The sequence below is a fragment of the Diprion similis genome, chromosome 2 (genome assembly GCF_021155765.1).
Source record: "Diprion similis isolate iyDipSimi1 chromosome 2, iyDipSimi1.1, whole genome shotgun sequence".
Taxonomy (NCBI): domain Eukaryota; kingdom Metazoa; phylum Arthropoda; class Insecta; order Hymenoptera; family Diprionidae; genus Diprion; species Diprion similis.
In genome coordinates this window covers 8,003,691-8,075,779 of record NC_060106.1, presented here as the reverse complement: position 1 = coordinate 8,075,779, position 72,089 = coordinate 8,003,691, and the positions used below count along the sequence as shown (strand labels likewise).

Genomic DNA, 72,089 nt, shown 5'->3' with positions numbered 1-72,089 from the left:
GAGGTCAACCACGTGGCCGCGGATACGCGATTGCGGCGCTACTTGTTGTCGCTGCCTCTGCTGCACCTGCGCCGATCGCTTGCCGACTGCAGTAATTACCATTGCCTTATATACATATATGCATGGACCACCGAATCCTCGTGTCCCGGAAGAGACATGGCTGTAAGAATGATGTTTGCAACGACGGGTCAGGATTTGCAAATATGTAGGGACTCACGCGAATGTATTTGAATATTTCGTGAATAATTTGCTATTTTTAACAAATAATTCATCGAGTCGTGCGATCTTTGAGGATGATTATTACCGATTTATCGAGGAAATTGTTGGACGGTTTTAGCGAACTAGCTGTATCGGTATATGCAGATTATTATCAACCTCGTGTAACGATTTCGTCGTGTTTGAGACGTCGTTTAAGACTCAGCAAAGCGGGATCGCAGGCAAAACTGCCGTATAATTGAGCCTCGCTGTATCGTGTTTTGGACAAGCTCGTGGAACTATTTAGATACAACGTTTCACTTGGTTTATATAATTAATTAATTAAATCACATCACTTGCAATGCACCCTGCGTTTTTCGATACGGATAACATGAAACTAAAAGTAGCAGTTCGAGTCGACTATTTGCTTCACTGTTACCCACAATATCTTTCGATAAATGTGCAAGAGCCGCAGTCGGAATAAAAAATTTTTTCGATACGTTGTATACACTCGATTAATATTCTATGAATTGCTTATTTACGTAGTCATGCATCAGTGGTGTTCCATTCTTATCTTTCCGTTTGTCGGGAATTTCTGTGGGAATACCAATAGCAGAATATTGATCGACTCCAACTGTCTTCCGGTGTAACGATAACAACTTCCGATTCATTGTGCCATGAGATATATATACAGCATTGCGAAGAGAAAAGATTTCGCGAATTTAAATCGCTTACTTTGATTCTTGAAAACTGATATGCACACGGAAATGCCAAAATATGATATATTTGAAATCGATCATGTAAAATCTGGTGGTAGTCAAAGGTAGCATAAAAAGCAGAATAATTGAATCGAACTGAGTGCTTTTGCACCTTCCCACAGATCCTCCGTGCAGTTTACAACCGGACAATCAATCTCTCTGGTGCATATCATTTACCCTGCATCCGTTATGGAGTCGGTCGATTATTCCGCAGCATAACTGCAAGAACAGCACTTGAGCTCAGGATGCACGGTATGCTGAAGCCACGAACGTGCTTTGACCCATAACAAGAACCTGATGAAATTTTTACGAATCTCGAATACACGTGCAAGCGGCGCGTAGGAACCGCGAAGTGCGTAACGAGTGTAGGTGTTGCTGAGCAGACGGGACGTGGAGCTTCATCATCGATCTTAAGGTGTACGATCTATCTATCGCGAATCAACGTTAACCTTTAATACGTTAGTTATCTCCAATGTGCGGGACGGTTGGATGATGGATCAGCGGGGACTTGAGCCAAGGTGACTTTGGGGCAGGAGTTTCGTGCCTGGACTGATCACGGGTATACGCTCGCATCATCGCAGGTCAATCCATCCGATTGAATTGAAAGGGTTGTGGTGGTCTGTCGGTGAGCAGAAGCGCGAATTTGAGAGGATGAGAGACTGTCAACGGAGCTAGAAACAAGGAGAGAGAGAGAGACGGAGGGAGAAAGAGAAAAAGCGAGTCCGACTGATGTTTCGGTAGGACCAGCTGGCGTTGCATACTTCGCGGCAATAGTACCATCATCATCAGTTTCGCGCCAATGTGTATAGCAAAGTGAACGAAACCAAGCTGGTGCGTTAGTGTGTAGTCGCGAGGACGCGAAGAAGAGGAACGAGGAGGGGGTGGCGGGGGACTGACGGGGCATGAGCGGTGGCAGAGGCATAACGCGAGAAGGAGGAGGGGGAGGAGGAGGCAAAGGAGGGTGGGGGAGAGGGAGAGGGAGAGGGCAGTTGGTATCGCGGATGGCGATGGCAGAGTCAATGTCCTGGTGCTCGCACTGGGTCACGGCAAGCTCCGGCCATCGACCCAACAACTCCTCTTTACTTCGCGCGGAACAACTCGCGTTCTATCTATACACATATCGTCCCCGCGGTGTGTATACGTATACCGACGAACTCCCTTCCCTGCACCTCTCACCGCTCGCTTGCCATTCGTGCGCACACATGCGGGCCCGTAAGGCCCCGAAGATGCATTGGAGACCGATGACGTGTGCGCTATAAGATTGCTTTGAATATGATCTTGTGACAGATGTCAAATGAAATTTATCGTGGGACAAATGTTGGGTGATTGATAATTCGCCAAATATCTGATTTTATCAAAGTCATACTGGGACATCTGGGAAATTATTTGCGAATTTATAGAAATGACCTAATGAACAGAAAAGTACAGGATTAGGGTACTACATGCGCCTAACTTATGATTTAATAAAGGACGAAATCGGGACAGTTACTTTTTACTCTATTTGCTTGAAACGAATAACTTGACGGATACATACAGTTAATGTGTATATTTGCGGAAACAAAATACCAATTTATTTATGTCGAATGAAGCAGAGCAATCAACATCCTGTTTGAAATGAAATAAGAATTTGTTCTACCGTCGAGCAATCCAAAAATTTGTTTGAATTCTTGGAACTCTTCTCTGAATGTATGGATATTGCGCAACGTGTTGCGGCCCATGCGAATAGATCAATGCTGATTCGTTGTTCCTGACGCGGAAGGAACCGCATCGTATGGAGATCGATGCTCGCTGTGACTAAATCCGATCACTAGACGAGGTACCAAGCCGCGTACCGCGTGACGCGTGGTGTCAATTTTTTCGCCTATCTAATCTGCGGTATACATTTACGGATGAACTTTCGCACTTAATCGTGGGTAACTCAGTATCCCGGTATCTGTAGCGCGGAAACCCGGATTAGTAAAGTGAGGCCTTGCAGCAGGCAGTGCGGGGACCGTCGCCATTAGGTAATGCCACATCCGGTTCGAGGAGGGCGCGTCTCGCAAAGCCAGTGAACGCGGTTGCGGAAATCGTGGATTCGGTCATCTTTACCTGCAAAATACGTCTTCCGCGAATACGAAAGAGCTGTCGTGGTATGAGCGAATCTAACGGAGTCAACGGTCCTCGTCGGAGTATTTGGGCCAAAAAATAAAACGGTACGGTACCAGAAAAAGGAGGCAACCAGGAACGAGGATCGCACGAAGAGGTCGCGAACGAAGTGATCTGTGTGCGTGGGCCGGGCACAATTATATACGTGCCCATTGTATCAGCCAGGAAGACGTTTGGGCCCGAAAATTACACAGTCGGGTTTTCGGACCGTTACATCCTTGCCTTGGTGTGCCGGGCAGCGGCCCATTTTTTAAGGCCCCATGCCTCCATTTCTCTTCCTCACATTCGCCACGTATCCCGCGATCGAGCCTATTACCGCATCTCTCCAGTCGGAAACGTAACGGGCCACCGTGATCTCGGTAGACCCACTTTGCTAGAGGGTTTTTTTCTCTTCCTTTTCCCTCTTTTTTACTCTCGTGAGCTCCCGCCGCTCCCGACCTCCTCCACACCAGCGTCACCTGATCACTAAAGGGCCTTTCGTCCCCACACATTCGTACTGAATTACCTCACTTCGGTTGTGGCACACTTTGCAGGAGCTCGATGTTGAGGCAAGGATTGATTAAAGAGGTTTCGATCTGCGATAAAAATCGACTCGAGCGGAATTAGTGTTCGATAAGCGGTGGTAACAAAGTACAGTCAGCTCACATGACACCCCAAACGCGATATAACAAACGCAACTATGCACCGAAATTTGCAGCTTGATACGCACTAGGGAACTGCCGGTCTTTTCGAAGCTTAAAAGACAGGAAACTCTAACAAAAACGCACGCAGATAGAATGACTCAATACTACATAATAAATAATTTATCAGCTGAACGGTCCCGGGCAACAAGCAGCTAGCTATAGCTGTGAGGCTTTCTCGACGTGAAAAACGAGTCTTCGCTGGATAACTTTCGAGTAAACAAGTGGTGGCCCATATTTCTATCTTTGATGATGAATTTTCAAAATCAAGGATATCATTTTTAAATTCAGTGTAAAGTACAATTTCAACTGTCCTTTCATGGACCCAAATTTTCACAAAAATTAAGCAACATTGCTAAATTGTTATTGTTCTTTGTACATTACGTGATTTCACAGAGTGCTAATTGTATAGATTCGATATAATTATAAATATCAATGATCATTTACCAGTCTGTAATAAGTATTTAATTACCATGTAATGAATCTCGCTGTCATTACGATTATCGTAGGAAAAATCTCAGAATCAGAAATAATCACTGCAACGTTGCCGTACAAAACTAATGATTTCAATCCATTATACTTTCGCATTTTATACACCGCACGGTAGACAGCTCTAGGTTTTATCGTGTAATATAAATTTATTCAACTCGTTGGTAATGATTGCAATTTTAAATACACAAATGCCGTGTATAGAGAACATAATTAAATAATTAGTGAAAAGAAAATAATACTCGCAATAGATGTAACTGATTGAGAATATTATTCCAAGTTAATAATCACGCGTGGAAAAAAATGGGTGGTTGAATTGTAAAGTCACCGCAAGAACTGGTTGCATCTATACATTCGCCGTTCGTTTTTCGTATCAGGAAATTACACGTGCTGCACGAAAGAGTTTTTTTTAACAGTAGCTTCGAAATACGGATATGAAAAGTATACACAGCCTGTGTAAAATTTCGCCAGCGTGTCCGGCGGCTGAAGGAGAGGCTTCTTCGTCCGACCCGTTCTATCCAATGTAGCGACGAGAAAATTCCGTTAATGCAAAAATGACGAGGTTCTTTCTTGCCTTGTTCTTTAATAACGTCGAGTCGAATGAGCCACTACGTGACTGAATTCAGACTAGTCGTCGAAATCGTTTTGAAAGAGCGCGGCGCTTGATCGCTTCTTGCCCCTACATAAACGGGAAACGGTGGTGGTAGCTGCAGCGTTCATACGTTTTACACATACCTCCACTAGCCGTCTTCGAGTATAATACAATTCGGAATGACGTGTACACGTGTGCGAGAGATGTCCGGCAGTGAAAGAGGCCCGGAATTAATTTCGATCCTCAGTAACCCGCCACACTGGACAAAGCCACTAGTCTTATACACGCCCCGCACCTACACAAACGCGATATATTACGTGTTATATACTCGTACGCCCGTGTGTCTGTCCGACTGTCCGTTTTATGCACACCTACACGGTCATCGGTGTGCAAGTATAATATGTTATGTACCGGGAGACATGCTCCGTGCAATATCTCAGTGAATATCGGGTTGCATATACGTGTGTCGGATATAACTGTACATCGGGGTGAGAGAGTTATGGTCACAAAGGACCATCGAGTGCATTTGTCGATAATAGAGGAGATGCAAATGCTCCTGGTTTTATCACGCTTACTTTACGTGTGTATACGCCATACGATTTCGCTCGATTTCTTTCCACCCCTTCTGCAGGAAGCCAATTCGTATTCACTCTTCGGATGGATCTGTTTTTCTTTTTCTGTCTTTTTTTCTTCTCTCCGCATTCCGTTCGACACTGTATCGGGATAAACGTGAGGGGATTTTCGTGTAGGATTAAGACAAGGAGGGCGAATAATTTCAACAGCCATTAATTTTCATAGGTGAACTATAGTTTTAAACCGAAACAAAGTGATTACTCAGTGGAGAAAATTTCTTTGACAATGTCTTACGTTGAATATACTGTCATATATATGCTGAATAGGCTGTGGACTAAGTTACCGCAGATTACTTATATACTGCAGTTACAGACTCCTTTTGTCGTGAGATTGCTGTGAGCCATGGTGATATCTTACGACAATAAACTGCTCCGTGCCAGTAGTAGCTCACATTATGTGTTGTTTAAAGGAAATTAGGAATTTGACAAGCTTGTGACTGTGTTGAAATTTGTATATTACCGTTAAATCTACCATTTCACACATTTCAACGGAGTGCAGACATGAATATACAAACTGTAAAACGAACTGTGGAAACGTGATATTCTTCAGGCAAAAAATGCAATATTTCCGCAACAGTTTTACCAAGCGACTGCTCGCCTCCCGGGCTATTCGACACCCATCAAAGCCGCTCCTTCCGCACCGATGATCCCGAAGCATCTCCGTGTCAGAGACAAACGGGCAGAAACTGTAAAATTTGGAAGACGCCGCGTCGATATGTACCTTAGCTGGAATCTGCGGTGGGACTTCGCACTGATGCATTAATTCGCGGTTTGACTTCAATTTTATTGTTCATCGAATCTCGCGAATTCAGAATATCCTAGTTAAGGCGGGATACTGTTTGTGAAAAAAAAGAGAAGGGGCGAAGGTGTTGAAATATTGGAAAATAGAGGAATCACAATATCGAATTTTCAAAATCGCAAAAATCTGCATAACATAATTTAAAAATGTAGATAGTCGTAAGACAGAAAAGTCGCAATGTAGAAAGGCAGAGCACAAAAAAATCAAGATAGATATATTTTAATCGCCATTGTACCTTTCTAAAGAAGGGAAGGGGTGATAAGCAAGAGGAATAAAAGCAGAGCCGCATCTCCGCTCCTCAGAATATAATCCGAATAAGCATAGTTTTCCCGCAATGAACGCACCTGCGCTATTTTTCACAGCGCGTGATTTCCGCAACGTGTAGCCGATCTCAAGGCGCATGTCTCGGGTGACCTTAGAGCGTCGTGGAGAGCGCGCGCGCGCGGCGAAGGAAAGCCTCCGCAGCTTCCTGGACCGCCTACTCTGGCGTGGTGGACATAAACCGAGCGCGAGGTTCTCGAGGCCCGCTCTTGGCGCAGCGGTTCGCGTCCGCATAGATTGATTCCAGGCCAAGACCAGCCGGTTTTCAGCGGGGCGAGTGTGTGTCCGGCGTCGAGCCGCGGGTACAGGATACGCGGGCGAACCCTAGGCCCCGAGATCGCGCGAGTGTGGGAAAGACGAATGAATGAAACTAAAGAGCGCCGTAAAAAGGCCGAAGCGCGGCCCCTTTTCGCGAGGCTCGAGCGTATCACACGATGTAACGGGGCCCTCGGTGAACTCTTCGTCGTCGGCGTCGCGCTTCTTCCCCGCGAATCGCGCCCGCGCAGCCGCGTCTCGACGGAGCGTGACGACTGCTATGCGCGGACTGCTCCTCCCGGCGCGGCGATCGGCGTCGTCCTACGCCGGCCGGCTGCCCGCCTAGGCAAGGCCCCTCGGCTCCGGGAGGCGCGCATCGCGACGGCTAGGCGGCTAGGCGACGGCGAACGTGGGGTGCGCAGGGTGACCTCTGCGAGCGGGCCCCGAGTTGGGACTCGGTGGCGGGAGGGGCGGGAGGGGAGGGGGGCCGCCGGGTCTGAGGACAGCGGCTTCGCCGCGCGTTTGCAAAGAAGGCGGAAGACGGAACCGGTCCTGGTCACTGGGCCACCCGCCGGCCGTCGAACTCTCCACCCCGGCGTCCATGCGCCCCCGGCCCTCCGCCCCTCGCCACCGCTTCCGCGTCCACGATCGAGCCTCTCTCTCTCTCCGTCTCTCCCTCATCGCGCGGTGTCTTCTGCACCCGTTCCACGATGTGGATGCGCGGCGTCCTCCGGGGAAAAGACGTCGCAGCCTTGGGGAGGGTTTTTGCTTGTCTCATTTTTTGTTTTTTATATAGTAGGTATGTGTTAGGCATGCAGATCTGTAGAGGTGCGCGAGGGATGCGCAACAGGTATACACCTTGTGTATCTTATCTCGCGCAAGTTACACCTCCTTGTGATTAGCGTAAGAGTGGTGCGGAAAATTCAGCGGCCGGCGGCGGGATTTTTGCAGAAATAAGTGCTGGTGTTGGCGCGATTTTAACCGGCGAGGAGGAGTTAACGATCGCCGTTGACACCCGCGGACGACGGGTGCAGTGTTTGCGCTGACTAATGCATCGGCGACAAAGTACGCAAAACTAGAGGCGGGACTAGCCGAGTCAGTGATGCAACCAACCACCCACTCGCGAAATTCCTTTGTTGCGGCTGCAGAGCGCCTCGGCTTGGCCCTAGGCGTTTGCTGCTTTGTCATCTGCCGTCAGTCGAAAGAGATTTACAACCATAATACGCGTCTCGGGACCTCCAGGCTTTGCTAACTTCGACGAAGTCAAAACTCTCGTTCAAACGATATTTGTATCGTAATAATTAGATACGATTAAGGATGGATCGTTGAGCCGATTTAACGCTCACTTACACTTACACCGCTGGCTTGGGTACACTAGTTTAAATATCATTAAGGATGGCTGATAAAATCATATGAGAGTAGATCTCCACTTTTTGTAAAACCGAGTGCTAATTAATGAACCTGCGACGCCCGAAACGCAGTTAAAACAGCGCTCGTCAGTATTTTTTTCGAATTTGCGTTACATCAAGTTTTGAAGCTCATAGGTACATAAAGTGCTTTATGTCAGGATATAATTTACTTCATAACGCGGATACCAACGTTGTTGATCGCGAAATCTCTGCTTGAGTACAACCGTGGATCTCGTAGATCAGTTTCAATTTTAACGAAAAGAAATTCGCGCGAATGTTCTACTAATCACAGGCTGACGTCATTCGTCAACTCGTTTAATTAACCCGCATACCATTAATCAGGTCACACCTTAAACACCTGATATCCTTTCGCACTTAGCCTTTTAATAGTTCCTGGGTGGATGTGAACTCTTTTCATTTGGCAACTATCCGATTGGTATCTAGTCCGTGACTAAGATTCTGATATTTGATTCCAAATTTTTTAGCATCTTCGATTCCTAGACAGAAGTTTTATGACATTAAAAATTGTGATTGTTACCTCGATTCTGATAGCAAAATGTTTGTCCAGTCAGTTTGGTTTGGTGTAAATATTGATGATTCAATGATTTACAATATTTTAATTGCCGAGAAAATTGTATTTTCGTGTCTGTAGGTTATAGATACAACGATGATTTACTTGCTGCTTCCCAGTTTCTCTACTGAGAAGACTAAGAGCATCCATAAAATATTTTAAAACGTTTGAAGAGGAGCTGCGACGTAAAAGACGTTTCAAAATTAGGCTTGTCACAGGTAAGATTAGAAAAGAGCAAAAAAAAATTTCATCATTGTAAAACTGATATATCGATTACACATATATTTGACGATCGGATAGTTCCTAATATACTCAATTACCATTAGTCACAATGATTGATAATTAATTATTCGTTGAATTCTGAAAAGGTGATCTCCAATTATTTGTTTAAACACAATCTGGATGCTTGAATATCACATTGCACTTAGTTCAAGAGAAAAAAAATATTTTGTCACGATGATTACTATATTACATAGATATGGTGTATTTACATGGTATATGAAATTTGTTGCAATTACTCGGTTATTGGTGGAATTACTCAATTAACACGAGAGTAAACTAGGGCCCCAGTAAACTTTGCAGTAAACAGTTGATACAGTACAATAATTATTGCTAATTGGTTATTCTTTTTATTCGAAAAAATTGCATCACATTTATTTTAGATTTTTGCCGAGTTATAGTAAAAAAACAAATCACAGTATCCAAATGAAGAGAACGGCCAGATATGCAAACTTGATGCTGGCATAGATTCTCCGTAGGGTGCGTCATTTTCATGGAAAGGCATTTATATTTAGCTGAGTATCGTTAGTTACCAGTTTCAAAATTTGATCATTCGATCCATGCTCTTCGATTACCATCAAATAGTCTCGCTGCCATTTCTATCTCTCCATTTCCTCTCTCTCTCTCTTTCTCTCTGTCTCTCGGGTATTAAACGTTCTCCAGGCCCACTCACCGGTCTCCCAATGCTTCTCTCGCTCTTTCTCTCTCTGTATCTCGCGGCGATCGCTACTTTTATGCCCAATTTTGGTGCTCGTGTGGAACATCAAGTAGCGAGACATCTCGCGTGCGGCTCAGCGCAAGTCTACTATGCTATTACAACGAGGCGCGGAGTCAAGGTTATAGTAAAAAGCGGTGACAGAGGATTCACTTCACTTTCAGCCAGCCGAAGGTCCATCGCAACGGCCAGCCGTCTTCCGCCGCGTCCGTCGTCTTTACCGCCTGTGAACCACACCGGCCAACTCCTGCGGCGCTGCAGGGCAGCCAAGGTACTTACTCTCGGTTGGCACTCCGAGTGTCCCTGCATGTCCCAGTTGATCCGTGTCCAACTACCGAAGCCTCCGGTTCCGCTGATGCCAGGCTGCAGGGGGCCAGGCGGCTGCATACCCGGGCAGCGGCGTAGAAGTAGAGCCGAAGAAGCCTCGGGCTCGATGTTGAGGCCGTCCGCCACTTGACACGAGGTGGTATCAGACGCGGACCTGCACACCCGCGTCCAGACTCTACTTTCTTCTTTCTTTCACTTTCGTACAACTCTCATGCCTCATACCCATTCATGACTCAATTCCTCAAACCTCCATTCAAGGAAGCGTAAATCATGTCCCACGTAGAGTAAATAAACGACAAACCCGGTACTTATAACACTCGCACACACCCATGGAGACTGGTAGAGGTCTCCGCTGGGTCTAATGCCACTTATGTCACCGTGTGAAGGAGCTCTGTGTTTGTAGAGGCCAGTCGGTAGATGCGGTCCGGCTCTGTGTGTCTGTGCCAACAACATACCCGGAAGGCCGCAGCCGAGTAATTCTAGTGTAATGGGTTTTGAAAATAGTGCCGATCTGTGGAATGTGCCGCGCGGAGTCTGGAAAGCAGACTCCATGCAGTCCCTTCGCTGCGTGTCAATCTCTGCTGTAATTAACGCAATCATATCTCTTGATTCGTCTGTATAAATGAAGCTGCGTTATAAGTATTCAATATGTCGATCTCTGACATCATAATGAATGGATTTTTTTGTTTCATGTTTCTCACATGCTGGATCCGAGTCTTCTAAACGATCGGACTGAACTCAGTCTGCTCAACTGCCCTGTAATTTTGCTTTGAAAATTGCAAGTTTGGTTGGCGAAATGAGTTCATTGATCGCTCTGACAAGATCAGGAGCCAGTGCGGAAACCATTTATTAAGTAATACATCTGCGCGTGAAGCGTTTCCAAAGGAATTATCATTTGGCCTGACATCACGATGGTTGCGTCATGGTCTTAAGTGTACGTTCGCGTACATGCTGCCGATTTTTTCCTCCCGCCGACCACGTTTTACATAAATTTATATTTGCAGACATGTACCCTGCGGTCCATCGGTTCACAAGGAAGACGTGGACGTGTTGTACCCACGCACATTACCTGCATCGCATGTGCAAACGTCCCCTGCATTCCCAACCGAGACTATTCGGCTACGCAACCTGTTGACGCGACACTGACCTTCACAGCCTATTTTAACGACGCGGTCACGTGAACTCCAGGAGTCTATATTACTATATATTTTATCCTAGCTGGCCGAAGATGCAAATTTCTTACTCTCTCTTTGTCTCTCGGCGGCTCATCGCCGCTTCGGTAAGATCTTGGTGATGTCCTTCCGAGCGTCACCCAACGATCACTTTCCGAAGTAAGTATCGTGCAGAGATTTCATCCGCCGGTTCCTTTTCATTCAGGTAGAAGAACTCTGTCTTGCCTTTACCGCCGATAAGCAAGACTACATTTCTCTTACCTGACGCTGATATCGATCTCAGGTACCGTTTTTGCAGCGGGTGTACTTCGGATGCAGTTAGCGGATGATAAGCGACGCGTTGGTGGTTGGTAATAGGAGCCCAAGTGCAATGTGTTTACATCTTATCTTCTTCCATAATGATTACGGTGAATTATTGAAATTTTATACATATATTGTGTAAGTGGCACAATTGAATTACGTGTTCAATCAGCTGGGGGAGATCATAGTTCGTCATCTGAAATAGCCATCACCTTTAGTGATCCAAAGTGATTCAAGTTTGAGCTTGATTCGGTGAATATGTGAAAAATTGGGTGAAAAAATTTTTGCGTAAGTGTTTTAACGTGAGAAACGTCGACCCGATCAATTGCAATGATCGAAGGTTTTGTGTATTCATTATGTTCCCTGAATGACCTTCACTGATTAAAAATGTTTCATGTGGTCTTGTAATATTAAAAAATGGTAGATTCCAGAGTATATATATAGCGCAAAGTGCAACTTACGTTTGACCTATTGCTGGCATCATATGGAATCTACTAATTTCTATAATAAAAAAAAATACCTATTTCAAGCCGTATGAATTTCTAACAGGAAGTGCGCTAATGTGCTCGATCGTCAATTTACAGTTACAAGTTATAGATATAATAAGACACAAGTAGCATCACTATTGGTTCCACATAGGCATGTTGCAGTAGAAAACTTGTCTTGACTAATTTATTTCAATCCATACGACGATACCTGAACGTCTTTCACGTTGCCTAAGATTTTATAGTTCGGTTGACTGTTTCAAGTTCATTCGCGGATACGCAGCCTACTATAAGTCATCTTTGAGCTCAATGTTAAAAATTTTTACGAAATATTAGAATTGTCTTTCGACAAGTTGACCATAAACCGACTTTAAAAGTTCCCAGATACGGTGAAGTGGACAACTTCACGATATGTACGTTGCTCGGTCAAAATAAAATTAGCTCACTATGAACTTTGTTATATATTATTTCTACTCTATTCTTCGGCTGTATACATTCTGATGGCAGTTTCGTCTATTCGGTTGAGTCGCAGGGTTTTTAGGAAACTTGAAATTCTAATAAAAATTTGGGTAACTTGCGTTTGACTCTTGAAACACTACAAAATGGTAAGATTCTTGCGGGTAATAAGGCCTAGCTAAGGGACATTTGAAATAATATGAAAAATATTCAATTTAATAAACAGGCTTTAATAATAATCTTCATTTAAATACAGTTTCTATAAGATGTAAACGAAAAATGGTAACTTGTACCATAAGCAAAAGAAAAATTGAGCATGTTTAAAAATCTTGCCAGTAAGCGTTATTTCACTATATGGTAGAATAATAAGGCCTACGGCTTTAACATACTTCAATAATCAAAATACACGTAATGTCTTTGGTATTTGGGATCAATAACCGGATGAATGCAGCAATTAGACTTGAAATTTTTATAAAAGAATATTATATCTCTCTTTTTTGTACACTATGGTGTACAATCTTGATTTTCGTTATTTACGATTTTCTCAAGGTATACTGCATATTAAATAATTTTGTAGACTTATTCTCACATTGTAGGAAAAATGCTAATTTTTAAAAAAACATCATTTCATATTTCCGTTTAATGTTTGCCCAACTCCGAGTAGATTTCTTTGTTTCTGCTGACTTTATATCGATTTAATTAATAATAAAATAATTGTTCGTGCGGCAATGAGTGTTCAGTCTGGGTTTCCTCAGACTTATTGGACTTTTAATTACAGCTATTTTGCGGACGAAACTGTAAAACAACCATTCCATAGGCCCGTTGTCATATTATATGCCAATTCAGTTCCAAAATTTGTCTATTAACACGGCTAACGTGATTGTATACATTTGTGCGATACTTCGATTCAACTTTTATGAGTCACGTAGTGAGGTGCTAGAATTTGCACATGACAATACGTTGGGGCTACGATTTGTTACCATACATAGAAGAATAATGAAGTTATCAATATTCATTAATAAAAGTACTATACATCATCGTCATCGATGACAATACACATATAGCTATGAATGTGCCACCAAGCGGCTGTTCAAAGAGACATTGAGAACTTTATCTCATGGAACATAATTAAAAGCTCATAGATTTGTTACTCATGCATAATTCGGCTATTTACGTACACAAACGCTTCTTTACACGTAGTACGCGACCAGACTATTGTTATTTCTCTAGTTGTGGCCCTTAGAATTAGTATGCTAGACGAAAATCAATTAACGTTACTTTCTGGTATTTATACAGGAGTGACTCTATCGTACCAAAAATACAGATACTGTATATTCAACTTCGTCACATGTCCGTGAACGTAGGTGCGTTATTTGATATACAAAAAATATTTTGACAATTTCCTTTTATTTCTGTGACACAGGTAGCTGTATTAGTCACGTTTGGCAGATACAATCGTACGGGACACTAACGGGCTTGTAATGACTGTTTAAAAGATGCCGCCATTAAGATTTGTCGCTACGTAGAATTGGTAATAAGTTTATTGAATATTTATAGTGCATAATACACTCGAAACTGTTTTCATTCGTCGTCGTAAATGGGAGTAATTTTTTTTTTTTGCAAGCGTTTTGATATTTTCCATAATTCAAGAATTTCTGACACTAGTTTAGAACATTTCATGAAACCTTGTTTTAAGTTTTTAAACTTTACCGTTCAATGTAGGACATTGACGAATCGATTTATGCACACAAAAGTTTCATTACAGAAAAAATGGTGACTTTTCAATAATGCAATTCTAGTTTATATTTTATCAATAATATTCACATTTTTCTCAGCAAATCATGGCGCGAGAATGTTGCTACTCAATTGCTGTAACAATTGTAATTTTTTCATAGATTTCACTAAGATTCACTGGGTTTTGCCGAAAAAGCGCACAACACATGAACAAATATTAAACTTCTGTTATATAACTGTGATGAAATTCACAGTTAAACAGGAGAAACAAATATGAAATGAATGATATGAAACGAATTATAATTACTGAATTATTGGTGATAGCTAGAGTTATGTGTGAGCTTGGGAGTTGAAATTTCTCAAGGATTATAGACTGCACATTACTATATTTCAATAAATCTGTGAAGCTCTCTCCAAAATTCATTTCAATATTCAAACTTCACTTGGTTAGTAAGATATGTTCTCACAGTGGTTTACTGAAGCTATATTAAGACTGCTAGTCTATTGGGGCTTTCCGTAACAGAAAATGAATGAGAGTAGTGATACTGAATGTATTTTTATTATTAAACACTGACTTTGCACCACCAGTTTTCTCTTTGGATAGCATTTTACATTATTTATCATTGAATTGAGTTATTATCTTTACATCTTTACAAGCTTTTTGTAAAATCAAGGATAGAATTATGCGTACATATTAGTTTCTCATTTCTACATGAAGTTAATTATAAATATTGAAATATTCTACTTGTACTAGAGTTATTTTTTTTTTAAATTTCCATTACATTTTAAATATACATCACAGCTTATAATAAATTTCGATATTATTTATTTTTTTTAATTAATTTTAATCCAGGTTACATGAAATAGTAAAGGTACGATATCATTGATAATATATATTTTTACACTGTAGAGGTAGATTGCGCTCATACGCAAGCCGGAACTTACTAACTACGACGACTATCTGATGTATTTTTCTATCTTTTTCTGCGTAGAAAACTTCTTAAATTGCTACACACTGACACCTCAACACTTGTACTAGAATTAGGACAAATTGTATGGACAGTTAAAACTTGGTAGATATGATTTCTGATTTTTTTTTCCTACCTTTTTCTTCCTACCTTTTTTTTCAAACCCTATGCAAATTTTTTGTGTTTTGGTCGTAACTTCGATCCCTTGATCAAAAGGATTGGTATTGGAAACGGGGAGATTAATAAATAAAAAAAGACAGTGAAGTAAGTCTACTCTTTTGACATTTATTTCTTTTAAATTTGTAAGGAAGGGCCGTGTTTGCTTTCCTGATGTCGCTAAGAAACTGAGGGGTGTTCGGACCCACTAGCGCCTTGGAGAGCCCAAAGGCTTCAGGTTCCATCGCCTGGGTCGCAAAATTAGCGTGAGACTTGGAAGAAAGCAGGTAACCACGTATCGTTTGAAGAGCTCTCTGTTTATGTTTGTATTCAGATTTCATCTCCGGCACTTTCCACGTCGATTCGTTTTTGAAACCATGATTTCATAAGAACATATACCTAGGTAATAGTAATTCAATAATTCGATGGTTGGCGATTGTTTTGTTTTTGTGATCTTCGAACCCAGAAATTTTCCGGTCTAGGATTGAATTTATTTGTTTATGTTATTTAAATAATTTATATTCCCTTGGCAATGTTGGAAAACGGGTTATGACAAAAATACAAAAGAGATACCATATTGAACGGAGAAAAATAACTTGTAAAGGTTCATTTAAAACTGGAACCTGACTGGCAGTAAAAGTGAAACCAAAACCGAAAGATATGCCCCTAGATAAAGGACGCGAATTACCAAAGAAGGAAAAGGCCTCGGTAAACATCAAGAACTGAAGGGAGACTCGTCGGTCCGAAAAAGGTACAGATAGAGTCGACGCTTGGAGTTACAACTGAAAAACCAGAGGCAGGAAATCCACGGAACGATCGTTTTGTTTTTCGGCTGTAACTCGTGATCTCTTGCTCTGATTGTATTCGGACTGCGCCCAATCGTTTTCTCTGGCACAATTACGTCGAAATGGTGCCTGAGAGAATTTCTTGCAGCACTTTTCAGAATCATCGAAATTTTCGCAAAAAATCCGAAGGGGTTAGCCTTACTTTTTTGCTCATTTTCGGAGCCAAAAATTTGTCGTCTCGGAATCGATTTCTATGACCATCTCTAGAGTGATTCGACCCCCAGGAACTCAGAAAACACATCAAAAAGAGCGTAGGACCAGCAACAGAGAAATGACGATGAAAATCATGAGTTTTTCGACCGTAACTTTTCAGCTAACGCTCGCAGCGTATTAGGACTGCGCTTAATCGATTCCTCTCGCAAAATTACGTCAGAATAGTGCCTTACAGAATTGATTTCAGCACTTTTCAAAGTCGTCGAAATTTTCGCCAAAAATCCAAAGGGGTTAGCCTTACTTTTTTGCTCATTTTCGGAGCCAAAAATTTGTCGTCTCAAAATCGATTTCTATGACCATCTCTAGAGTAATTCGACCCCAGGAACTCAGAAATCACATCAAAAAGAGCGTAGGACCAGCAGCAGAGAAATGACGATGAAAATCACAAGTCTTTTGGCTGTAACTTTTTATCTATCGCTCGCAGCGTATTGGGACTGCGCTTAATCGATTCCTCTCGAAAAATGACGTCGAAATGGGGCCTGAAAGAATTTATTGCAGCACTTTTTAAAGTCGTCGTAATTTTCGCCAAAAATCCAAAGGGGTAAGCTTTACTTTTTTGCTCATTTTCGGAGCCAAAAATTTGTCGTCTCGGAATCGATTTCTATGACCATCTCTAGAGTAATTCGACCCCCAGGACCTCAGAAAACACATCAAAAAGAGCGTAGGACCAGCAACAGAGAAATGACGATGAGAATCATGAGTTTTTCGGCCGTAACTTTTCAGCTATCGCTCGCAGCGTATTGGGACTGCGCTTAATCGATTTCTCTCGCAAAATTACGTCGGAATAGTGCCTTACAGAACTGATTTAAGTACTTTTCAAAATCTTCGAAATTTTCGCCAAAAATCCAAAGGTGTTAGCCTTACTTTTTTGGTCATTTTTGGAGCCAAAAATTTCTCGTCTCGGAATCGATTTGTATGACCATCTCTAGAGTAATTCGACCCCCAGGAACTCAGAAAACACATCAAAAAGAGCGTAGGACCAGCGGCAGAGAAATGACGATGAAAATCATGAGTTTTTCGACCGTAACTTTTCAGCTATCGCTCGCAGCGTATTAGGACTGCGCTTAATCGATTCCTCTCGCAAAATTACGTCGGAATAGTGCCTTACAGAATTTATTTCAGCACTTTTCAAAGTCGTCGAAATTTTCGCCAAAAATCCAAAGGGGTTAGCCTTACTTTTTTGCTCATTTTCGGAGCCAAAAATTTGTCGTCTCAAAATCGATTTCTATGACTATATCTAGAGTAATTCGACCCCCAGGAACTCAAAAAACACATCAAAAAGAGCGTAGGACCAGCAGCAGAGAAATGACGATGAAAATCATGAGTTCTTCGGCCGTAACTTTTCAGCTATCGCTCGCAGCGTATTAGCCCAATCGATTCCTGTTGCGAAATTACGTTGAGATAGCGCATAACAGAATTAATTACAGGATTTTTCGAAGTGATCAAAATTTTTCCAAAAAATCCAAAGCGGTGAGCCTCACGTTTTTTTTGGTCAGAAATCTTTCGTCTCAGAATCGATTTGTATGACCTTTTCTACACTAATTGCACTGTCAAGAACGCGGCAAACACAACAAAAACAGCATGGGACCAACCACGAAGAAATGACCATGCAAATTTTCAGTTTCTGGGCTATAACTATTTACGCATTGCTCGCAGCGCATTTGGACTGCGCGCAATCGATTTGACTCGTGAAATTACGTTGACAAAATGCATCGAAGAATATTTTTCAACTTATTTTAAACTTGTTCAAATTTTCAGAAAAATCCGGATCATCTGCCTTGCTTCGCTTTCATCTTGGAAGAAAAAACTTTCCGCCTTCAAATGGATTCAAATGACATATTCCAGACCAATTGAACCCCGAGCATAGCGAAAGAGGGATTCCAAAGATAAAGCACCAACAGCTGATAAAATAGGACAAACATATGGTAAAATCAATTCATTGATTGATTGATTCCGATTACCAAGAATAGTAAAAATACAGCATTGTCTGTGTATTGTTTTTTGTAGAGAGCCATGGCACCCGTAGGCAGGCCGAAGCTGGAACTCTATTTACGAACAACAATGAAAACTATCTCATCCAACACATTTCATACTCTGCCGGAGCTTATGTGTGGTGCATTTTTTCTTAATGATACATTACTCAAATTTTTTACCAAATGCTGATCAATTCTGTTGCATTACTTATTATTTTCCATTTTAATAACATCTGATAACTTGTTAAAGTTACTGTACACCAATACCGTAAGACTTGTACTGCGATTAATTGAGGCTTATTGATATCAAATAAACTAAAACTTGAATCGTAAACCTATGAGTTTGTGAATAACCTTTCCCTCCTTTCTAAAAATTAAGTGCCACGTTTATTATTTTGGACCGTCACTTTTATTTCGTTGCTTCTCAGCCAGCGATCACATGCCCTCTTAAGCAAGCAGGCATGCATAGAGACTCACAGCATCGATATCATAAGCAGTCAATCAAGCAGTCTCTGTTTTTGGTCGACCTTCTCGGCTGAGATGTTCTCCTGATACCAGGAGTAATTTTTCGCTGAAATTCCTCCGATTTGATCAATTCTTAGTCGAAGTATTATATAAGCAAGCGATCGCGGGCCCTCTCAAGCAAGCAGGCATGCATAGAGACTCACAGCATCGATATCATAAGCAGTCAATCAAGCAGTCTCTGTTTTTGGTCGACCTCCTCGGCTGAGATGTTCTCCTGATACCAGGAGTAATTTTTCGCTGAAATTCCTCCGATTTGATCAATTCTTAGTCGAAGTATTATATAAGCAAGCGATCGCGGGCCCTCTCAAGCAAGCAGGCATGCATAGAGACTCACAGCATCGATATCATAAGCAGTGAATCAAGCAGTCTCTGTTTTTGGTCGACCTCCTCGGCTGAGATGTTCTCCTGATACCAGGAGTAATTTTTCGCTGAAATTTCTCCGATTTCATCAATTCTTAGTCAAAGTATGACATAAGCAAGCGATCGCGGGCCCTCTCAAGCAAGCAGGCATGCATAGAGACTCACAGCATCGATATCATAAGCAGTCAATCAAGCAGTCTCTGTTTTTGGTCGACCTCCTCGGCTGAGATGTTCTCCTGATACCAGGAGTAATTTTTCGCTGAAATTTCTCCGATTTCATCAATTCTTAGTCAAAGTATGACATAAGCAAGCGATCGCGGGCCCTCTCAAGCAAGCAGGCATGCATAGAGACTCACAGCATCGATATCATAAGCAGTCAATCAAGCAGTCTCTGTTTTTGGTCGACCTCCTCGGCTGAGATGTTCTCCTGATACCAGGAGTAATTTTTCGCTGAAATTTCTCCGATTTCATCAATTCTTAGTCAAAGTATGACATAAGCAAGCGATCGCGGGCCCTCTCAAGCAAGCAGGCATGCATAGAGACTCACAGCATCGATATCATAAGCAGTCAATCAAGCAGTCTCTGTTTTTGGTCGACCTCCTCGGCTGAGATGTTCTCCTGATACCAGGAGTAATTTTTCGCTGAAATTTCTCCGATTTCATCAATTCTTAGTCAAAGTATGACATAAGCAAGCGATCGCGGGCCCTCTCAAGCAAGCAGGCATGCATAGAGACTCACAGCATCGATATCATAAGCAGTCAATCAAGCAGTCTCTGTTTTTGGTCGACCTCCTCGGCTGAGATGTTCTCCTGATACCAGGAGTAATTTTTCGCTGAAATTTCTCCGATTTCATCAATTCTTAGTCAAAGTATGACATAAGCAAGCGATCGCGGGCCCTCTCAAGCAAGCAGGCATGCATAGAGACTCACAGCATCGATATCATAAGCAGTCAATCAAGCAGTCTCTGTTTTTGGTCGACCTCCTCGGCTGAGATTATCTCCTGATACCAGGAGTAATTTTTCGCTGAAATTCCTCCGATTTGATCAATTCTTAGTCGAAGTATTATATAAGCAAGCGATCGCGGGCCCTCTCAAGCAAGCAGGCATGCATAGAGACTCACAGCATCGATATCATAAGCAGTCAATCAAGCAGTCTCTGTTTTTGGTCGACCTCCTCGGCTGAGATGTTCTCCTGATACCAGGAGTAATTTTTCGCTGAAATTTCTCCGATTTCATCAATTCTTAGTCAAAGTATGACATAAGCAAGCGATCGCGGGCCCTCTCAAGCAAGCAGGCATGCATAGAGACTCACAGCATCGATATCATAAGCAGTCAATCAAGCAGTCTCTGTTTTTGGTCGACCTCCTCGGCTGAGATGTTCTCCTGATACCAGGAGTAATTTTTCGCTGAAATTCCTCCGATTTGATCAATTCTTAGTCGAAGTATTATATAAGCAAGCGATCGCGGGCCCTCTCAAGCAAGCAGGCATGCATAGAGACTCACAGCATCGATATCATAAGCAGTCAATCAAGCAGTCTCTGTTTTTGGTCGACCTCCTCGGCTGAGATGTTCTCCTGATACCAGGAGTGATTTTTCGCTGAAATTTCTCCGATTTCATCAATTCTTAGTCAAAGTATGACATAAGCAAGCGATCGCGGGCCCTCTCAAGCAAGCAGGCATGCATAGAGACTCACAGCATCGATATCATAAGCAGTCAATCAAGCAGTCTCTGTTTTTGGTCGACCTCCTCGGCTGAGATGTTCTCCTGATACCAGGAGTAATTTTTCGCTGAAATTCCTCCAATTTGATCAATTCTTAGTCGAAGTATTATATAAGCAAGCGATCGCGGGCCCTCTCAAGCAAGCAGGCATGCATAGAGACTCACAGCATCGATATCATAAGCAGTCAATCAAGCAGTCTCTGTTTTTGGTCGACCTCCTCGGCTGAGATGTTCTCCTGATACCAGGAGTAATTTTTCGCTGAAATTTCTCCGATTTCATCAATTCTTAGTCAAAGTATGACATAAGCAAGCGATCGCGGGCCCTCTCAAGCAAGCAGGCATGCATAGAGACTCACAGCATCGATATCATAAGCAGTCAATCAAGCAGTCTCTGTTTTTGGTCGACCTCCTCAGCTGAGATGTTCTCCTGATACCAGGAGTAATTTTTCGCTGAAATTTCTCCGATTTCATCAATTCTTAGTCAAAGTATGACATAAGCAAGCGATCGCGGGCCCTCTCAAGCAAGCAGGCATGCATAGAGACTCACAGCATCGATATCATAAGCAGTCAATCAAGCAGTCTCTGTTTTTGGTCGACCTCCTCGGCTGAGATGTTCTCCTGATACCAGGAGTAATTTTTCGCTGAAATTCCTCCGATTTGATCAATTCTTAGTCGAAGTATTATATAAGCAAGCGATCGCGGGCCCTCTCAAGCAAGCAGGCATGCATAGAGACTCACAGCATCGATATCATGAGCAGTCAATCAAGCAGTCTCTGTTTTTGGTCGACCTCCTCGGCTGAGATGTTCTCCTGATACCAGGAGTAATTTTTCGCTGAAATTTCTCCGATTTCATCAATTCTTAGTCAAAGTATGACATAAGCAAGCGATCGCGGGCCCTCTCAAGCAAGCAGGCATGCATAGAGACTCACAGCATCGATATCATAAGCAGTCAATCAAGCAGTCTCTGTTTTTGGTCGACCTCCTCGGCTGAGATGTTCTCCTGATACCAGGAGTGATTTTTCGCTGAAATTTCTCCGATTTCATCAATTCTTAGTCAAAGTATGACATAAGCAAGCGATCGCGGGCCCTCTCAAGCAAGCAGGCATGCATAGAGACTCACAGCATCGATATCATAAGCAGTCAATCAAGCAGTCTCTGTTTTTGGTCGACCTCCTCGGCTGAGATGTTCTCCTGATACCAGGAGTAATTTTTCGCTGAAATTTCTCCGATTTCATCAATTCTTAGTCAAAGTATGACATAAGCAAGCGATCGCGGGCCCTCTCAAGCAAGCAGGCATGCATAGAGACTCACAGCATCGATATCATAAGCAGTCAATCAAGCAGTCTCTGTTTTTGGTCGACCTCCTCGGCTGAGATTATCTCCTGATACCAGGAGTAATTTTTCGCTGAAATTCCTCCGATTTGATCAATTCTTAGTCGAAGTATTATATAAGCAAGCGATCGCGGGCCCTCTCAAGCAAGCAGGCATGCATAGAGACTCACAGCATCGATATCATAAGCAGTCAATCAAGCAGTCTCTGTTTTTGGTCGACCTCCTCGGCTGAGATGTTCTCCTGATACCAGGAGTAATTTTTCGCTGAAATTTCTCCGATTTCATCAATTCTTAGTCAAAGTATGACATAAGCAAGCGATCGCGGGCCCTCTCAAGCAAGCAGGCATGCATAGAGACTCACAGCATCGATATCATAAGCAGTCAATCAAGCAGTCTCTGTTTTTGGTCGACCTCCTCGGCTGAGATGTTCTCCTGATACCAGGAGTAATTTTTCGCTGAAATTTCTCCGATTTCATCAATTCTTAGTCAAAGTATGACATAAGCAAGCGATCGCGGGCCCTCTCAAGCAAGCAGGCATGCATAGAGACTCACAGCATCGATATCATAAGCAGTCAATCAAGCAGTCTCTGTTTTTGGTCGACCTCCTCGGCTGAGATGTTCTCCTGATACCAGGAGTAATTTTTCGCTGAAATTCCTCCGATTTGATCAATTCTTAGTCGAAGTATTATATAAGCAAGCGATCGCGGGCCCTCTCAAGCAAGCAGGCATGCATAGAGACTCACAGCATCGATATCATAAGCAGTCAATCAAGCAGTCTCTGTTTTTGGTCGACCTCCTCGGCTGAGATGTTCTCCTGATACCAGGAGTAATTTTTCACTAAAATTTCTCCGATTTGATCAATTCTTAGTGGAAGTCTTATATAAGCAAGCGATCGCGGGCCCTCTCAAGCAAGCAGGCATGCATAGAGACTCACAGCATCGATATCATGAGCAGTCAATCAAGCAGTCTCTGTTTTTGGTCGACCTCCTCGGCTGAGATGTTCTCCTGATACCAGGAGTAATTTTTCGCTGAAATTCCTCCGATTTGATCAATTCTTAGTCGAAGTATTATATAAGCAAGCGATCGCGGGCCCTCTCAAGCAAGCAGGCATGCATAGAGACTCACAGCATCGATATCATAAGCAGTCAATCAAGCAGTCTCTGTTTTTGGTCGACCTCCTCGGCTGAGATGTTCTCCTGATACCAGGAGTAATTTTTCGCTGAAATTTCTCCGATTTCATCAATTCTTAGTCAAAGTATGACATAAGCAAGCGATCGCGGGCCCTCTCAAGCAAGCAGGCATGCATAGAGACTCACAGCATCGATATCATAAGCAGTCAATCAAGCAGTCTCTGTTTTTGGTCGACCTCCTCGGCTGAGATGTTCTCCTGATACCAGGAGTAATTTTTCGCTGAAATTTCTCCGATTTCATCAATTCTTAGTCAAAGTATGACATAAGCAAGCGATCGCGGGCCCTCTCAAGCAAGCAGGCATGCATAGAGACTCACAGCATCGATATCATAAGCAGTCAATCAAGCAGTCTCTGTTTTTGGTCGACCTCCTCGGCTGAGATGTTCTCCTGATACCAGGAGTGATTTTTCGCTGAAATTTCTCCGATTTCATCAATTCTTAGTCAAAGTATGACATAAGCAAGCGATCGCGGGCCCTCTCAAGCAAGCAGGCATGCATAGAGACTCACAGCATCGATATCATAAGCAGTCAATCAAGCAGTCTCTGTTTTTGGTCGACCTCCTCGGCTGAGATGTTCTCCTGATACCAGGAGTAATTTTTCGCTGAAATTTCTCCGATTTCATCAATTCTTAGTCAAAGTATGACATAAGCAAGCGATCGCGGGCCCTCTCAAGCAAGCAGGCATGCATAGAGACTCACAGCATCGATATCATAAGCAGTCAATCAAGCAGTCTCTGTTTTTGGTCGACCTCCTCGGCTGAGATGTTCTCCTGATACCAGGAGTAATTTTTCGCTGAAATTTCTCCGATTTCATCAATTCTTAGTCAAAGTATGACATAAGCAAGCGATCGCGGGCCCTCTCAAGCAAGCAGGCATGCATAGAGACTCACAGCATCGATATCATAAGCAGTCAATCAAGCAGTCTCTGTTTTTGGTCGACCTCCTCGGCTGAGATGTTCTCCTGATACCAGGAGTAATTTTTCGCTGAAATTTCTCCGATTTCATCAATTCTTAGTCAAAGTATGACATAAGCAAGCGATCGCGGGCCCTCTCAAGCAAGCAGGCATGCATAGAGACTCACAGCATCGATATCATAAGCAGTCAATCAAGCAGTCTCTGTTTTTGGTCGACCTCCTCGGCTGAGATGTTCTCCTGATACCAGGAGTAATTTTTCGCTGAAATTCCTCCGATTTGATCAATTCTTAGTCGAAGTATTATATAAGCAAGCGATCGCGGGCCCTCTCAAGCAAGCAGGCATGCATAGAGACTCACAGCATCGATATCATAAGCAGTCAATCAAGCAGTCTCTGTTTTTGGTCGACCTCCTCGGCTGAGATGTTCTCCTGATACCAGGAGTAATTTTTCACTAAAATTTCTCCGATTTGATCAATTCTTAGTGGAAGTCTTATATAAGCAAGCGATCGCGGGCCCTCTCAAGCAAGCAGGCATGCATAGAGACTCACAGCATCGATATCATGAGCAGTCAATCAAGCAGTCTCTGTTTTTGGTCGACCTCCTCGGCTGAGATGTTCTCCTGATACCAGGAGTAATTTTTCGCTGAAATTCCTCCGATTTGATCAATTCTTAGTCGAAGTATTATATAAGCAAGCGATCGCGGGCCCTCTCAAGCAAGCAGGCATGCATAGAGACTCACAGCATCGATATCATAAGCAGTCAATCAAGCAGTCTCTGTTTTTGGTCGACCTCCTCGGCTGAGATGTTCTCCTGATACCAGGAGTAATTTTTCGCTGAAATTTCTCCGATTTCATCAATTCTTAGTCAAAGTATGACATAAGCAAGCGATCGCGGGCCCTCTCAAGCAAGCAGGCATGCATAGAGACTCACAGCATCGATATCATAAGCAGTCAATCAAGCAGTCTCTGTTTTTGGTCGACCTCCTCGGCTGAGATGTTCTCCTGATACCAGGAGTAATTTTTCGCTGAAATTTCTCCGATTTCATCAATTCTTAGTCAAAGTATGACATAAGCAAGCGATCGCGGGCCCTCTCAAGCAAGCAGGCATGCATAGAGACTCACAGCATCGATATCATAAGCAGTCAATCAAGCAGTCTCTGTTTTTGGTCGACCTCCTCGGCTGAGATTATCTCCTGATACCAGGAGTAATTTTTCGCTGAAATTCCTCCGATTTGATCAATTCTTAGTCGAAGTATTATATAAGCAAGCGATCGCGGGCCCTCTCAAGCAAGCAGGCATGCATAGAGACTCACAGCATCGATATCATAAGCAGTCAATCAAGCAGTCTCTGTTTTTGGTCGACCTCCTCGGCTGAGATGTTCTCCTGATACCAGGAGTAATTTTTCGCTGAAATTTCTCCGATTTCATCAATTCTTAGTCAAAGTATGACATAAGCAAGCGATCGCGGGCCCTCTCAAGCAAGCAGGCATGCATAGAGACTCACAGCATCGATATCATAAGCAGTCAATCAAGCAGTCTCTGTTTTTGGTCGACCTCCTCGGCTGAGATGTTCTCCTGATACCAGGAGTAATTTTTCGCTGAAATTTCTCCGATTTCATCAATTCTTAGTCAAAGTATGACATAAGCAAGCGATCGCGGGCCCTCTCAAGCAAGCAGGCATGCATAGAGACTCACAGCATCGATATCATAAGCAGTCAATCAAGCAGTCTCTGTTTTTGGTCGACCTCCTCGGCTGAGATGTTCTCCTGATACCAGGAGTAATTTTTCGCTGAAATTCCTCCGATTTGATCAATTCTTAGTCGAAGTATTATATAAGCAAGCGATCGCGGGCCCTCTCAAGCAAGCAGGCATGCATAGAGACTCACAGCATCGATATCATAAGCAGTCAATCAAGCAGTCTCTGTTTTTGGTCGACCTCCTCGGCTGAGATGTTCTCCTGATACCAGGAGTAATTTTTCACTAAAATTTCTCCGATTTGATCAATTCTTAGTGGAAGTCTTATATAAGCAAGCGATCGCGGGCCCTCTCAAGCAAGCAGGCATGCATAGAGACTCACAGCATCGATATCATGAGCAGTCAATCAAGCAGTCTCTGTTTTTGGTCGACCTCCTCGGCTGAGATGTTCTCCTGATACCAGGAGTAATTTTTCGCTGAAATTCCTCCGATTTGATCAATTCTTAGTCGAAGTATTATATAAGCAAGCGATCGCGGGCCCTCTCAAGCAAGCAGGCATGCATAGAGACTCACAGCATCGATATCATAAGCAGTCAATCAAGCAGTCTCTGTTTTTGGTCGACCTCCTCGGCTGAGATGTTCTCCTGATACCAGGAGTAATTTTTCGCTGAAATTTCTCCGATTTCATCAATTCTTAGTCAAAGTATGACATAAGCAAGCGATCGCGGGCCCTCTCAAGCAAGCAGGCATGCATAGAGACTCACAGCATCGATATCATAAGCAGTCAATCAAGCAGTCTCTGTTTTTGGTCGACCTCCTCGGCTGAGATGTTCTCCTGATACCAGGAGTAATTTTTCGCTGAAATTTCTCCGATTTCATCAATTCTTAGTCAAAGTATGACATAAGCAAGCGATCGCGGGCCCTCTCAAGCAAGCAGGCATGCATAGAGACTCACAGCATCGATATCATAAGCAGTCAATCAAGCAGTCTCTGTTTTTGGTCGACCTCCTCGGCTGAGATGTTCTCCTGATACCAGGAGTGATTTTTCGCTGAAATTTCTCCGATTTCATCAATTCTTAGTCAAAGTATGACATAAGCAAGCGATCGCGGGCCCTCTCAAGCAAGCAGGCATGCATAGAGACTCACAGCATCGATATCATAAGCAGTCAATCAAGCAGTCTCTGTTTTTGGTCGACCTCCTCGGCTGAGATGTTCTCCTGATACCAGGAGTAATTTTTCGCTGAAATTTCTCCGATTTCATCAATTCTTAGTCAAAGTATGACATAAGCAAGCGATCGCGGGCCCTCTCAAGCAAGCAGGCATGCATAGAGACTCACAGCATCGATATCATAAGCAGTCAATCAAGCAGTCTCTGTTTTTGGTCGACCTCCTCGGCTGAGATGTTCTCCTGATACCAGGAGTAATTTTTCGCTGAAATTTCTCCGATTTCATCAATTCTTAGTCAAAGTATGACATAAGCAAGCGATCGCGGGCCCTCTCAAGCAAGCAGGCATGCATAGAGACTCACAGCATCGATATCATAAGCAGTCAATCAAGCAGTCTCTGTTTTTGGTCGACCTCCTCGGCTGAGATGTTCTCCTGATACCAGGAGTAATTTTTCGCTGAAATTTCTCCGATTTCATCAATTCTTAGTCAAAGTATGACATAAGCAAGCGATCGCGGGCCCTCTCAAGCAAGCAGGCATGCATAGAGACTCACAGCATCGATATCATAAGCAGTCAATCAAGCAGTCTCTGTTTTTGGTCGACCTCCTCGGCTGAGATGTTCTCCTGATACCAGGAGTAATTTTTCGCTGAAATTCCTCCGATTTGATCAATTCTTAGTCGAAGTATTATATAAGCAAGCGATCGCGGGCCCTCTCAAGCAAGCAGGCATGCATAGAGACTCACAGCATCGATATCATAAGCAGTCAATCAAGCAGTCTCTGTTTTTGGTCGACCTCCTCGGCTGAGATGTTCTCCTGATACCAGGAGTAATTTTTCACTAAAATTTCTCCGATTTGATCAATTCTTAGTGGAAGTCTTATATAAGCAAGCGATCGCGGGCCCTCTCAAGCAAGCAGGCATGCATAGAGACTCACAGCATCGATATCATGAGCAGTCAATCAAGCAGTCTCTGTTTTTGGTCGACCTCCTCGGCTGAGATGTTCTCCTGATACCAGGAGTAATTTTTCGCTGAAATTCCTCCGATTTGATCAATTCTTAGTCGAAGTATTATATAAGCAAGCGATCGCGGGCCCTCTCAAGCAAGCAGGCATGCATAGAGACTCACAGCATCGATATCATAAGCAGTCAATCAAGCAGTCTCTGTTTTTGGTCGACCTCCTCGGCTGAGATGTTCTCCTGATACCAGGAGTAATTTTTCGCTGAAATTTCTCCGATTTCATCAATTCTTAGTCAAAGTATGACATAAGCAAGCGATCGCGGGCCCTCTCAAGCAAGCAGGCATGCATAGAGACTCACAGCATCGATATCATAAGCAGTCAATCAAGCAGTCTCTGTTTTTGGTCGACCTCCTCGGCTGAGATGTTCTCCTGATACCAGGAGTAATTTTTCGCTGAAATTTCTCCGATTTCATCAATTCTTAGTCAAAGTATGACATAAGCAAGCGATCGCGGGCCCTCTCAAGCAAGCAGGCATGCATAGAGACTCACAGCATCGATATCATAAGCAGTCAATCAAGCAGTCTCTGTTTTTGGTCGACCTCCTCGGCTGAGATTATCTCCTGATACCAGGAGTAATTTTTCGCTGAAATTCCTCCGATTTGATCAATTCTTAGTCGAAGTATTATATAAGCAAGCGATCGCGGGCCCTCTCAAGCAAGCAGGCATGCATAGAGACTCACAGCATCGATATCATAAGCAGTCAATCAAGCAGTCTCTGTTTTTGGTCGACCTCCTCGGCTGAGATGTTCTCCTGATACCAGGAGTAATTTTTCGCTGAAATTTCTCCGATTTCATCAATTCTTAGTCAAAGTATGACATAAGCAAGCGATCGCGGGCCCTCTCAAGCAAGCAGGCATGCATAGAGACTCACAGCATCGATATCATAAGCAGTCAATCAAGCAGTCTCTGTTTTTGGTCGACCTCCTCGGCTGAGATGTTCTCCTGATACCAGGAGTAATTTTTCGCTGAAATTTCTCCGATTTCATCAATTCTTAGTCAAAGTATGACATAAGCAAGCGATCGCGGGCCCTCTCAAGCAAGCAGGCATGCATAGAGACTCACAGCATCGATATCATAAGCAGTCAATCAAGCAGTCTCTGTTTTTGGTCGACCTCCTCGGCTGAGATGTTCTCCTGATACCAGGAGTAATTTTTCGCTGAAATTCCTCCGATTTGATCAATTCTTAGTCGAAGTATTATATAAGCAAGCGATCGCGGGCCCTCTCAAGCAAGCAGGCATGCATAGAGACTCACAGCATCGATATCATAAGAAGTCAATCAAGCAGTCTCTGTTTTTGGTCGACCTCCTCGGCTGAGATGTTCTCCTGATACCAGGAGTAATTTTTCGCTGAAATTTCTCCGATTTCATCAATTCTTAGTCAAAGTATGACATAAGCAAGCGATCGCGGGCCCTCTCAAGCAAGCAGGCATGCATAGAGACTTACAGCATCGATATCATAAGCAGTCAATCAAGCAGTCTCTGTTTTGGGTCGACCTCCTCGGCTGAGATGTTCTCCTGATATCAGGAGTAATTTTTCGCTAAAATTTCTCCAATTTGATCAATTCTTAGTCAAAGTATGACATAAGCAAGCGATCGCGGGCCCTCTCAAGCAAGCAGGCATGCATAGAGATTCACAGCATCAATATCATAAGCAGTCAATCAAGCAGTCCCTGTTTTTGGTCGACCTCCTCGGCTGAGATGTTCTCCTGATACCAGGAGTAATTTTTCACTAAAATTTCTCCAATTTGATCAATCCTTAGTGGAAGTATTATATAAGCAAGCGATCGCGGGCCCTCTCAAGCAAGCAGGCATGCATAGAGACTCACAGCATCGATATCATAAGCAGTCAATCAAGCAGTCTCTGTTTTTGGTCGACCTCCTCGGCTGAGATGTTCTCCTGATACCAGGAGTAATTTTTCGCTGAAATTCCTCCGATTTCATCAATTCTTAGTCAAAGTATGACATAAGCAAGCGATCGCGGGCCCTCTCAAGCAAGCAGGCATGCATAGAGACTCACAGCATCGATATCATAAGCAGTCAATCAAGCAGTCTCTGTTTTTGGTCGACCTCCTCGGCTGAGATGTTCTCCTGATACCAGGAGTAATTTTTCACTAAAATTTCTCCGATTTGATCAATTCTTAGTGGAAGTCTTATATAAGCAAGCGATCGCGGGCCCTCTCAAGCAAGCAGGCATGCATAGAGACTCACAGCATCGATATCATGAGCAGTCAATCAAGCAGTCTCTGTTTTTGGTCGACCTCCTCGGCTGAGATGTTCTCCTGATACCAGGAGTAATTTTTCGCTGAAATTCCTCCGATTTGATCAATTCTTAGTCGAAGTATTATATAAGCAAGCGATCGCGGGCCCTCTCAAGCAAGCAGGCATGCATAGAGACTCACAGCATCGATATCATAAGCAGTCAATCAAGCAGTCTCTGTTTTTGGTCGACCTCCTCGGCTGAGATGTTCTCCTGATACCAGGAGTAATTTTTCGCTGAAATTTCTCCGATTTCATCAATTCTTAGTCAAAGTATGACATAAGCAAGCGATCGCGGGCCCTCTCAAGCAAGCAGGCATGCATAGAGACTCACAGCATCGATATCATAAGCAGTCAATCAAGCAGTCTCTGTTTTTGGTCGACCTCCTCGGCTGAGATGTTCTCCTGATACCAGGAGTAATTTTTCGCTAAAATTTCTCCAATTTGATCAATACTTAGTCAAAGTATGACATAAGCAAGCGATCGCGGGCCCTCTCAAGCAAGCAGGCATGCATAGAGACTCACAGCATCAATATCATAAGCAGTCAATCAAGCAGTCTCTTTTTTTGGTCGACCTCCTCGGCTGAGATGTTCTCCTGATACCAGGAGTAATTTTTCGCTAAAATTTCTCCAGATTGATCAATTCTTAGTCGAAGTATGACATAAGCAAGCGATCGCGGGCCCTCTCAAGCAAGCAGGCATGCATAGAGACTCACAGCATCGATATCATAAGCAGTCAATCAAGCAGTCTCTGTTTTTGGTCGACCTCCTCGGCTGAGATGTTCTCCTGATACCAGGAGTAATTTTTTGCTGAAATTTCTCCGATTTCATCAATTCTTAGTCAAAGTATGACATAAGCAAGCGATCGCGGGCCCTCTCAAGCAAGCAGGCATGCATAGAGACTCACAGCATCAATATCATAAGCAGTCAATCAAGCAGTCTCTTTTTTTGGTCGACCTCCTCGGCTGAGATGTTCTCCTGATACCAGGAGTAATTTTTCGCTAAAATTTCTCCAGATTGATCAATTCTTAGTCGAAGTATGACATAAGCAAGCGATCGCGGGCCCTCTCAAGCAAGCAGGCATGCATAGAGACTCACAGCATCGATATCATAAGCAGTCAATCAAGCAGTCTCTGTTTCTGGTCGACCTCCTCGGCTGAGATGTTCTCCTGATACCAGGAGTAATTTTTCGCTGAAATTCCTCCGATTTTATTAATTCTTAGTCGAAGTATGACATAAGCAAGCGATCGCGGACCCTCTCAAGCAAGCAGGCATGCATAGAGACTCACAGCATCGATATCATAAGCAGTCAATCAAGCATCTCTGTTTTTGGTCGACCTCCTCGGCTGAGATGTTCTCCTGATACTAGAAGTAATTTTTCGCTGAAATTTCTCCGATTTCATCAATTCTTAGTCAAAGTATGACATAAGCAAGCGATCGCGGGCCCTCTCAAGCAAGCAGGCATGCATAGAAACTCACAGCATCGACATCGTAAGCATTGAATCAAGCAGTCCCTGTTTTTGGTTGACCTCTTCAGCTTAGATGTTCCCCTGATTTGTTGCTCGCAGCGTATTCAGATTGAGCGCAATCGATTTCTATCGCAAAATCACGTCGATGCGTAGCATCGACGAATTGTTTTCAGCGTTTTTCGAACTCGTCAAAATTTCACCAAAAATCTAAAGGGGTTAGCCTTACTTTTTTCCGAGGGAAAAATCTTTTGTCTCAGAATAGATTCTTATGACCCTTTTTGGACTAATAGGACCCTGAGTCACGTAGAAAACATGTGAAAAAGAGGGTAGGATCGTTAGCTTACAAGTACGAAAAAACACACAAAAATTTGTTCATTTATTGCTTTATTTTCATTCAGGTCATATGAAGCAATGTTATGTATATCATATCCTGCAGAGGTTATCGCAGCCGTACACAGGCGAATGTGAATATTTACTTACAAACTTCAGTATTTACTATCATATTCTACTTTTTACGTACTGCCTTAAGTAATATGTACTCTACTTATTCACCCTACTATAACGGTCAGCTTCATTATGAAATGTTTAATTATTCTCTTATACAAATTTCTTTTATCCAATTCAATATCATTCAGTAACTTGTTCACGTACTTTAAACTGACACCTGAACACTTGTACTCGGATTAAGGCATAATAAATATACTAAAACTGAACTGAAACGAAAATGTGTAGCTATGACTTCTTTTCCATCCTTTTTAATGTTTTTGAACGCCTGTTGCAAATATCGTGTTTTCCGGCCGTTGCTTTCAATCCCTTCAATCTTGTTCGCTGCGAACTGAGATGTATGCAAGAGTGCGCAATCGATTCCTCTTGCAATATCACGTTGGTATAGCGCACTAGGAAATTGGTTCCAGCATCATCTAAAATCATCAAAATTTTGACTGAAATATCACAATGGTTAGCCTTTTCTTAGCAACAAATTCTGTGTCTCTAATTCTCTACGCAGGGAATTGACAGTCAGAAAAAAAGGTCAAATTCATAACAAGTTTTTTTTTTTTACCTTCGAGAAAAAATTGTTGAGTATGAAATTGTGATTCGTAGAAAGTTAATACTGAGGGTTGCTGAATGTTGGAATCAATACTTCAAAAGTTAGTAGAACTCTGAAAATAAAAGGAGTTGAACTTGACGAAGAATGAGTTATAAATTCGCTTGTCGGAATACCCAAAATTATGCTTATGAGAGATGGAATAGTTCCACAAACATGTTATAGAAAACCTTAATGAAAATATATATCTTTAGTCAGTGACTGATATCCATTATGGAAATACATACATATATTCCATGTCACGACAGCACCATGCGCCCGCCGGCAGGTCTTCAGTGAGTGGGGCTAAGTAAACCTGCTACAGCGGCTGACGACAAGCTCACAAGCGCCTCGCTGAAATTCTAAAACTCCAAAAGTGATTCCAGCAAGTTGAGCAATGCGATCGACTTGCTATTAGCTGAATGAAATAGTTTCAATTCTTGAAACGATCAAAACGTTTGCAGCTCAAAGATAACTCTGTGAAAAACTTTCTCAAAATAAAATGAGTATCTTATTGTGATTCTACTGTTGCCTATGAAAGATTTGATATATTCGGGTTATTATAAATGATACACGTTCATGTATTTGATCGAGATTTAGTTTTCCATCGCATAATTGCGACGTACGTATTTCTTGTGCGATATCTTCTGAACTTTTTAATTTCACAGTGACGACGGTATGTTACCAACATTTTGCTTACCATAGTAGTTAGTTGTGAAAAACTTCGTTTACCGACGTGTACTGTTACTTGGTCGATAATACGTCAAAACTGCCAATAACCCCAAACCCGCTGAGGCCCACCGAACTGTGACAAAAAATAAACCAGGACTACGAGTCTTCACATATCTCTAATCAACAAAGATTATCCAAAGCTAAAGATTATTGACGACAATTAGCAATGGACAGTAACTGAAAATATACCCAAAGATCGCTAAAGCTCATTTACGCTGCTCCGCGGGTAAGCCCAGTAGGTAATAATATTACACAATGCTTTTGAGGCTTGAGGACTCACCTGGTAAGATAGAGCTTGTACAACTAGAAATCCAGACGAATCGCGCCCTGTTTTACCAATAACCGAAAACTAGCAGAATATCCTTCAAATGAAATTGAAACACATAAAAAAAAAAAATTGGTCAAGAGGTTCATCTTTTATTCTGAATTATTAGAATTTTTTAAATTCCATTTCATTTTCTTACACTGCGATACACAGTCATACGAAGTTCCTCTAAGCGCATGAGTTGAGCCCATTCCGCTTGACGTTTGGCCTGCACACAGGTTCCATCACGCAAATCTGTTCGGCAGTTGGACATTGGTCTCCATAACCTGGAGGCGGGGGTGGAGGTGTCTGACAGCAGGGATCACAGGGTTGACATGGTGCCGGAGAGCCAGAATCATAGGGATGCTGAGGAGATCGATCTCCGTCCTCGGGTTGAGAGCATTGACGGGGAGGCGGATAGGGGGTGCAGCAGGGGTCACAAGGCATGGCACACGGCTGACAAGGGGGGATGCAGACCGGCTTGCAGTCAGCTTCGCACACGTACTGCATCTCGAAGGGTAGATCGTTTCTGACGGTCAGGCACTTGCCTTGGATTAGGTAGCAGTAGGCAAGCGCCAGGACTGGATTGCCGCTGTAGGGAAGGTCGTGTGGCTTCGGAATGTGGGGAGCAACGTCGACGTGGGTATATTTCAGGGGAGAACAGCTACAGGCACCATGCTGGAAATATTTCCACTTATTAATCCCTGAAGTGGCAAGAATTACGACGGGGAAGTTATTTTGTTATCGATTTCATCGCTTATTAGACACTCTTGTGGGATTTTCGATTATATACTCTCCTAATGTTCCCGTCATAGCAGGCGTTTTCTAAGTTTTTTGCACAATGTCTGCTGACGTAGAATCTATACTTTGAGACTTTACCCGATTTCTTATTTTGCGATAAAACGTATAGAAACACTTCTATACTTTCAAGGCAGTCAAGTAGTATTTTGTTTCAATAGTACATTGACTTTGATTTCAAATAATAAATGATACGATGATGATTTTCTCGCTTCTTAGTTTTAACCCTAGTTGAAGTATTTTTTTTATTTGCTTGCTCAAGCGGTTTATTGAAGCTACTTTAGTTTCATTCAAAACTGAGTGAACAATAAGTGATCATATTGATTCAGGACACATTCAACAAGTTTCGAATATACAGCTGCAAGTTTTCCAACTCGATAGAAAACTTGGTTTCACTAGCTTTAGCGGAGATCGTCTGATGAAAGTTTTTAAAAAAGAAACGACGTCGTATATGTAACAGTAAAACCCTCAGCAAGCAGAATATATTTGTTCAACTGTAATTAAATTCTGCACATGAATCCACATGTTCCGGCAGGAGGCAAAGAGTAAGGAAATTGCGAACACAAATACATTAACAATACTCAGAGAGTACCGTTAATGAATACACAATGAATTTTACCAACAAGAGTAAGAAAACGCTAAAGTGGAAGTCCATTACGTTGGTCACATTCAAAAGAATTCGTGGAATGAATTAATCAAGTGAAATTTAATGCGTCGTATTAAATTTAAAATTCCGCTCCTCATCCACGAAAATCACGAATGCGCGGTGCACTTATGAATTTTCAGAATTTTAATTTAGTCAACCACGCAAAGTTTTTACATCTCCTGTTCTCAATTCTTACATTTTCATTCATGCAAAAATTTTCAATTCGGCAATACGAATTCACCACCCTAGAGTAAGGGAAAAGGGATGTTGATAAAAAAATCTACGCTGCATCATGATATCCCATTTATAAAAGCTTAATATCGATATCCGAATAAACCATGTTAACAAGTATATAGTCACTTAAAAAAAATACAAAATTATTTTCAAAATCAATAATTCTCTCGGTAAATGCCCAACTATTGCTAATTTAAGGAACAACCAGACTTTGTTAAATTCAGGTTATTGGCACAACGAATTTCCGCACTAACGAGAAGTAGCAGACTCCAGTACAATTAGCCTCTCTGCTGTGTTGTAGAGTGATACAAGTATCTACCTGCAGGTAAATTTATACAGTACACATACCTCAAGGCGTTGCAACAATCATGAACATGCAATCAGGTTCACAAACTTAGTTATGGTAACCAGAGTCCCACAAAGGTGCGAAGCAAAAGCACTCTGCAAAAGTACATCGAACTGTCTAGCTGGAACCTGAACTGATAATCGGTGAAACGCCTGATAAATAAATCTGACATAAAATGCATCTCCAAATTGAACAACAGATCGTAAAACCCACATAAATCTTGATCCCAGGGAAACACACACTGCATGGGTCACGTGCTTTTCGGATTGGAAATCTGGTAATTGGGATTGCCATGAAATATACATCTCCTGCGGACGACTACGCGAGACTTTGTAAAATGCATGAGCTTCTATGGGCACGTGAACACTCTGATCACGTGACCGGAGAATGAAAGGAAATTGAAGAGGAGTATTAGCAGGGTTGATGTAGGCCGAGATGGGTCGGGAACCAGTCTGGTTTAGGACGTTCTTTACGTACAGCGAATCTTTTCCGAGAATGGATGATGCAGATAATCCGGCTAAAATGAATAGGGTAAATAAGACAGATGATATAAAGGCTGGCGTGAAATAATTAACGGCACTGATGTACCGGCGAAGACTTGATGAATCAAACTAGGGATTTGGAAATAAAAGAAAGGACATGAACGTGGTACTAGATTCCCGGCAATAAAAACGCACAGCAGGCTTTCAATTCTTCAAATTTTTGACGGACGCTCTGAAAAACAACAAAAGAACAGTCTAGTTTGATCGTATTATTTCTCAGGACTCTTTGGGTCGACTCCGTTGTCTGACTCGTCTTCCAGAGAATCGAACAAGAACTGTTTAGCTAGTGCCAATATCGGCGCACCAGTAGAATGGCTGGGAAGAGCACCTGCACTTGCAGCAACGTCTAGGTGAGTGTACTTCAGCGGTTTTTCCGACGCAGTCCCATGCTAAAAGTCAACGCGGATTGCATTCCGTTTAGGAACAATGATTTCGGGATTGACAGTACTTGGCAAATAAGGTCATTACGAATGCTCTCACCTTGTCCAACCCAGAAGTCATAATCAAGAAGGCACCTGGGCCCTGATGGCCTCTCTCGAGTTGTGAGCTTGGCTTATTTTCGGCCTGCAAAACATCGTCACCCTCTGCTCGTCCCTCGTGAGACTGGAAGTCTTCTCTTCGTAACCGTGATATCTCGAATGGATCTCCCATTGTATCACCTGACGCCTGTAACTTCTCAGCATTGCTGACCAGCCTCGAAACAGCGTTATCCATGGCGATCTGTGCGGTAATGAAAAAATAGACTAAAATAAGTCAACTGACGATGTAGCATGCTGAATTACAAATTTTCATAACAAAGAGACAATTCGTGCGTTACTTCATTCATCAATGATTTAAATAAATTTGTTCTCGATTCGCACCACAAATACACTAAGAATGAGTCGTATATTGGAGAGTTTTAAGTTTTATCGAAACGTGTGTACTTTTATCAATATTGCATTCCTTCGGATATACAAACCCAAAGTGAGCACTCTCTTAATGAAAAATGCTTCGTGTGAATCGTCAAAATTCAATTAGCTTTATTAGGGATTACAGACCCTCATATTGATTCTGACACATTGAAGATCACCGGAGTCGTTTGCTGCTACTTCTTTAACATAGGAAACAGACGTCATTGGTGGCCTTGAACGTATCAGAATCAATCCGAGGCTCTGTAGAAGCAAGGGGGAAAAAAATATAATAACGGAAGAAAAAAGTAAACTATGTATGATGTACCGAGTATCCTTTTCCTGCCGATAGAACTGCGTGTCCGGTGAGGGTGGCGACGGTGAAAATGTGTGGATTGACGGAGCACAGAGCCATTTCTTTGATGTGGCAGAGTGCGTCAGCCATTGCCATGCGTCCTTCAGCATCTGTGTTTCCTACACGAACTCTTACCCCGGATTTTGCGGTAATGACTTCGTCAGCTACGTAAGAATTTTCACCGACACTATTCCTGACGACGCAAAGAGCAGCGACGACCTTCACCGTCGGTGGTTGGAGCAGATTTACAACCTACGTATAAGGAAGAATTGATTCATTGGTTGGTTTTTTGTTTGGACGATCTAAGTCGTGGAGTATGCCGCATTTACAATCAGCACTTGACAAATATTTCATGATTAGTAATTTCCAAATGAATTATCGAGTGAGCTCATAGTCACTAAAATGTAGTAAAACGCAGAATTTCCTCACTAGCTGAGTGTTTCGCTGAGTAAATTAAACGACTTGTTCTCGTTCATTACTTCCGATTAAATCCCGGATCGCGCTCTAACGAGCACAAGGACTTGGGAGTAATTTAACAAGATTAAACACTACTTATTTTCCAGTATCATGCATACGGTGACGATCCTTTTTCGTTACACTTGCAGCTCAGTTCAGTGATCGATATTCAATCAACGGTTTATGAGCATACTAGTTGTACCATGAGATGAAAAATAATTGCAATTTACCTTATATTAATCAAAGTTGACTAGAAATACCAATTTTCACGCGATTGTTGAATCAAAAAGCAAATCAGGAAGCGTGAAAAGAGTCTTATATTTCTTTGCTGTAAACAGCCAGTCTTTGTACTTTACTTGCACTACCACCTAATGTGTTAAAGAGTTCAAAGGTCCATGAGAGTTGATTTATCACGCTTATGGAAACACCAGAAATCTGATTCTACCGCACTGTCGTACGTTGCAGAATGATCTCGCTGGAGCATGAGCCAAGTGTTTGGATCGCGATCACCATGCAAAAGATACTTTTTATTTGAAGAGCAAGGTGACCAATAACTGTATTCAGTGCATGCAACTATGCTTCTAGATGTATCTTATTTTAGCTGACCTTGCACGTGTTAAGTTAAGTTATATTACGGCGATGAGAATGCAAATGTTGCACTATCAGATTGTCAAAGTTCCACATACCAACTTCTGGGACGAAACCACACATAACAAGAGGTACAGCACCAAAGCTATCAATATTGCACTGCCTTTAAGCAATAAGTCTAATGTAACGAAAACAAAGCGACGAACCTGCATAAAACCTGCACACGCAGCTGCTCCGCATTTATCTCTTGACATGCCAGACATAGAACCGCCGAATTTGATGTCCGTACCTCCGGTGTCGTAGGTGACCCCTTTGCCGACGAACAGAAGCGTCTCCAAGACACAGGCGGGATTCGGTGGCTCGTAGGTCAGGAATACGATTCTGCCAGCGTGTCTGGGAATCACTGAAGCTGCTCTGTTCACACATGCAAACAGAGGGTATTCCTGGAGCAGGGTATCCTGGTCGCATATTACTTGGACTGATACGTTGGACCCGCAGAAGAGCTCGGCTATGTATTCCTCCACCCTCGGCGGTGCCATGCGCTCCGGATCTGCGCCACCTGCAGGATTCAGAATATGTAAATTGTTCTCAAATATTCCATTCAGATGCAGATAACACATACTGCGAGAATAACCAACAGTCGTGAAGAAATTTATTGAAGAAAATATGTCACTTTTGATATTACTATATCATATTTATATAATATATTTCCGAGGATCTGGTGTACGATATAATAACAGATTTGCAATAGATGCAACCATGGAAGGCCTAATGCAGCCATTTGTAAGTAGATTCTAGAAAAGATCCACTGTGGCAGTTTTATCATGTGTTCATTCTACACTTATAAGTCGTGCGTTTCAATATCGAATGAATTTTGCACTGTACTGTAATTCACGTATCATCGTGCAACCACATGGAAATTGTATTGAATAAGAGTTATCGAAACAAAACTTCTTGAATGGTGAAAAGAATTTGAATCTTCAAGTACAATTTCTTTCTCTTTACGAATTTACCGTTAACCATCTTAAAGGTAGACAAGCAAGGATTGTTCACCGAGCATTGCCGGGTAGCTGTACCTGTGAACTTGTTGGTTATTTATTTTACCTTCGAATAAAAAATCGTTGTGAGTATTGTATAGTGAAGCATTCGACGGTTGAACGGATATCGCAAACCTGTCATTAGTTTTTTTTTCACCACATTGCTTCTGGGGATACGTATACTATTAATAATTCAATTTCAGAGTTGACGTATCCGCTTGAGAGCTTTTACAAAATGACTTCCAGTCATTTCGTGATTTAGTTTGTTACTGACAGCCTGATTCAGTCCTTCCAAAAAATTTAGCTGGATTTTGCAAGTTGTGCAGTTTTAAACTATGTTTTTCAAACGATTTTTGATATATCATCACTAAAGTACAGTTACATATATATGTTGTACACATAATATTAAAGTAATATTATATTCAATATGTTTCTCCGTGAAACTCTCCAGAATCCTTTACATTTTCATGGCAAATTCTTTGGCGTAACTTGTGGAGTGTATTTTTAAGCGTACATTAAAAATAATGGAACTGACGAAACGAGAGTAAAACCCAGGTAGATTTCAGGAAGCATAATTACAGACGGCTTACAGAGTTTTCAATTGGTGTGCAGCAGACTGCACCAGTGCCCATTTAAACAAATCCATGTAGCTATTCTGCGATTTCATCTCTGAAAATGAAATGAAGAAACACTGGGTGTAATGCAGTGTAGAAAATCCATAACGCTCTATGAGTAGAATGGAAACCAGGGTTGATTTTAATAGCGACTTCCGGGACGAAAGGAAAATGAGTAATGGTAGCATTCCCTATTTTGGCTGGTCCTAGTTTATACTAGTTATCGCGACGCACGCCGCGCCGGCGTGTCGATAGAAATTATCAATATTTACGTGACTCGAGGAATATTCATTGATACAATGGTAATACCAGTGAAAGAAACTGTCTGAGGATTCAAATACATACTTCCATTAAAAGGAAATAAATGGTTTCTGTTCTGAATAGGCAAAGAAACGCCTTCACAATTTTATTGTATTTCAGTCGATAAGAAACTCTAGTCGTCGTGATATTGGCACAAAGTCTGCTATGTTAAATTTCAATACCTGCATTATATTCAATGGAATACGCCTTCAAACTTGTAACATTAGGATCAGAATGAAACATTCACAGCGCCAGTTTCAACCGAATTAAAAATGATGAGGTTGACTCCGTTACAATACCATGGGAGACCCTATAATATGTTCTAATTGGTTCCACACGGATGTGTGCCTTGAACACTACATTTTATTTTCGTTTTTTAACTTTTTGAAATGGTGTTTATTATTTTAACGACGGTGTCAGAATTTTCTTGATGGATTTAAAACGTTCTCTTACCTTTTTGAGAAATTGACTTAAAGTGGAGCTTATCATTTGGTTGATTATTTGGATTTGTCTGTACGTAAATTTTTAAGAAAACATATCACTTCCCAAGCCTTTTCTTATTATTGTGTTCACTAAACTTTTTGGAATCAAATTGTTGTTGAAGGTGTCAGCGAAGAAGCAATTTGGAATGAGGATTACGTTGGAAGCAAACTTCTTTCCAGTTAAAATAGTAGCAGTAATTTTGTAAGCTTGGAGTAGAATACTTCAGTGGATTCACACAGTATGACAATTATTTCTCGTAAGTACAGGCACAGTGTCCCTCAGGTCTGATAACAAAGGGTTGTTTTTCGACAAGGTCGGATGGTGCGAGGAGGCGCGTCCTAATACGATTGAAACGGTCATGCAAGGGATTCGACAAAAGAAATTTAGCAACGCCACGATAAAATAAACAACACTCTATAGACACTCAGGAGGGAAGAAACAATTATGTTTCGGGGTAGATTGATGACTGGATTCGTGGCGTTCCGGGAGAGTGAGTCGAGGCCCCTGCAGAGTCTGAGGACCTTGCAGGGCGAAAGAAGAAGAAGAAGAGCTGCGGAGTGCGGGCTCACGCCATTGTGCGCTACACTCAATTAAGGAGTAAGGGAAAACTAGCTTTTTGCTCAGTTGTATCACCGGGTGGAGACAGGAGGCCGAAGGGATAGATGACGGGGTTGGAGGGTCGAAGGACAGATAACGCCCTCTTTTGTGCCGAGGATGCTCCCGGTGCCCACGTTACAAAGTCCCCGTAGTTCGTTCATCTGGTGGATGATCGTCAGTCGAGGAATGCCGCCCCAGTCACGTAGTGTTTTAGTGACCAGTTAACTAGAGTCGCGTAGCCGAGGTCTGCGAGAAAGGAGGTCGAAGACGAGGAGGAGGGCGAGTTTCCCAAGGGTCTAGCTAATGAGACGCCATGTTTGATCGGAATGGCGGTTAATTTCAAATAGCAAAAGCTGACAAGTCACGATCAACTTATCCAATTGTGAAAATTAAACAAGTGCATCGTATAAATCACGGATACAAACAACAATCGAATATGCTTTTTGTCGGGAAATATATGTACTTTTACAGCACAATAATGACGACAATAATGCGAGTCTGGATTTGATTAAAAAATGGCGCAATTAATCAGAGAGATAAAATGCAGTGACCAGATCCTCTCTATAAAGGTACGTTCTTGGTTCGAGGAAAACTTTCCAGGGAAATACGAGGACGCGGGAAGAAGGGTTAGGCGGAGGAAGGTCGATGATGCGCGATGCATGCACCCAGCCACAACGTGTCGTCGGCACTTACCGATATCTCTTGCAACGTATCTTCCGCTCTCCAATGCAGACGCCAACTTGACGATACCCTGGAGCTTTTTACTGCATATTGGACTCCAAACGGCCAACTGACACGCCTTGTAGCACCTGTCGGGGCATATTTCTCGTACTTCCAAGGGCTGTGATTTGAAAATTTCAAAACATTTATTAGACACGTTTATCAAATTATCTGGATCTTGTAATGTTGTCATTTATTTTCAGTCAATATACGCTAATTTGTCAGCTAATATCTTGTCTGTGATTTTTTTTTTTTTACGAGATTGAACTTAGTAACGTTACTGTAACGAAACATTGTGGAAAAAATCACTAGTTTCGTAATTTAACAATCATATTTAAGGATGTAAGATTTCGAAGTATGAGTATTTTATTTTATTGTAATTTACTATATTTTCATAAATTAGGGTCTTCTTTCATAACAGAGGGGGTATCTTTGTAAATTGAAACTAATTGCAGTACGAGAATTCAATATCAAGCAAATTGATTTACAACAAATGCACATTATAACAAAGGAAAAAATATTTGACGCGTTTCCTTTTCTGTTCAGAGAAAGCTTAAATTGTTCTACAAAACAGAAAAATTGATATAAAAAACCTTTCAAAAATCAGATATGTATAAGGGAGTACGCTGTGGATAATGTTTCAAAATTGACAAACGGAGACAGATAACCGAGTAGAAAGAACGAAACAAATGGCTTTTCGCCTCAGGCTAAATTAGGATAATTATTTTCGCGTGTACTTGGAACTAGGCTGGGACAGAATGAAAAAAGGCACCCGCCAGTCTCCACGATTTCCGTTGGTATATGGAGATGAGATAAGGAATATATTTGAAACGCTCGGCATTTACCAGGGAGAGGCAATTTCGTCACTGAGGACAAGTTCAGCATTAGTATTTCTATATTTCGTACGACTCGAAATCCCTCCCGTCCGGATTAGGATATTTGCCAACTAATTCCAGGCACCCAGTCTATTTCACTCTGCCCCCGTGTTTCGCTCGAGGCTACAGCACAGCAGCCCTTCGCATGATCGGGGCAGTATCTCCGGCAAATATTACCCCAGCCATCTGCATTACGGGGGTAAATTCCACCTTGTGTTTCTCACAATCAGGGGAAAGCGGAACGTTGCAACAGGGGAGGGGTTGTTAATTGAGAACAGGTTCACCAGCTTTCGACCGAGACCAGGACGAAGCTTTAAGGGGATGCCCTCGTCGATTTCGACGTTGACGTATATATCTCCGAATATCTAAGTCCACGTATCTCAAACGCAGAACAGGGCTTAGCAGCTCCACTATATACGAAATTCTGAACAAAAATACCGCCATGCAATTTCATTTGACGCAGATATAAAGAAATGTATTAGAGTGTTTTAGTTTGACAACGTCGAAATGGACGAGGGCACCCCCTTAAGGTTGTTCAGACCAGAGAGCAATGTGAAGATAAAAAGCTAAATTTTTTATATGTTATTAATTGCTAATAAATACATGTAAGATAGTTTTTTCAGAAAGATCTGATGTACAGTTTTGGTGTAATTAATAATAAAAATTTTGATATTTAACATGTAGTCAATAGGGATACTTGGGTAAAATACACATTTTGTAATACAATTTAACCACAACTACTGAAGATAAAAATATAAATAACTGTAATTTATATTAATCAATTCTCGTAGATTACGCAAACATTATAAAAAAAAATGTATTCTGACGTGAGTTTTGTGAATATTCTATCGTATCGTATTGTGATATCTCAATGATCGAAAACTCACGAAATATCAGTCAGCCATACTTAAATTATTATAAAGTGTACATACAAGCAATTTAAAATTTATAAATATCATATTTGTACAGACAACGATCGTTACACCCGTGGCCATATTCAGTTGTATTATTATTTTAGATTACATGTGACGTCGCGAAACTCAGCAGCTTCTGGTATTAGCAAAATCTATCTAGTAAAGTCAACACAATCAAGTCATTTATGGTCAAACACCATCAAATGAGCCTCCTATTATCAGTAGCATATCATTTCTTTGTCGTTATTTAAGGTTGCATTTGATATATGTAGGATTAATTGCGTTAACGATAACTTTACTGATTATAATAATTAATTGACCGGCTTGCAATCTTTACGAAATGGTATTACTGTGAAGATCTTATTTTTCAGAATCTTTCTGGTTGTGGTACACATTTTTTTTTCGTAGAAGGGATTGAAATATTGTTGTTTCGTGTGGTAAATAGTTAAACTCAATTTTTTGGTTGCTCTAACTCAAGGGTTTGGCAGATTGCATATAGACCCTAAGAGATTTACTCTGATAACGCAACTTTGATTGTAAAAACTAATCATTATTTTTGAGAGGAACGATGCCTTTCGCAAAGTCAACAGTTTTAAAATTTGACTTGATTAATGGAAAAGTTTTGCCCAAATTGCGTGAAATTTATTTACAGCAGGATTAAAAGAGAGAAAATATGATAATCCATAAATAATACAACGGATCATCACGGAACCAAGCCAAAACTCACAAAGGCTTTATCGATAGCTTAAACTAAGTTATAACCAAGCTTGTCTACGGATCATCACCCTTCGAGCACTAAGTCACGCTTTGTAGGTTTAACGAAGCATCACTTTTCGTCAGTGCGGTGTAAGGATTCGGTTTACAGAACTTGGCGTAACAATAGCTGCTTTCTGGTATTGACCAGAAGAGAAATTGACGTCATTCTGAAGGTGTGTACTCTGCAAAATCTAGTCAGGAAAAATTTTATTTTTTCCGCAACCTTTGACAGTGCTAACGTAATTATAATTTTAGCTCATTGAAGATTATTGTAACACTTTAACTGCCGATGGAAAACAAAAAATTGTAAAGATACTTGAATAAATTTACTGTTAGCTAATAAAGACACATGTATAAAACTCAAGTTGTTCATTATTGTTTACTGTATGTCATAACAAATATGTCTGTCGACTAGCTTTAAGTTACTTCAGTGAAATCTATATTCAGATTTTTTTTCCTACAATCGCCGTTTAAATTACTTGGCTGTACCAAAGCGCGGTAGAACATCAGGGAACAGGTTTATCTTGGCACCAGCAATTTGGGGCAAATCCCAGTGGGAGAAAAAGGAATGGGAAAGAATTCGCAATTGCGCCTTTGAGAATAGTCCACTTCAACTGGATTTATATTCTTATATTCCGTATTCAACTGACGGTTGAAAGAATGAGAATCTTACAAACAAACAAACATGTGATAGATATACAACATACAAGAAAAATTATATTCCCAAAAGCATATGAATAGAAGATACTGGAATTATGAATAGAAGTATTTCAAATCGCTTCAAAGTAATTAAAAATCTGGTACATCTAGTTAATATTTTATTACTCGTAATAAAAAAAACACACATTTCGAAATTCATGTTGTTCGTGTTCGGTTCCTCTGGACAGAAAAAGTACCGTTAATGCTTGCACGATGAAGAAAAATTATGAGTCCATTGATATAGGAAAACAGCTCATGCACGGGGTGTACGTTATGTTTTGTCGACTTAAATTGAAAGAAATTAGGAGTTTTGTGAGTGAGAATAAATGATTTTTGTGTATTACATTTTCCGTTCTGAAATTAAATGTTTACTTCTGAATAATCACTCATATATTACCTGTATCGAATATGTTCAATATATTTATAATGTGTCAAGATTTCCAATTGCGATTCTTCAAGAGTGTAACAACTATTGTATCTTATTGTAGATGACTAAAGCCATCTATTTGGATTTTCATACCTAATAGCAATACTAATCTGTATTAAAGTATGCTAGTTTTCACGGTGAAAACCAAAACATGTTAGTTTTCGTAAGAAATCTGAATCGTGCTAGTTTTCGCATAAGGCTTCGGTATATACCTGCATAAAACAGATTTCTGCGACGTCAGTTACGTTTGCAAAAAAACTGCCGAAACTTGTTAAGCTGTCAGAGCACAGGCTTCTGCATGATAAAGTCAAAGTACTGCTATTGAGTGAAAAACTATTTTTCTGCTAGTTTTCTTTTTTTTTCTATCTCCTCCACTTTTTACAGCGTATATCCAGGAGATGTTCAGTCAGATATACGGGTGAGTTATATCGTTGACGAAATCAAATTACCAGTGCAGCAGACATCACGAATCCCGTTCTATATACATATAATATATACGTATGTGGATATACGTTTGACGCAAAGCTCGGCGTTTCCCATTTCCCGTGAGCAAATATCCAGGACTTAAGTCGAAGCGCGTCTATTATCGTATAAAATCGATACGAAAACTCGCGCTGTGTGATCTGCACGTGAGGCGCAAAGTGGACCACCGCAATAGTCGACGCAAACTACCGTTGCCTTCCCTCATTCACCGCGATGCATTTCACAGGGTATTTTATCTCACTCAACTTTGACGCAAAAAGGAATGAAAAATTATGAAAGACAATTCAAGATATTATGACAAGGAGTATCACATGACTTGATTGAATCGGAAGCCCTGGTTTGCGGCAGTAGTGATCGCGGAATGCGATTGTTAAATTCATTCAGGTACGATTGAATAAATTAATTTCGTATCACGGAATTTAATCTATCGATTATCATATTTCTTATTCGATATGAAGCTGAATGGATTTCAGGAGATCGATGCTTGTCAACTTATCGTAACAGGATATAGTTGAGGAAGAAATGTTTTGCGAAAAAATACTTTACTAAACAGAACGAATCAAGTAAGCCGATAATCTTTCTCTCTCGTACCTATATCTGTATGCATAATCCACACTCATTTAAAATTTTTATTCGAGTCAGGTAATTATTTAAAACCGCCCTATTCGTTTGACTTCTTGCGTATATTTTCAATATTAATTTAATACATCTGCTACAAAAATTCAGATTGTCTAAAGTATATTTTTGCCTATATTATTAAAACGAATTCAGGGCAGTCGAGTTAAACTTAAAAACCGGGAAAAGAGCCTGGGATTTTTATTTCTGGATTCTATAAGTGTTAAATTAAAAATTTTCGAAAACTCCAAAGTGCTTGTAGAGTATTTTTTGGAATTAATTTTTCGATTTTCAGCTAACCTATAACTTTCGTAAAATATGAAGTCATGACCATTCTCGCAATTAGCACTGTTTAACTTCAATAGATCAGCTCGAATTAAAGTCACGTATGTCCAAATGAACCGGAATGCCTAAAGCTGCTGCCATAGGTATGCACATTGTATCCAACGTACACGGGAAATCCCCCAGCTTATTAATGTCAAAGGTTTGCAAGCGTCTGCAGCTCAAGTTCGAGTTTACGCTAATCCCGTGAACTCGGTTCTATATATAATTACGATTTATAGACCAAATACGAGCCTGAGAAATCGTCGCCGCACACCGTTGAGGGTTTATTCGCGAAACAAGCACCGTGGCCACGGGTGGTACAAATTGAGAAGTTTATTTTCATTTCTGCAGAAAGCAATAGCAATAGCAATAGCAACCTGTGACTTAGCACCTATCATATATACAGACAGACGTTTCCAGCTTTCATTATCCGACTAAAATGCGATTGCTATTCGTAAAACAAAATAACAGGTTCACAATTTATAAACTGACTAAACAGACGATGTTAGATTTCAACTATAGTATGATCGTGATATTTTCACTTTTCTAAATCCTATTCATTCATGATTTTTACTTTTAGTAACCTATTTTTGGGGCATTTCATTACATTTCGATCAAGATTCTGAGTCGATATCTCAAATAGGTTTTATAATTGTTTGTATCTCGAAGTAAATAACGGAAAACGCAATCGCAATCTTTTTTCAGAATTTTTTCTCCAAGCGTATCTGAAGTATGATTTAAAATATGAAAACAATCAAAAGAATCTTATGAATATAAGATATATATATATAATCAAATTAAGATGTATATAATCAAATTTTTGACACTTGTTTGAAGATAGAAACTGCATAAGTTCGAAAGATTAATAGAAATAAAAAAAAATTATTACTATTTGATTGCATTTTTGACATAAGAATGAACATAAAAGGTTATTATAATATTCACCGAAAAATGTCTATTTAAAGAGTTACAGGGAATCAAATATATTATGACAATAAAAATGCAATCCAATGATATATTAACTTTTATTATTTTTCTTATTTATCTTTTGAAATTATAAAATAGATTTTTTGATACACCTTTGAAATTATGAAATGTCCATCTTTCTATAGGTGTTAAAATTTTTTCTATATTTCGTAAGATTTTTCTGAATTGTTTCAAATTTGAGAAAGTTTTTAAATTATGTTTCAAAAACGCCAGATCAAAAAATTCTGAAATAATTACAATTCCGTTTTTCCTCATGTACTTTCATCCAAAAAATTATAAAGCCAATTCCACACATCGACTTAGAATCCTAATCGAGCTGTCATGGAATGCCCCGTTTACTGTTGAGACCTGACAGGCTGCCAAGTTTCAAATATCTAGAACACTCCATTCTTTGGATAATCGTAAGCTACAATGGGTGTTCTCCTTTTTAGCAGATTGCGGAGCTTTATGTTGAAACTATCACGTGATCGCACATTTTGTGAAGAAGAAAGAGACTGGCCTGCATGTAGTTTTAAGGCAGGTAAATAGTCCCTGGTTCTCTCAATGATTGCGTCAAATTTTTTTCTTGACACACTAACGAGAAACACTGTTTGGTGCCCCCCTTCGAATTCGTTGCAATTCACGTAAGTTTTAGAACATTGAAAACTACAAGACAGGTATTTTTTGATAGGCGGATAAACGGTTCAAAGGGGCAAAGACGACTCCGAAAAGTGGGTATCTAACGGGGTGATTCCTTGACACGCGTGATGAATTCGAATGAAACCAACGCTGAAATGTTTCATTCATCACTAGAGACATTTCCAAAACCGAGAAACCACCCCATTGGTTGCCCATCTCTGGGGGTCATTTTCATCCCTTTAAAACGTTTTTCCACCAATGAAAAAAACACACATGTCTTTTGATTATCAATGTTCTACAGCATACATGACTTGCAACGAAATCGGAAGAGGATACCAAACTGATGTTTCTTGTCAGAGACATGAATAGTAAAATATAATTTTCTACAGTTGTAAAAGCTCCGTTCAAGAATTTTCGTACTATCTTTCGTGTTATTTACGAATTTTCGTGTTATCTTGGGCATTTGACTATGTTACATATTATACGTATATTCAAAATAATGGTGGCTTTATTAGTGTCCATTAGTTATAATACTAACCTGTGAATTATTTATAATCCGCGTCCTCGTTTGTATTCATACATAAGTACCTAATAATGTTTTTGAATTGTGAAGACTTACTGAAATTACTCTGCAAACTCAAAATACGTGGACGCAGATATAGTTGTTGTAAGGAAATGAAAAACTGGGAATTTCCACGATCCGGAAATGGTGAGGTCCGACATAACGATCAAATTTGAGTATTAAAGACGTGAAATATTTACGCTAATCTTGCAGATATTTTCTTGGAATTTGATCAATATATAATACAAAACGAGATACAAAATAAAAAACTTGATCGCTTACCACGTACAGGCCTTCCAAGGCTCCAAGGAGTGTGACAAGTTCCACGTTGTCGAAACGGATATCCGGGAGCAATACAAGGAGAGGACATCGCACGCCAGCTTTCAGGGCTCTGTGGAAATAATACGATTGAAAAGAAAAAAGTAGAGGAAAAAAAAGATCAATGAAGTGCAGAAATCGGGTAGTGGTCAAAAAGTAGAATCTCCAAACAACAAAAGGGTTCAAATCCTTCACACATCCGAAAATCTAATACAGTAATGTAATGGTATAAACCAAAATACAAAATCGTCAGTGGGCACGAGAATGTATCAACACAAAATATAGCGTTATCAGAACTTTCGATTTCTATACTATATCTTTCGATATTCTGACGTTTATATACTTCGACTTTGCAAATTTAGAAATTCTGTGAAATTAATTCCCAGGTCATCGAAACTTCTGATATATTGAGACCCTTTTATAACGTAGCCGTTCTACTTTTTGACTCCATGCTCGTTAAGAATGAAAGGAGATCGAAGATTTCTGATGGTTACGTAAACAGGACCGATGTGCTGCAGCCGATAGATAAAAGCTGCGGGGCGGGGTTGAAGTTTCGAAATTAAAAAGTTCCGAAAAGTAAGGTTTCAGTAGAGCAAAGTTTCGATAGAGTCAAATTCCGAGAGTTGAAATATACCCACGCAGCGTAGTTTACTCCACGAGTGGGAGTGAAAAATCAGAAAAACCGAAAAGCAAAATCACTAGTATTCCGAGCGTAAAAATATCGAAAATCTGAAGCAAAGAAAGATGAATGTGGTGAGATTTCACCAAGCCAGAAATTCATAGAACTGAAAATATCAGATCATCAAGAATTTCGATGTTTCAGATTTTGGAATTTTCTCATTTTCGCACTCTCGGAACTTGGACTTGTCGGAGTTATGCTCATTCGGCATTTTGTCCTTTCGGAACTGTAAGCGTCGGGTTCCGAAACATTTGAAACTTTGATGTTTCGTCAAAGTGTGATTTCTTTACATCAAGTTTTCATAATACAGAATTTGACGGTTTTGGAACTTTTGAAATTCGAAATTTCAACTCCGTGCCAAAACTGCGCGATGACAATCGCTGGCAATTCGTAAAACAAGAGAAAGGATTCTCCGCTGAGGCTGACAATGAGAGCCGGCGTCCGTGTAATAAAATCTAAAGAATACGACGATTTCTTCGTTGGTATATGAAGCACACATATACTACACGTATAATACATAATATACTATGCCAGGTCAGGCTAGGCTAGGCCAGGCCAGGCCAGGCACAGTAGCTGTCGGGGCTTGGCTCCCTCAAGGATTCAGGTTTGATAATTTATGGAACCGGAGAAGATCTTCAAGTTTAAGCTCCGCGTCGTTCCGAGTCTCCCCCACTCGGCCAAGGTAGGTACACGATTCCACGTGTAGATCAGGTGAGCTGGCACATGCACACGCCGAAGAAGATACGACTTCGCTCGCTATCTCTTGTCTTCCGTTTTCCGTCTTTCCTGCAGCCCGGCTTCCTCGTGAGGATGGACCAGGTCGCGAGGGATGTGAAGTACATAGACATACACGTGTACATATATGCCTATATACCGGGAATGATAAGGAGGTAGTTAGAACGAAACTACATGGAGGAGTCGACTTGAACGGCGAAGCGTTCCTGGCATATTTATTAGCCCGCTGCAGGAGTTGCACAGAAGGACAGGCTGCAGTCCGAGCTGGGAAACGTCGTTGAAATATAAATACGACTCGATCCCACCCCGAGAAAGATCCGGCGTTAGATGAGACAGACTAAGTTGGTGTGCGAAGCGAGATGATTTAACCCACTTTGTTATTCTAACGACTTTATACTGAAAGTCCGGGGTTCTTCACGCTAACCTGTTGGCTTTTCGAAATTTTAATGGTCTTATACACATCAATATTGTCTGTATGTTGTAATGGCCAGACCTCGATATAATCCATCACTTTTCTTTTCAAATTTTAAATAAAAAAGTTTGACCAATAATGACACGTATCTTATCTGCAATTACGATCATCGTACGCCTGAGAAGCAACATCTGAGATTTCCGGTTTATTCACAATCGACAAGTGGAACATGGTGAAAAAATAGAACAAAGGAGGGAAGACTTCAAATTGATCTCAATTGTTGCCGTAACTCGAGTTGATTTTTAAGTAGGCTGCCTCATGTTAAACGAACAGAAGAAATGGCGTTCAACTTGTCGTTTAATCCTGAAGTTCCAAAAAAGTGCGGTTTTTAGTACTTTATTTTCAAATTATTCGACCAAAATCGAAATAAGTACGATCCTTGACAATTAAAACATGATTGACTTGAAAGCTAGAGTAGGTTCACTGGAAAATTGTAATTTTTCGATGACTACATCAATCAATTAAAATCTGTGCTCAAAATTCTGACCGTTTTGGAATTCATGTCAGTAATTTTTCGTTATCAATCTGACGTACTGACTCGGTCGTCAATTATTACGAGGTGACTGAATCTGTTTTACCCAGCATAACGAAGCTAACCATATTTGTCCACTTGAGACCCGTTGCCAAAATACACTGATGGAACTTCATAGAAAACAGTTTTGTGTCAACAAATATTAACGAGCATTACCTACTTGTATTATAAAGAAAATGGAGTATGAAGACAACTTATGTACCTACTCAGTTTTCAAATGAGTAGTTGGAAAAGATCTCAGACTGATGTTGATCCTAAGTTTCCGTCCTCTGACTTTTTCAGTCTTGTGGTTCAGAGGTTAATTAAAACTGGTCAAATCCGTCAAGATTCTTGATCTTTTTGCGGGATGTTTATCAACTGGTATAAGAGTAAATAGCTAAATAGAGAAGTTGTGGAAAGGATCGATCCCTTAGAGAATTTTAAGCGATAAATTGACATTAACTCCCAATTGCATTTTCGTGCTGAAAATGTATGATGGAAGCGAAAAGAACTTTGAGTATGAATTGAGCGTTGAAAAAATCTGCAAAAGCGATAACCTACTGGTAACAATCAGCTGTCAAAATTGATGTAGGTAATATTCCACGAAAAATAATCAATCACTTTATGAGGTCAAACTTCGTGAAGTTAATATGATAACGAGTAGCTATCACATCGTGATTTTACAACCTTAGATCTGTATAAAATTCGATAAACCACAATCTAAGTAGCAGTGTCTTCTTTTAACTTTAACCTCGCATGTAATTTTGGCCACCGACTAACCCTGCATTGCCAATGATACGACTCGGAACTGGTTCCGCAAAACCGGATGTACCTTCTTCTTAATCCTTCTTACATCCTTGAAACATTTTTTGGTAGCTGGAGTATGAATATCGTGCTGTGCACGTATAATTTGTATCAGACTACGACGTAGTGTTGAATTAACAACCCCGGCCAGTGGTAACTCTAACAATCCATTAATTCTAGCAGAAGATAAAATGAAACATCGCTACCTTTAGTTTACTCCGTACTTTCCTTTATATGCACAATACACATGTGCAAGGGAGTAAATTTACTGTGTGGAAATGGCGGGCATGGAGTGTCTAAAGTGGTCAGCATAGTTTGCCAGTAATCAATCACCTCTTGTGAAACTTCGGGAAGGATGTTGCGAGTTGAGGAGAGTTGGCATGCCTGCATTTATACAACTAACTACCTACCCACCACCCTAGTTTCCGTATTCAGAATGTACCAAGTGAAGTGGTGTCGGTCGATTGACTACTTATTGCGACTTTCATTATTTTTTTTAGCCCATTTCCGGTCGAAAACAGCATGAAATTATAGCAATAAAAGCAAACGCGAAATTGGATTCGAAAGTTCACAAAAACCTGTATTACTGTATCACGGACACTCTTCAATGGCTTGTAGATCGAGTAAAACAAAATTCTCCAAAACGGTCGAGCTCAAAAGTCCAGAAGAAATTACAGAAGGTTTCCTTGACTTTGTAATATGTGAAAGATGTTGTTCGTCGAAAAAGAGACTGAGTTGGCAGAGATAGCTTAACATAAGCGTGATGTGATTAGGAGTCGTAGACTTTTCGCAAACCTTTTGACCCCCTCGGTAGCAGCCTCGGCGAAACTTCTTACGTCATGGTAGTCCATGTTGAGTGGACCCGTCGGACTGTAGATCAGCCGTTTCGCTGGAAGGTTGATTGGCAGCACGGCACCGATAATCCCCAGGGCTGAGTCGATCTGGGCTGCACAGTAGAGAACAGTCTTGAAGGGCTCCGGCTCGTCGAAGCCCGGGGCGCTTCCTGAGACTAGGATGATGCCGTCGTAGTCGCAGCTGCAGAGATTTACCTCGATCTTTAGCTGACAGGGCATCCATCTGAAACAGTCGACGGAAACGGCGTGAGTTTAATTTTATATTAAATTAAGAAGAAACTTTTGCCAGTCTGAACCGGCTCGAAAATTGGAAGTTTGTATATACGTATATATACGTATACTGTATATACATATATAGAGCGTAAAGTAACCTACCATCGAAAATGAGGTTCTCGAAACTTTATAACACCTTTTAAAACAGAAGCCATTAGCTTTTCTTCGTTTCTTTATACCTATAGGTACTTGGATATTTTTTCGAGTTTCCAACGCGTTGGTTCGCGTAAGTTATGATCGATTCTGAGCGAAGTGGAAAGACTGCGGGATTTAACCCCCTCTCCCACTGCACCCCTTTTTGCTCCATCCCATCAACCTTTGGCTGGATACAAACGTCCCTATTTCTCTCGGGACATTATCCGTACCCATAATGCACTCGTAATTCCACAATTTTTCTTTCTCTCTGAGCATTGTCCAGTCTGACAACCAGAAGTAGAACTAGACTGCCACAACTATCAATCATTTTGACGAGACGGAAAATTTCGCTAACATTATTTCTGTCAACCACTTTGGAAAATCTTTTTTTGTCGACACTTTGGATTTAAATTCTACTTTAACGACGTCCATCGTACGAAAATTTCTAAAATTCAATGTTATGATTAACATTTTGAGATGCTCAACTAATACAGAACAAATTTGTTTCGTAAAAATGAAAAGATACATCATGGTTCTTCACAATTTTGTCAAATCAATTGTTTTTTTGATGGTTACGTGTAAATCCAGAATATACGCAGAATTATTTGGTTCGGTATTTACTTATTCGAGGAATCCGTCAATCAAGTAGGTATCGATACAAGGGTCTTTCGGTACGATGTCAATATGAGAATAGAAAGCGTGGATTAAGCGTGGACTCAATTATCCTGGTCAAACTAGAACATCTTGATCTTCCAGCTTGCCTACCATCCCGAAATCATCCACGGAAATACGATAGGGTGACATTACGAAACCCCCAATATCTCGACGCAGTTCTAAACTTACACGACCAAATATCACAGACAGACAACCGAATATACCGTCCATTTTATTCATCGATGAATCTAGTGGCAGCCAAGCTGACTGCGGTAAACTGGACTGTAACAATGATCTGGGCTTGGGTACAGAGGTTAAAAAGTTTAAGAGTATCAGACACTTACTGTTGTGGCCTTTTACCCAACCTCAAATATCAGCTAAAGTTAAGAGAAAATAAAAAAACGATGAAGGCTGTCTCACAATTACTGCTTGATAGAACCAGTTGGTCGTCAACTGTTTTCATTTTCAATGTCTTTCAAGATTCAAATATCCGACCATTAATTTTATGCAGCACAACAAAATACAGTTTACGCAGCAGAAACATAGAATTTGAAATGAAAAGGACACGATCGTTCATGTACTCACGCAAATGTGTATACCTTTTCACGCAACTGTTAATAGTTAATACCCCTTTGATACAAATCACCATTCAAAATACAACAATTGGAGAATTTCATCGAAGACTGATCGTGAAATCGACTGACACGCAAAGCGATGATATCAATACCGATGACTGAATAGTTGGCAGTTACTCGGAACCGAAAAAAAGCGAAAGGTATCGAAAATATTCAATGTCCATTACCACTTGAAAAATTAATTCTAATTGAACCTATTTTGTATGTCGTACATTTCACTGTAAATTGTATATCCAGTCTGATTGACAATTGAAGTTGGAAACGAAAATAAAACAAACGAGTGACTATAGACTTGGGAATCACTTAGAAATCGTCTGCAATTTGGAATTGATTACAAATGTTACAGGAATGCATGACTATCAGTGACTTTCAACTGATTTCTTGTGTGAGTAGCTCTGTTTAAAAGTGGTTAGTTGACTTCACTGCTTCTGTGACGAGAAATAATCCCGGCGATATGTCACAGAGACGTATCACGTGTCGCGTGATTACGACGATGCTCGTATGCTTTTCCACTCTTCCACGTTCTACCTCAGTTTGAAAGAATCTCATTAATTTTCTTCGATAATATCTTTTAGATAGGGAATTGGGGATTGAAAGTGGGTGGAGGCGTAGGCCATTAGGACGACTGAGAAGCAATCAGAAAGTTTTCTGTGTGACGGGCGACTGGTGGCGGTGTATAACGGATGACGGGAAGAGGGAAGTGCGAGAGGAGGAACGGTCGACATTGGGACGCCAGGACGAGGTTGAAACTTATGGAGCCGAGCTGAGTCGGTCCTCAGTTCCGACAGCCGCGGACAGGTTGGGTTAAGAAGGGATCAATTATGCTCTATCCGAAGAATCTCCCAAGCATCAACGGAAGGACCTCTTCCTTCGTACTCTAGAGCTTCTACTCCAGTCTTTTCATTTCTGACGAACACGACATCCTGCGAGCGGACGTCGTTATAAATGCCAGATGTAGAAAGAATTCAGTTTCCGGCGATAAACAAATAAAATTATACGAAAAACTGCGTGTCATGATGGAAGTCTTGGTACCATCAAAATTTTATCCAGGTCCGGATGTTCGATTCATTCCTAAATCATGATTCGTCTTAGCTGTAATTCCGTTCTATGGAACTTGTGTCATAGGTACCCATATTATCTCCGGGCAGTTGTTTGGGGTTGTCGATTTTTATAAACTTGGGTATCGTCATTTTAAAGCATCACGTTAAAGATCTTAATTTTTGTAATGGAATACTCATCGGTATATTGGATTACAGTCTCATAAGCAAGTACTAGAATAAAGTTGGAAAATCGAGGGGAAGATGCATGCTTGCAAGTCAGAAGAAACTTATTTAATTTTTTTGCTGGGGATTTAAAACACGTATGCAAAATCTCAATTGAGAGATTCCGCGAAATGCATTTTTGATCATGCTTCAGAAATAGTTAAATAAATAAGTGTGAGAAAATTGGAATTGGTTTGATACTTGTTTTATTTTGTGGAAAAATGCATCAACTCCTGTAATTTCAAAGATTCGAATCTAAATATTTCCCAGCATCATCCTTGAAACATTTTCAGCAATTAATGATTTGTAATTGTTTATACAATGGTTTTTCGCACAAGTTGAAATAAAGCGTGTAACCCGCCTTCGGTATTTTAAAACTGCACCTGAAATGGAATGAATGTAATTTTAATAAAATTGTATTCTGGCGCTACATAAAAAAGTTTGGAGGCCGTCATTTGATCTACCAGAACCAAATTGATGAGAATGTCAGAAGAATTACAATACTTTGTCGTATTTTCAATATGGAGAACACGTTCAACAAACTCAGTAGCGTCTCGCGTCAAGTACACCGAAAATAAAAAAAAACAGAATTAAGAAATAAAAGATCAAGAGGCCGCAGAATAAATCAAAGCTAGTTTTGAAAAGTTTGTAAATGTAAGAAATAATGATCAACGAGTAAATAACATCCACACCGATTCATATCTACAATCCATAAATATTGTGATACAAAAATTGTAACGAGTCGATTCACTAATATGAAAAGGAGGTTTTGCTATTGAATTTATCGTTGACTCTGCACTCAAATACAGTTAGTGATAAGTGACAAAAATATGCTAATTTATAAATTTGAGACCTGTGTTCACTGATTGAAAAGCAAAAATTGCACGTCTAACGAAGTTATTCATTCAATTCCTATTCGTCCGTTTCTCATCATACGGGTTACAAATTTTTGTTTAAAGCGATGCAACCCACAATTTTGTAATAATACTGGCAAATAATAATCCTAACAACATTCGTGGCTTGACGTTTTCGTCGAGCTATAACTCTGAGTGAGAAAATTTGTGCAAAGCGCGGTGTCTTATGTATTCTATTTTCACATCAAAAGAATCGTCAAAGGTAAACGTCTCCAGAAGCAAGATGTACCTGAAGTCCAGACCGATCAACCGATTAGTCAGAAACTCGATTCACTGCTGACACATATTGAGATTCTGTGATAAATATTTGAAGAATTATTGGAACTTAGGTAACTTGAAGCTTTGCAATTAAGCTCGATCGAAAAAAACTTCAGGTACATAAAGCGAGACCATATGGAACATAGCGACGTGGAAAATGACGAAATAACAAGGTATGCCGTGCCAATTATAAATGATCTTCCGGTACGTAAAGCCCATAACGCTTTGAACACGTGGAACGAGCAATATTATTCTGGCAAAAAAATTTCAGAAAAGAACTATTACTGTTTGGTTACAGCACTACGGAAAATCCTTGGATACTGCTTCAATTTATATAAGACAATAAGTGAAATTGATGGTATGAATGATGATGTGAAAAACTTACAAATCAGTCTTAATGGTTGTGGACTACATTAAGTTAGTTTGTTGAGCTGCTGAGCCTCTGATGAGGCTAGACGCATACCTAATGGTTTCGAAGGATAAAATTATTCGTGGGGCAGAAAATTTGCAAAAATTGCAAATCAAGTAAGCTCCCTCAGAGGCCCGAGGGTGGCAAACTCTTAGATTTGCTGGCTCCAAGGGCGCATTTATCTATCCTGGGTATAGAGAGGAAAATTCTTCATTTTTTATAAAGACCCGTCAAATAATACCAACTCGGAATTTTTCATTTGGTCCCTAGTTCTTTATTGTTCGTGTTGATTATTCGACATAAACTAATTGCTAATAGCTTCATAGTAAGCACCTTTTAAACTTCATCATTTCCTTGCATTTATATATTTGACATTACAGGTTTCACTATGGATACGTCTTTTGAATAGCGTATAATTGAAAACTTGTAAAATTTCTTAAAATTCCATTATCCAATTTGTGGCGTTCGCCTCAAGATTCAACGTGTTCATGCAACCTAATCATGCATTCCTTTTTTTCACACAGTTACACTATTAGTGTCGAGAGAATTTTACGTTTATTGGCCACTTTGTTTCAATGTTTCATTTCACTGTTTAGCGAACTGTGGTAGCCATTTGCTAACTTTATACTAAAGAATGAAACGTACAAGTTCGTTGAATAGAAATAGTTACTGTGCTTCCTTGTACAACCTGGGCAGTTTGAACAGCCAAATGATCGCGTGTTGTTCCTTTCTATCCAATTCAAACTTATATACACTGAGTAAAATATAGCACCGATTTCTCGAATGTACCATTGAATCTGCGTGTTTCCATCACTTCGAATGAATTTCGTATGATAGGATCAGAACAAGCTTAGGTACGGTACTGACGAAGGTGTGTAGACACGCGCGGATGCCGCAGTACATGTAATGGAGAAGAAATCATTTCAAAGCAGGTTGGCACAGCTGTTCCCTGTAGCGAGGAGTGGATAAGACATGTTTACGTTCACGATATTACCGTGAATTGGTCGTTGAACAAGAACGAGCGGGAGGCATATAACTTATACCCACCAGGATGATGTATGTATACCTCGAGGAACTCGATGTTCTCTCACGGCTTTCAATCATGCTATGCTTCCCGGTGATAAAGTGCGTGTACTGTTGTTTGAAACATCAAATTTATAGATGGATTGAGATACATGGTAGGCGATACGTACCCGGTTGCCAAAAGACCCGCTTCACTGTCCGCCGCATGCATTTTGAAGCGAGAGTATCGTTCAATCTTCTGTTTCGGTTAATCTGGCTTCCTCTAAATCACTGTAACTATTTGTGAGTGGCATAAGGCTCAGACGGCTCCGGGGAATTTCCGAGGCTGTAGACGAGCTCGGAACTTGAAGGAGAATTCGTTAAACACAAGAGGCGCAGCGTGGTGTGCGTGCGAGTCTGAACGTCAACATAGATTTAAACCCTTATGGTAATCCTCCGGCGGCCCTCACCTTTTCTCTTCCCTCGAAGCGCCGCTCCTCACCTCTCTCATCTCCTATCGCCACTTTTCGCCCGGCTGCCATTTCTCTCTCCGATTACCGTAATGGCTCCCCACGGACAGTTGTGGAACTGACGAATGGCCAGCTAGCTCAGTTTGCCTTTGAGTTTAGTCCAATAAAATTCAACCGACGTTCTCTCTCCCGGGCTCTGCTGTTGCCTACTCCTCTTACAATCCCTCTGCGCCCTTTCCCCACCCCCTCATCTTCCGACCCCATGGCACTCCTTCGATTCCATCCAACCAACCACCCACCCACCATTTGTCTCTTCCAACTTCCATCCAAGATCGACTTGACGAGATGGTTTCCGCGGGGTGGCAAAGCCACTGCATCGCCCCGTCACTTGACTAAGAGGAATCCTGAGAAACCAACGCAGAAACGGAGAGGCGACGCGCGTCAACCGAATTCAATCCGCGAATACACCGCCTGCGCACTGATCGGAAATGCAATTCGCTGTGTTTTATCTCAGCTTTTATGGAACAGGCAAACTACATTGCTATATTTAGTTCATTCTTTGATCGGTTGTGCTAATTAATATTGATAACACACACCAGGCAAATGTTTATGGGTAATTGTATTTGCATTGAAATATGTCTATTCCGTATCCGTCGCAGCTGCAAGATAACAATTATGGCCACAGTTTTCAAATGAGGTTTTGTATTACACCAATAGTAGCCAGATTGGTTCACCATTCACAAATGATGGTTTCTGTTCGTTTCAATTAATGATCCAGTAGCAGATCACTCCGGTATAATTCTAATATCCGCATGGTGAATAGTTTTTTTGGTGTTTTGTAGAATGAATTATAGCGTAACATTATTGATTGAACGGATTAAACGAAAATTTTATGGCATTATCGTTTTTTTAGTGGATGCATGCTCTTCATGCATGTAACGTAATACCTGCTTCATTCTACATTCTGCAATGATAATCGCTGACACAGTGGCAAACAACGCTGATTTAATATAAGGTAATTAAATCAACTGAAAGCTGGCCTCTCTTCATTTAGGTTACGAGCTTGGAGCTTGTAACGCGCAATGCGTTTAACAGAAAGCGACGGAGAGTGAGATGAGAGAGGGAGAGCGGATGCATGCAGAGAGTGCAAAACCGTGGTTTGCCAATACATACGTGCGTTTTGTATACCGTATGGATTATATCAAGAATTATATACGTTTCGTGAGTACGAGATACATCGTACGGAGCTCGATTTAATCCAATGAATTCCAAAGGACTGAACAAGCGAGAACGCCGGCAAATTTCAACTTGGTGACCGAAATGATGTAGACTGGACGGAACGAAACTGAATGGAACCCCCTCGGTAAAAATGAATTATTCATTCGTGTAGGTACATCGCTTGGAAAAAGTTGCTATATACGTACCATGCCATCGAGATAACGACCTTATCGCACCCCGAAGCTCAAATCTGAAGGACTCCTCCTGAGCACAAGTGCGTCTGTAGCAGATGATTCGTTGATACCGAAGTTTTACCGTGGCCGGCAATACACCCAGTTTCACACAGCTTGACTCGCATTTCCAAGGACGTAAAAAAAAGGAGCGAAAAAGATTTTACTCCGTCAGAAGAGTTATGAGGTATAGAGACCGTCGTTAAGGAAAAAGAAAGGGAGTGAGTTTGAGAGAGAAATACGAAACCAGAAAAAAGATATCTGTAGAAGGGCTGATAGGCAGATGGCGGGAGTACTTGAAAAGAGGAGGAACCTCTTATCTGACGTGTTGTTCAACGAGCGAAAACCGAGACGAAGGGTATCAATGATCTCGAACAACGACTATCTAGAGGCACAGTTCTCCCCTCGAACCACTGGAAAAAAATCGGTGCCATGGAGGGATTGATATCAGGAGAAAGAGATGTACCAAAAGTAAATCCCATTTCCTGAACCCAACCTTCCACATGCTCAAGTTCTATAAAAAGCCATTAAAATCTATTAGGAGTCTTGCGTCACAGTCCTATTGCGATTTTTCATTGACGGAAATTCGCAGATACATATCGGTTACAATATCTGTGATGCAAAGCTTGCTCAAGGCTTGTCAGTTTCCGGTGATCGTTGATAAATGTGGATGCACGAGTCAGTTAATTTATAACCAAATAACAATAATAATAATGTTAATAATAATAATCAGCCACAGCACTCATCTAATTCAATTGCAAAAACGGAAAACGTTTCGACCAGTTGGAACTGATTATTCCATTCGCGTCAGTTTTATACAGCTGAAGCATGAACAATAAATAAGGTGCCTTATACCACTTGAGGGCATTCTTCGTACTCTCTATGGCCGGCATTTCCTCTAACGAGTGTTGTTATTCCACTCATGATTGCCTACTATTTTGTTCGACTATGTTTTGTGCTACGAATACACGTCGTCTAACAATCAAATGATTATAATTTTGTCGCGAGTAAACTTGTTCATTTGCAGATTATATAGGATCTTGGCTGAGACCCATGATCAGCAAATGGTATTGAGGACTAAACTGATACGCACATGGTTCAACGATAATTGTTGAAAAGTTTTCTAGCTTTGTTGCTAGAAGAGTTCGAGATTTTTCCCAATTTCAGAGAGTTTGTGCAAGTCTCATAATATTAGATTAAGGAACAGCAATCCACTAATGTAACAAAGTAAAAGCTACACCTCCCAATATGAGGTAATATAGTTGCGAGTTCGTGTCACCTCTTGAATTCTATTTTCTGTACATGCAGCGTGAGACTGAAGTGATGCTCACGCTTGTGGTCGTTCCGATTGTAACCCGCCGGGTCTTACAATCTGCGCACATCTTTCTTCCTCTTCGACGGAAACTGACGGGATTTTATGTACTCCACTCGACTTATCTTGTCGTTCAAGAGACACTCTTACGGTGGTGAAGCATGTAGACGATCAACTGCAAGCCCAGCTTTAACATGTACGCAAGTTACTTGCCAAAGCCCTTGCCGCATGCGGATTGGTTGTTTGCCATTTGTTACTTACGGTATCGTCTTAGAAAGCCAATTGGTGAAACAAGAACATCCTCTGCGTTCTGTTACTATTCATGGTTAATTCTTAATACGTTCCCTACGATTAACTAGGTCCTTAACAGTGGGTGAACTGGTGAATTTTTTTATGCTCAGAAAATTAAATTATGCCTTTATTAAAATGATTTTATTGTGACCAACGAGAAAAATTTTGTTCATACAGTGTGGTAGATAAAAAGGTCTCAAAATCTACCCATGATACTCTTATCCATGCAGCTCGTCGTAAAGAAGGCAAAAAATCAAGTGATGTTAACAACGAAACATACCTTCCAATGATTTTTCTGGATGCATAAAAGAAATGAGCATGTCTTCGGCTAATGCAGTCACAAATGAAACTATAATGCATGTTGAAGAATATGGTATGGATTATGAGTCGAATCTTCGCGTTAATGATGCAACGAAATCCAACACCGATTGACACATTATCATTTTTCTGTAATGAAACAGCAACTGAATCGGATATTTAAATGAAAATCATCGTTAAGACACCTCAAAAAATTGTAAGACTTATGGCCAGTGATATTTTGTTTTATTTTTTGAAAAGGGTCTTCAATGATTCCTTACACCAATATAACGTGGTAAATCGTAAAGTTTTTTTTTTTTTTTTTTTTGCCTAAACTACAGTATTTATCGTTCAGTCAAACACTTCGTTTCGTCCTTCTGCTAATCATTTGTGAACGGAAACAGCTTGAATTTGTTGAATTTTTGAAACTGTAAAATACTAAGTCAGGAAGATTTGCCTATATATGGAAGTTCTTACTTTGTCTCTGTTCCGATTCCGGAATGTTGTTTTATTTTGCAACCTTACCCTGTATTTTGTGTACAGATCAAAGGAACACTACTGGTCATGGGCACTATTATTTGCACATGTATTTCGCTTGAACACTTTCCTGTGTGTTTCATAGGACCCTTCATGTATTCATTGATTATCAAAGCTGTGAAGAACATTTTGGATTCAAAGGTTTCGATGTCAGATTCACCTAAGCTGCATCATAAGGGTTCCCGATTCACGCCCGCAACTTCTTAAATATTCATAGCATGCGACGGTCTCGATGGGATCGAGGACTGCAGAATCAGAGCGAAAGCACGCATGGAATTAGTAACAACGTGCAGGATCTCTGATGAGTAGGATCAAGCTCAGGCAATAATTATTGTTAGCACCCTTGCGTAAGAGATGAGATCTATCAGCATAATAACGTTCAGTCACAATTATTATACAGGTGTTGATGCTGCTGATTGGGCTTATCAGAGATTACAGCATCCAACCTGGCATTACTCGATTCTTCGATTATAATTCCAAGGCTGAGACCCTGCGCTGTTTGGTCGTTCGATTATGTCGCATAAATTAATTTCAGCATCGGAAAAATTCATTTTCATTATGGTTCCTGAACCTGTTATATTATGCTTCCTTCTCAGAACCAATCAACACATATACCTGTCGAATCCTAAAAGTTTCAGCAGACAATACAATCGTGCCTGCAACATCATAGACCTACGTACCTCAATCGATAGGGACATCGTGATGGACGGTTGCAGATACCAAAAGTCTATCAATAGAGTCGACTGCCTTACGGGTAATCCGAAATTGATGCCAGTAAAGAAATTTCCTTTTGCACGATGTTACTAATAGTTCGAATAGTGTTTATAAAAGCACGCAATGATTCTCGTTTTTGGCTGCCATATACGTAATTTTTCAAATTGTTCAAAAATTGAAACTCCAGAAAACGCAGGAAGGATGTTCTATCCCCTTAATTACGTAACAAACAAACGGCAGGGGGGGGAGGTTTACAAACTTCATGACGTCACATCTAATCTAAAACAAGAATGCAACTGAACATGGCCACGGGTGAAATGATAGTTATATAAGTATCTTATTATTTTGAAGTTTAGGATTGTTTGTGTTTACCGAGGTAATTACACTTCTTTGGCACGCGTGGCCCTATTCGAGACATTCACGCGCCGACATGTCGGTCGCCTTTAATATTTATGCATCGAAAGACCGATGAGGCCTTCACTCGACGCTTACTTTCGCTCCATGATAGTCGTTTTGTTTTTCTGTGTTTTTCGTGTTCAAAAAACAATATTTTACAATAAACAATGCTTTATGGTTGGACGAAGAAGTGTTGACACTTCCCATTTTTCCATCACCATTCAAAAAAATGAAGTGGGTACTGTATCAAAAGTGAATAATGTAAAGGAATGGTCTAGGAAAAATTGGAAAATCTATTGCATTGACACAGGATGATTAATTTTTTTTAGCCAAAACAAAAAATATACATTTTTTTCTATTGATGTAGTAGTAGCTATCTGTTACCTGAGATCGTACAAATTGTTGCTTTACTTGGAAATAGTAAAGAATCATAATAATATTAGAAGTGCTGTTTTAATCAAGTTCTAAGTTCAAAATTGCTAAACGAGTTACGTCCCCACAGGGAACGGGGTGAGGGGGTAGAAATTATAAAACTTGTATGACGTAATTCACGGATGACCCCTTATGGTCAGGCAGCACATTTTGGCCCGTCGCGTCAGTCAAAAGCTTGTCACATATATGTATACTAATATTTGTAGATTGAAATAACAGTAAATGTCAACTGCAGATCACACATGCGGACTTCAATTACGACTTTTACAGAATTTTGATTAATGGATGTGTAACAAATGAAATATGAATGCGTGCCTAATTACATTCGATGTCTTATGGTACACGCCCACTAGATGGATCGAACTTGAATCACGGACAATGATGTGGCGCAAAAAGTATCGGGAATGCTACTTACTTCATCACAATACCTACGTATAGTTTTTCGCTCAGTCATGAAATGATGCTGAAGCTATTGCCTGCTGAAACCCAACAACCAAAAGTTTTTGCATGTAATGATTTTATTAGCGTACCGACTCGAAGGAATCAATTACTCTTTGAATCCTTACATTTTTACCCTCCTGCATTCTGCAGCATCGGATATTCTTTAGGAATAACACGGAGATGCTTTTAGCTCATTTAAACGGGCACTTCATTCATCTAAAATGAATCAAAATTTGACTGATATGATATTATTTCAATTTGATCATATCATTGAGATCGTGAATTTGTTAAATTGTACTAGGTACTCTTGTTTACATGCTTCGAGAGGCGGAGTGCCAATACTTTTTTATGATTGCACACGTTAACACTCTCTAGTATCGAAACCATTTTTTAAATTTTGCCATCAGGGTTTTTATGTTTGGTTGCAATCAGATTATTTATCGCAGGTAAACCATAGCGCGTACATCATGCTTTATACAGAAATAATAGATGGAAATGACTTGCAATGATTCTTTTGTCAAAACACAATATTCAGCTACAGTGTCCATATCTTTATGACAGAGAAGATTTTCTCATGTTAGGTATAGAGCAAGTGATTTCAAGGTATGGAAATTGATTAAACTTTCTGCCACGGGGTATAACGTATTAAGACTTTACCAACAGTTTCCGAGCTTGAAAGTAATTAATACCCACTATAGATCCTACACGTATCCTGAACGGATTGAATAGCATTTACAAATGTTACAGAAGCCAGTACCTATACTATTACTTGAAATAGTGTATTGCTCAACACTTGCAAGTTGGCAATTAAATAATTTTCTACAATACATTTTTGTTCACAAAATGTCTACGATGATTAAATTAGTATTGGTATTATAACTTATTTTCGCATGAAGACCCTCACAACTTAAACACTGGAGATGACGAAGTACTTCCGAAAAATCTAAAGTGTAGGGTCGGGACTTGAAACGAAAATAATCTAGTTCCAACACTTGCTTTGAAAGTTTGATTTTCGAAGCCTGTGGAGCATGCTTAAAGCATCCCATTGTCGAACAGTGCGGTAAAACAACATTGACGCATGCGTATCATCGGAATGCTGTACTTTACACACTAGGGGTTTTGTAGCGTTTAAAAAACGCTTTTGTGTGTTTAAAAAAACTCAATTTTACGCAGTGTGTTATTGACCGCAAATTCTCAACCCCAAGTTTACGCGATATTAGTGGCACCTTCGTTACCTCTCAAATCAAACTTTCTCTCACAGATGTTGCAAAGAATATTGTGTGTCACATGTGCAGGTGCGCAATATCGCAAGCTTCAGAAATCGCAAAATTTCCGCACTTGTGACACACGATATGCTACTCTTGAATAACACTGATACCCGGTAGTGGGTTTCTATTGCTAGATTGTGATCCAAGGTTTGAGGCACATCGTCGTATCTGGGTATATACGAGAAATCGGCTTCACTCCCGCTGTTAATCAATATATTGGGCGGCCGCAACTGCGATATACTTATGCTCGTAACTTTGTCAGCGCTATTCCGTAACTGGAAACGCTTTTCATCGGCCGTTCTGCAGTTTGCTCGAATTGTTCACTCGGTTCAAAAGAATCGTATCGATTCTTGCACCTCGTTTTGCGCTTCTGCATTCTATATGCCTATACCATGCGAGTAAACAGACCATATCTCTTCACGCTATAGTTTGCCGACCAGATGAAAACCAGTTTAAGCAAGTTGCGATGGTCTCACTCGGAAGCTCGGTATGTATACACAGTTGCAGACTTGAAATGGCATGGTCAAGTATGTCAGAAGAAATAAGTTTTTCATAAAAATGTTTCAGATCAAAGCTTTAAGGTTTGAGTGGGGCGTGACATGGCGTAGAAGATATCAGGTCACCTTTAATTTTCTGATAAGAAGCTCATTGTCTTTATTGAATAAAATCGTAGTTAGCTTTCTGGTAAATCCGACTATGAATAGCTTTCGTAATCAGTGTCAATGTCTCAGAACTTACGGCACTTTTGAAACCACAGAGGATTCGGACTAGACTTGATAAGCAACGTCCATAAATCTACCTGCAGTCTATTGGACGGACGGCCTTCTCGAGTTAAGAAATAAGGTCATAAGTGGTTAATTCATTTCAAGCTCATAACTCTTGACTCAAAATTTCGTGCAACTCTGATTATTTCAAACCGGAAATTAACCGAATTTTTTTAAATAAGGTTAAGACGACCCACGAACAGTACTTTCTGGATAAATCAAATAACTTTACACGTGAACTGTATGAAACTTGACTCTCAGCACTAATCAATGGTGATTATAGCGCAGTAGAGAAATTCAAATCACCGAATTGGACTCAAACGTACTTTCACTCGAGAGTATTAGAAGATAATTGCGAAATAAAGTCTTTGCGGATTCATTTGATAGCCAACTCGAGTCATATATCGTAAAGGTAATAGGTTTTCTATCGAGAAATCTGAGGCAAGCTCAACCTCTCCTTACTGCATTCACGGCAAAAAATTTATTGAACTATTGAATCTCCCCCTGTGAACCTAATACTTTTCTCTGAAATATTCTTCTACGAAACCTATATTCCCCTAGATAATTCCAGTTAAAATAAAATGTATCCAGCGTACGTATATACTGCGTACATGCCTCGACCTGAGGGAGTCTTGTGCGATCGATTATTTTGTGCATTTTATGCTTCTGAAGAAACTATGTGATATTCATTGAGGAAGAAGGCTTGCTTCGTAGAGTTATTCAATTTGTGGAAAAAAGAAAGTAATCAGGAACGCCTTAGAGGACTAGGTAGTTCGAATAATTTTACACCGAAAAACATTTACAATTCTGAATTGGCGATGACACGTCTACGAAATAATAATTTCATGATGCAAAATATAAGAATAAATTACTATAAATAATTAACCGAGTGAATTCTTGGTGTTCAATCAAACAATAGGAGATTTCGCGACGATTCTATAGACTTTTTTCGATTTGACGAAATATTGAACGAAACATATTTGACAGTTGCTATTGCACAGTTTCACAACCGTCAGAACAAAGGTGAACAATGATTAAGAGTTTGTGGAGCAAAATCTACGTATTCATTTTCTATCCAAAACAGATCAATTTTAAAGTTGTGAAATATCGATTGTTTGTAAAATTTTCGTTGTATTAATAAAAAAATTTTTTCGGCAATTTGATAAAATTGGGATCACGTTTGATAGTCCGGTGTTTAGGAAATCGAGAGGAATGTGGAATCGAACTTGGGTTCGAATTTCAAGGAGTCCTAGATTCAGTATAAAATTTTGTGATTTGAAGGTTCTTTCAAGTATTATCAAATTTTCTTATAATTCCATATACACCGAAAACACAATGTTGACATTAGTAACGTTAATACAAGAAAAATCTGAAAAATTTTACTATTTCATAGATTTGAAATGACTTTGGAATAGTTGATTTTACAAATTCTGAGCATAATTCGCTTTATTACCGTCAACTGAATTCCAGACAATTCCCAGGTTTTGAAATAACGCATTTCTTCAACATGCATCGTTACATTAATGCTACGAAGGTCAACTTTATCAAGACATTCTCTTCAACCTTGCTGCTGCAAATCTCCAATTGTGGGACGAATATAGATTGATTCGAGACTGGGTTATCCATTTAGAAGACCCTTGTCAGTCACTGTTTGATGAATTTATCTGTAGTCAGCAGATAAGCCACGGTTCTCAATAATATTAGTTCGTTAATTCTCTGTCAATAGCAAGTGGATAATTCTACGTTCTATTATTGAATACGTCCGTGAGCTGGAATTTTATGAAGTTACGCTACATAATCATAAATGGCCAACAGGAATTCACAATGAGAGAGACGACTGTTTGAGGAAATTTAAGCCACCTAAGATTTTGCTTACTTCTACGTAATTCAGGTACAGATTTGTACACTCTGGAACTAATGTTGCTCAAGTAATCTGTAATCTTGTTCGTTTTTAAGAAATTATTTCGTTTTATTCGACCTGAAAAAAACATTTCGGACTCAATGAAACTGCTAATTATGAATGTGAATTACTGAACAATATCAGATTGAACAAGGTTTCAATAATTTTATGACATGATCTACTACTATATAGTAATAACGAGCAGTTACCGTATGTTGAAAAAAAAAATTTCAGGTCAAAGTTAAACTATTTTGAACAATCAAAGAATCGCTGTCAGTGAATTTCCTCTTTCTCTCTCTATTAATAAAATGATTCTGATAAAAAGTGAGTGAATATTATTGAATTAAGAATAAATTATATTATGATGTCAGTTTTCTCGAACTATCTTGTCAATTTAGTATCGTAATATTGATATTCGATAATAGTATCAACAAGATGTTGTGTAGAGAGAGAGAGAGAGAGAGAGAGAGTTCTAGTCATTTCAGCACTTTTAAAAGTAGAGAGAAACGTCAATAAATTGTAAAAAAAATCACGAAAAGCGCACAACTTGATCTGTACCGTTTGATCAGTGACTTGACTCGAATCTATACCGTTACGAAGCCGTTCAATACGCCACAGTATTGAAAAGACACAAGAACCCACGGTACAGTGTACAGTTTGTGCAATCAGGTTAAAACTAACAGAGACACTCACCTTGATTCGACTGCCATGACGATGAGGTTCCGTCGTCCAAGTTGCCGGCCCAGAGAAGATTGCTGACGTTGATTCAAAGCCGCGGCTTACGACGGGCGTAAAAAAGAAGTATAAAAATAAAGTAAAGAATAAAAAAATATGATACAACACACGTGGCCTGCGCTAGACCATTTCGGTCTTGTGACGAATTTATTCTCGCGTTAATTCAACGGAACAAAGATGAAGAAGTCCGGTCGCGAGGCTGCGGTCTAAAAACAATGATTTTGTTGGGTCCCGGTACCTTAGCAACGGTACAAACTACCGACGTAAACGGCCGTTTGAGGCGCTACGGAACCTGCGTCGGGGAACGCAAAGCGATGATGCGATGCGGCGTCGCAGCGCAGCGCTCAACGCGCAAACTCGACAACTCGGCGTCGCGGCGCGGTGCGCCGAGCCAAGAGCAAGAGCCGATCCGCTCGTCGCGTCCTCAAGAAAAGACGAGAGATCCAGGCGCGGGCAGGAATGTTTGGTAATACAAACGGAGAGGCTCTGATCGTGAGCCGAATGCCTGGAACTTTGTTGAGTCGAGCGGTGCGCAGCGTTAATCTCACTGCTGCTGAGATACGATAACGCAACGCGTAACAGGGGAACGCGTGTTGCGCTGCCATGCCGGCGATAACACGACCTCCGTCACGGCGTTGGGTCCGCTTGTAATTACGCTTGGTAATAATCTATCATCCTGATATTGCGCGTGGGGAAAATGTTCTAGATATCCTGCAGGAACGCGCGCCACATGGGGTTCGCGAAAGCTCGATAGAATTACCTTAATTAATTATGTCGATAGTGTGTATTTGTGTGCGTGTGTGTACGTGTGCCTGCTTCGCGAATTGCTTTTCAGCCGGCGCGTCGGCCACGTCACTTTCCCAAAAATGGTCATCAATTTTTATCGAAATTTTGAGGGGGATCCGTAAATGAGCTAATTTTACAGCAAGTCGGGGAAAAATATAGATTCTAATGAAAATTGATTCCATATATTTCTATTGATTGGAAGATTTTGTAATAGACGGAGAGAATAAAGAGCAGATCCTACTCAAAATTGCAGAAAAAGAGGGCAACATTGTGTTTTTTTGTAAAA

At 40.6% G+C, this 72,089-nt stretch overlaps 3 protein-coding genes across 3 annotated transcripts; all 3 read right to left on the bottom strand.

The window, feature by feature from the left end:
• Positions 1-9,739: 9,739 nt before the first annotated feature.
• On the bottom strand, positions 9,740-10,818 carry LOC124416592. The gene is made up of 2 exons (XM_046897798.1): positions 10,390-10,818; positions 9,740-10,321 (listed from the first exon to the last, which is right to left on the bottom strand). Exons 1-2 carry the CDS (start codon positions 10,765-10,767, stop codon positions 10,310-10,312), a joined length of 390 nt encoding a protein of 129 aa, XP_046753754.1. The 5' UTR covers positions 10,768-10,818; the 3' UTR covers positions 9,740-10,309.
• A 23,534-nt stretch (positions 10,819-34,352) lies between these two features.
• LOC124416234 (small proline-rich protein 2H-like) lies at positions 34,353-35,604 on the bottom strand. Its single transcript, XM_046897161.1, has 2 exons — positions 35,556-35,604; positions 34,353-34,938 (listed from the first exon to the last, which is right to left on the bottom strand). Exons 1-2 carry the CDS (start codon positions 35,602-35,604, stop codon positions 34,424-34,426), a joined length of 564 nt encoding a protein of 187 aa, XP_046753117.1. The 3' UTR covers positions 34,353-34,423.
• Positions 35,605-36,180: 576 nt separating this feature from the next.
• Positions 36,181-71,376, bottom strand: LOC124416590 (putative aminopeptidase W07G4.4). Its single transcript, XM_046897796.1, has 8 exons — positions 70,976-71,376; positions 54,412-54,693; positions 50,380-50,488; positions 42,811-42,958; positions 39,293-39,645; positions 38,016-38,294; positions 37,281-37,520; positions 36,181-37,189 (listed from the first exon to the last, which is right to left on the bottom strand). Exons 1-8 carry the CDS (start codon positions 70,990-70,992, stop codon positions 37,010-37,012), a joined length of 1,608 nt encoding a protein of 535 aa, XP_046753752.1. The 5' UTR covers positions 70,993-71,376; the 3' UTR covers positions 36,181-37,009.
• Between the last annotated feature and the right edge of the window lie 713 nt (positions 71,377-72,089).

What these genes read in the sequence shown, in the direction of transcription:
- LOC124416592 (XM_046897798.1), bottom strand. Translation starts at nt 10,767, where the DNA reads ATGATTGCGTTAATTACAGCAGAGATTGACACGCAGCGAAGGGACTGC.
- LOC124416234 (XM_046897161.1), bottom strand. Translation starts at nt 35,604, where the DNA reads ATGTATTTGTGTTCGCAATTTCCTTACTCTTTGCCTCCTGCCGGAACA. An exon ending in TTTGCCTCCTGCCGGAACAT is followed by an intron (nt 34,939 to 35,555) that starts GTGGATTCATGT and finishes TTGCCACTTCAG; the next exon opens with GGATTAATAAGTGGAAATAT.
- LOC124416590 (XM_046897796.1), bottom strand. An exon ending in CCTTGGAAGGCCTGTACGTG is followed by an intron (nt 42,959 to 50,379) that starts GTAAGCGATCAA and finishes TTCAAATCACAG; the next exon opens with CCCTTGGAAGTACGAGAAAT. An exon ending in TGACTTCTGGGTTGGACAAG is followed by an intron (nt 37,190 to 37,280) that starts GTGAGAGCATTC and finishes GTTGACTTTTAG; the next exon opens with CATGGGACTGCGTCGGAAAA.